Consider the following 72089-nt stretch of genomic DNA (forward strand, 5'->3'; position numbering starts at 1 on the left):
AATTGTTACAGTGTCTTACAGATCCTAGTATTTCTTATGTATTTATCTATAGTAATCTGGCTTAACTACTTATAGCCTTAAGAATACAGATTGCAATTTTATAGATTTCTCCCTGGTATTATATTTTATATTTTGTAATTTTATGCTAGTAATCGTCTGTTTTATCTTACTCTTGTGATATTTTACTGGTCTTACTTCTATTTTGGGAATGGTTGTAAAGTTATTTGTTTTATCTGGCCTACGACCGTAATAAAAGACATCAATTAATTTTAGATATTCAATTATTTCATCTCCAATTATTTCATTCTGAGAACGTTCCTGCTGTATATTCCAGATAGAGGCTTTAGGAACATATATGATTTAGGATTACAGGCCTTAAATACTACAGAATTGTGACAAGAAATCTAATAACCCAAGAATAATTTTTTAACTTTTTATATTCGTCTAACAAATTGCCTTGGAGGTCTGAGAAAGTTAATGGCAATGCCCACAGTTATGCAAATGATAAAGTGCTTCTTTCACCCTCCTGAAATGGCATTTATGAGACTATTTTTCAGCTTTGTTCCAAGAGAGCAATGTGCAATACACTAAATAAATAATGTCAGGAAAAAGTGTCAGGAATAATGCCAAAACAATAGTGATTTTGTAGCAGTTGTAGAAAGCTCTTTGAAGGATAACAAAAACTATAGGCTGAACAAAGGCAGACTGTTTGGTTTGCTCCACGTAGAATATTTAAGCACTGGGCTGTTTGAACAGCCTGTGGGAACTAAAGCAATTTCCCTGAGATGGCCACATGGAAAAATCCCTGCCTGGTTTACAAAATGGCTGCATTTGTATACATGGATTCTTCAAGTATTCATCAGAACATCTGCAACGTACAAGGAGTCCAAGGCAAATACTTAGGATTTTCTGTGCAGAAAATAGAAACCTATTATACTAATACTGTGCAAACTCACCCTTTGAATTTGTAAGCCATGGATAATGACTTAGTATCTATGTTAACCCAGCCATTATAGCATATCCAACAAACCCTGACAAAAACAAATCATATCTTAGCACAGTGTAACAGACTAGAAGACAAAACTATAGGAGTTCACTTGTTATCACCCATAGTCCCCAGCAAAGGCCATATCACTGATCTGACAATGCATCCTGAACAATGGCAGTTCCTCTGCAGAGTCCTTAGATGATAGGTCCACACTCACTTGCAGAGATGCACCCAACCTAAAACAACTACTAACAGGCAACAACTAGCCATACCACAGTGATGCATTCAAACATGTGAATGCATGTCTTTTCTTGCCTTCTGAAGTGCCATATCCTTGATAGACAGTACTATTGTTCATCATGCTAGTAAAAATAATGCTTGTATCATCCATTAATGATAAGTCTCCTAGAAGCAAAAAACAAAGCAGAAAATTAACATCAAACCCTTGAGTTTGCCTGGAATCTTAGCAAGGGCTATTGTATTCCTTTGGCTAAAGAAAAATATACCCCTGCCTCTGTTCATACAATCATAGAGTTAGAAGGGACTATAAAGTTCAACCTACTTGTCCAGAGCAGGAATCCTCATATCATCCCAGAAAAATGCTTGTCTAGCTTTTTCTTGAAAACCTACAATGATGGCTCACCCACAGTTCCAGTGATGCTCATTCTTCTAAATGACTGAGATATATGTAGCAGTGAAAGGGAGAGAACCATTTAGCCCAGTGTTCTCACATCTTAAAGTTGCCAAGGTTGAGAAACACTGATCTAGCCATTCAGTGGACTCAACCCTGCTGATCAATGAGCTGTCTAAATAGCATTAAGATGTGTGGTATTGCCATGGGTATGCTTGGGCAAATAAAAAAAGTCTTCACCTGGCATCAAAGTGATCACAGCTACAACACTTCCCTCACCTATTTATCAGGGGCACCTGGAAAACAGATTTTGTACATAAGTACACAGTATATCCACCTTTAAGGTCATGTGTTTGCATTCTAAAGGGCAATATCAGCACTTTGAACTGTGTCCTATGGTTCCCCTTCCCCATTTTAACGTTTTAAATTATGTTGGGACTGATCTTTGCCTCTCACCGCATTCTGTACATGAAGTGAGGATCCTAATTAGTGCAAACCAAGACTGCAAGCTTCAAAACACTTAAACATATAGTTTGCATATTACACAAAATTTACATATACTATCCATGTGGCATTGGTTCAAATTGCTCTCCAAACTGCTAACAATTTTAATCACAATATGCTAAGAAGCCTTATGCTGAAGGTTAATGCACTGTATCATAGCTTTCCTTTTCAAAAACAAATGCAGGAGTGTCATGAAAAATCCTGAGACCAATAATTATAGCATTAGCCTCAACATGTTCCCCCACCCACTTTCCACTACTATATTTCTATACCCAGAATTTTGAAATCAATAAACTTTTCCCCCTATCTTAAGTTTTGGTGTGCAATGTCACCTACTCTTTCCCACACCTTATTTCTGTACTGAACATGCCAAATCCTATCAAGCAGTTTTTCACTAACTGCTTGTCCCAGTTTTCTTCTAATCTGAGCCATTAAGTCACCTGATCTATGTCTGACTGCCTCTCAGGTGTGTTTGTTCACCTGGCTAATCCACATAGACAAGGTCATCTGTTATACCTGGAGCTAGGTGTAAATATAGCTTGACATATAGTCATATATTTTATTCTGACAGGTAACAGAGGCATATAAATAAGGTTTAGCAGAAATAGTGACAGTGATTACAATAATAATAATAATAATAGCAACAACAATTACAGTTACAATAATAATGTGTTACAATAAATTTATACCTGGTTTTGCCTATAAGAAAGTGCACCAAAAGCATCACTAGCTTGTCTTTAAAGAGTTTTCAGGCTCACTTTGTCAATTCATATAAATAGGTTGCAACATTAATCACAACATCCTTGTTACACTGAGGCTGTAAAGATAAGCATCCCCTATGCAAAACCAGAAGTGTAAGGTCATCTTTTCCATTGGAAGTCATGAAAAATGCACATGACTTGCAAATGATAGTTTTAATGAGAAACAGTAAACTTAACCGCTGGTGTTGTTTGTCTCCTAATTGCAGTGCAAAGCCTGAAAGCTTAATGCAATATTTATAGGTGGGATAAAGTCTCCCATTTCTCCCATGCACTTCCTGAAACTCACAGCTCTTGATGTGAAAATATGCAACAGTTCGTAGGCTTCTGCATTCAGGAGTAAAAATGGGATGGGGGAGGGTGTGCATATGTTCCTCTCCCCATTACACCTATGTCCCCATATTCTTTATTTTTGACCTTCAAATGTTAAGCTAGAAGGTCTGAATATTTATTGGTGATGGAGCAGTCCAATTGATTATTTTAAGTGTTCCATTGATGAATTACACCAATACTTCCAAATTCCTGTTGGCAATATCCTGGAAGATGGAAGTGATGTCAGAGAGACTTTTTCATAAAAGCTATTTAATTAGGTTCAACTCTCAAGACAAATACATTTTTTTAACTTTGATGTCATGGATTTAAATCATAGGAAGGCAGATTCCAATTGAATGGTAGAAAAAGCTTTCTATCAGTAAGATCAGCTCTGTAGGGAAAGCACCCAGTTACCCAGAAAGGTGGTAGGCTTCCCTTCACTGGACGTGTTCAAGTAGAAGCTAGACAGCCACCTATCTGGAATGACTTAGTTGCATCCAAGCCTTAAATGGCACCTTCCACTCTGTAATTCAACCTGTTAGGAGTCCAGAATTTTATTCTCCCAAAGAATGATTTAACAATACCAGGAAGAAAACAGCACAAGGAGAAATATGTAAACATCTGCCTTCTAGTTCTGATGTTTGATCAAAAGCAGAACTCCATGCAACTGCTTTAAAGCTTAATTTGAACAAATAACCCACAACACATTTTTTTTAGCTCTGATATCACTGCTATTGTAGAAATGGTAATTACAAAGAATGCATTCTTTAATACTTTTTGAATGTAAAACCATGAAAAATATGCTGCCTGATTGTTAGGCAGAGTATGTCTTTCTTTTTGAACCAAATAAGAATTGTTTTGCCTACATGTTTTATATATCTCTGTAGCAAGACTATGCAATTATAGATTTGGGTGCAGTCAATCTTTAATTCTGAGGCTGTCAACGTGGAAAAAGATAAGCTGAGTTCTTTAGGTTTCCTGAATTAAAGGGGCTGAAATATGGTACCTTGAAGAAAAGTCTTGCAATCTATCCATGGAGTATCCCTGCTGTTTGTTCTCCATAGTGTCATGATTAGGTAAAGGTAAAGGTTTCCCTTGACGTAAAGTCCAGTCGTGTCCGACTCTAGGGGGCGGTGCTCATCTCCGTTTCAAAGCCTTGGAGCCGGCGTTGTCCATAGGACACTTCCGGGTCATGTGGCCAGTATGACTCACGGAACGCCGTTACCTTCCCGCCGAAGCGGTACCAATTAATCTACTCACATTTGCATGTTTTCGAACTGCTTGGTGTGCAGAAGCTGGGACGAGCAACGGGAGCTCACCCCGCCGCGCGGTTTCGAACCGCCGACCTTCCGATCGACAGCTCAGCGGTTTAACCCGCAGCGCCACCTATCTAAATTGCCTATTTAAAATTATCTTATACTAAGGACAAACCAAATTCCTACAAAGTTGAGTCAGCATGAAAGCATAAAGTAGGCAACTAAAATCCATACTCTTCCAGCATGAAAGTGGGAACCTTTGAACTTGCTCAAGGTCAAGACCAGTTAAATGCAAAGGTGTTGTTGTATTTATTTTGCAGATCTGTCTCAAACTCCCTTTTAAGTTGTCTTTCAAAATGAGCTTCTACTGGCAGTTGAGTCTACGGTCTATCTCCCAGGAGCTTTGGTACTCCAGCTGCACTTGTCTAAATTGGTAACAGAAGTTCCACCCATTTTGGGTATGCATTATGATGTCACACACATATACAAAAGGGACAAGGCTTGCGCAGTGCTGCTCTCATCCTTTTGACAAAAGCAACAGATCTTGCAGATGACTCTGATTACCACAATGGTGAATCGGGTTCTTGGAAGGCAGCTAAGGGTTATAGATGTTAATTAGTAAACAAATCTGAAATCTTTCAATTCATGAAGAACTTTGGAAATAGTAAGCTTAGATTGTTGTGGAAAAGGTGATTAGGTACAAGAATGTATGTGTCCTGGACTCTAAAACTTGACTGAATGAAATTTGTTAGCTCTGTGCCAAAGGAGAAGCAAGACCTTACAACATGATTCTGTATGACCTAGGTTTAACTCACTGTTTAAAAATTGGAACATAAAACTGAAATTTAAGAAAGCTATATAATTTTAATGACGTAACATGTAGTGTGCTTTTTTCTTCTTTAAATGTTTTTTTCTATTTATATTTAAAAATAGATCTAATTTAGGTGTGGGTTTTTTCTCTTTTCTTTGGAGTTTTTAGTTTTGCTAAGTTGTTTTTTTTTAAGGTTTTGTTTTTATTTTCTAGGGCTTTTTTGCTTTTTTCTTTGTTTTTTCTTTTTCTTTTTTAGTATATAGATAAATATAGTTTTATTTCTCACTATATAACTCTTTTTATATAAATGGTTAGAGATCCTTTTTAAAGTATGCAAGTTTTATACAACAATTCCATCCTTATATCTTTATACTGCTATTTGGTTTCCATACTAATAATTAAGAATGAGCTAAAATGTTTTTGAAGTTTAATAAAATGTGGTTTTTTTAAATCACCCTGGCTATAAATCATTGTAAGGCATTGTAAGAAGCAAAAAGGCATCTGTTCTGCCTTTCCCAAATGTGCTGGTCACTATGGGCAGGGAAGGACAAACCATGGCTAGTAGGAAGGAAATTGGAATCAGTTTGGGAAAACAATTCATCAATTGAAATAGTTTTTTTTGGGGGGGGGGTCCTCTCTTTCTCAGTATCCCAGGCATTACAATAATTCTAGGTAGCCAAAGTTCATTGTTATTTTATTAAATGTTAAGATTCCAAAACAGAGAATATCTTGGACAAAACAGCTCTTAGAATGGTCACAAATCCCTCTATCTCAGTGTTTCTCAACCTTGGCAACTTTAAGATGTATGGCCTTCAACTCCAAGAATTCCCTAGCCAGCATGCTGAGAGTTGAAATCCACACATTTTAAAGTTGCCAAGGTTGAGAAATGCTGCTAGGCCATCTAGTAGCACTTGATTAAAGTCCACAGTTGTGACATAACCTCAGCGAAAACCAGCTTCACAGTAGATTCACAAGTTTCCAGCTTCCCAGACTACACAAAGTCCATCCAAAGAATAATAGCATGTAAAACTCCAGCTTTCTGAAAGGAAAAAGCCAAAGAGAGAGAACCAATCTTCTGTAGCTGAGAAAGAATTCAAGATACTAGGAACTGCTTTCCCAGAAATTAATTTCAGCCCACTCAGAAAATGTGTTTGCTTTTATATATTCTTTTCTCCTATGATTTTTGAAATGTTTACCATATGGGATAGCAACCCTTTTTACAAGATAATTCATGTAGATTTTGGGCTCTAGACTTTTAAAAATTGTTGCATAATTCCATGTGAGCAGGGGATGTTTAACTTGGCTCAAATTCAGCATAGAATGATCATATTTATATTCTGTAACTGATAACTATCATCTCTCTCTCTCTCTCCCCTCTCTTAATGCCTCTTGTTTCTTTGTCCTAAGAGATGTACAGTACTATTCAGTAAAAAGCATTGAGTTTTCCCAAGACATAACCCTCTAAGCCAGAGGCAACTATGTAAAGTCCCATGTAATTCTCCAAAGAACAGGCAATATTCTTCTTCATCTGGGTGATACTTCAAAATGTTCTTATCCGTTAAAATGGAATCTAAGAAGCTGTGTGTGATCCAGAGATTGTTTGTTTGCTGATCTGTTCCATGCATAAAAATAGGGCTGCTAAATTCATTGAGAAATCATGCAAAAAAAAAAAGTCATAAAAGAAATGTGACAGAGAATGAAAACAACAGAATCCCATTTAATAACAGACTTCCATATGCAATAAACCTGCATGCAGATGAAATAAAATAAAGGCATTTGAGAAGGATAATATTGAAAACAATAAGAGTAATTAAGAAGAAGAGAAGAAGGCAAGGAATTATCATAGTGAGTGGCCCAGTAGGTGACTGAATTATTTCCTAGAAACTGACTTCCAATCAGGATCCTCAGGTGCTTGCATGATTTGTGAATGGGAGCAAACTTTTTAGAAACACTCAAGAGCATGGGGTGAATACAGGAAGGATGTGTGGTTCATGCCTGTTGCATCTTTTCCTTTCACATCTTTCCTGTAGACTAATTGATTTTATCGTAATGGTCAAGTATTAGGAACATTGCAAGGAAATGTGCTACACTGCCATCCATTCCATTTGCAAATCATTCCCAATGCATTTAATCACAGCCCATGATTCTCCTACTTTGCCCTATCATCCATGTATCCTCAACTCATTTAGCATAGTGTTGAACTCAGCAGGAACCCCTTTAGCCAATCATTGGTCAGTCACAGCTGGCCAATAGCAAAACTCTGAAAACAGCCAATTACTCACTCTGTTCCTAGATAACAAGTCAGTGAATTTCCTTAAAATCCCAAAGTGCTTCCTGAGCTCTGTGAAATTTAAAGGAAACAAACAAACATGGCAATATCCTAATAAGGGATAATCCTGTGTAGTATCTTGTCGCAACAAATCCTAACGCTGTAGCAGACCTTGAAGCTGGGAAGAAGGGAGCATGGCTGGAAGTACTCTGTCCAATGAGACAGCATAGGATGACTTCATTGGAATGAGAGTTTCATCCATAGCTGATATGAGGAAGAAAACAAAACTGGTTTTGAAGGGTGATGAAGAAGCAGAGTTTCAGGACTTTGAAGCATATTACCACTGTTTTGCTGTGAACATCAGGCATTAGGTGAGGGTTATGTTCAGCAGCAGCAGGATGGTAAAATTGTGTGAAAGGGCTCATTGTGCCTAACTTGGGCTGATTGAACTTGGTCGGTAGTTGGATGGGAGAACATCAGGAAATCTCAGGACTGTATTTCTCAGGAGAAGGAAAGGGAAGGGAGGAAGGAAGGAAGGAATACTAGAAAAAGGCAGGCAAACTACTTCTGTACTATTGCCAAGAAAACTACATAGACATGTCCATGAAGCTACCAGGAACCAAGCTTGGTTTGAAGGAGATTTACCTTTAGGGTTCATTGTAAAATGTGAATTGATCCCAAAGTCCAAGATTTAATGTAAGGCAACAATGTTTGCTAGAGTGCATGGATAAAGAGCTCAGCCTTGGCAGGAAGGCCCCTCATAAATAAAATCCTGGTGATAAAATGGACAACTGGGAGAACATGTAGGTGCATTGTTACATGCCCAATTCCTGACTGAACATCTGTTGGATTTCCACACAGCTATTGGCAAATGGAAAAGGCCACTGCAATCCATCTAAGCTGATGGAAGAGCAGCCATTTCCACTTCTGGTCCAAGTTGCAATTGGCATCCTGTTCCATGTGTGTGGAGAAGGAAGAAAATGGCAGAGAGGACTAAGGCTGTCTAAAAGGTCAAGAGCTATAGAGCATAGCAGAATGCCAGCACTTCACATGCTTTTTGTTCCTTTTATGAGTGATAGCTGTCAGCTTCAGAAATTGCTTCCTTTCTTTTAGACAAACAGCAATACTTAGGTTTTGATATTTGGAAATTAAAAAGCCAGTGAGAATCAGAATATATTGAGAAACAGACCACAGATTTGAATCTAGCACTTTGCAGTCCTCCTCTTAAAATGCTACATTTCGTTGGTACTCCAACAGTGCTTAGAAGCAGCAAAGTGGCATATTGTTCCTTTTGCTGAGAAAACCCCAAGACATGGAGAAAAGAAGATATGCTATGAGTTCTCATGATGTCAAGGAAATAAAATGAAATCTAGATAAATATCATCAGCAGTTATTTCTGATTTTGCACAAGGGTCAATTTTTTTGTAAGGGTCAAGCATGGACTTTTATTAGTGAATTTTTGAAAACATGTAACTTTGCCAGCCACTATATCTGAGCAAGCCACAATCCAGAGATAAGTAATGCATTGTCTCGTCTGGACACTAATGTTTAAAATACTGAATTTAAAGAAGATGACCAGAACAACAAAAACAACAAAATGTTAAAGCAACCCACATCTCCTAGTTCCAGGTCCCTTTGACTTTTTTCAGTTACCTTATTTCCTCCATGTCCTACACACACAGAGAGAGAGAGAGAGAGAGAGAGAAGTGAAGATGAAGAAGATGAAGAAACTACTGTTTATCTCATAACTTAGTACTTTATAGCTTGGTCATTTGCCTATTGGGCTGAGTCCTGGCAATTCTCATCATTTAGGAAAATAAATACCAAAACTGATAGTGGAATACCATTCTCAGAGATTATCTCCAGTCCTCTGGTGTCCAGGTTCTGTTCCTAAGTTTTGATCTCAAGTTGGCTCCATAGAAGAAACTGAGAGGAGAAAAAGCTTCTGATCCTTCTGCTGTTATAACCACTTTGGTGAAGGATAAGTGAACAGAAGTTGGAGTGAGGTATCCTCCTGGCCCATGCTTTGTAATGGAGTCTGCAACACTGTGTCTAAGAGCCATAAAGGCTGAGGGTGGGAAGTCTATGCACCTCCAGATGTTTGTTGGATGCTCCCAGCATCCTTCATCATTGGCCATATTGGCTGCTAAGAGTTATAGTACAGATACATCCCAACATCTATATTCCCTTCTTTGCCCAAACTTTGCCCAAACTGCTCCAGAACTATATTTCTGAATGACTTTCCCTTGCTTATAATTTGGTAATGTTACTTGCATGCTAACAGTTTTTTTAAGTGAAAGCATTTATTACAAATGTCATTTTAACAGTCATCTAAAAAGGGTATATTCCATACTATCATAATTGTAAAATAGTACATGAAAAAAACTGAATTATGCTGTTTGGAATGTCAGGGGAAGTGGAAAAGATAGATTTCTGCAAGGATATTTTGTTTAGTTTTAATTACTCTTTTTAGGAGAAAATTTTGAGTGATTATTCAAGAAGATAGTCTGTAACTCATTGCTGGTGAGAAGAGTCTGTTAGATTGAAATACAATAATGTTGATTCATTAGCATGGTGATTCTTGGTTCTGTACTCACAATTTTTAACAACTATTTGTACTATAAAGCAGTCCACATAATCAAATGGTAAATCTTGTCCTGGACTGTACTGATTTCAACTGCCACTAAGGCTCACATGTTTTCATACGCCCTCATGTAAAAATAACTTCCTGAAGTTTAGAAAAGTTGTACGGTTCAATTGACCATTTCCCTGTGATGCTACCTTTTCATGTGCCTCAATTTTTCTTCTTGTAGTACAATATCACTGTTCCTGGTGTTACGATTTTTTAAAAATTGATTTTGCTAAATGTATACACAACCAGCTTTGAATCTATCCTTTACCCACAGTGCTGTGATTTATTATTTAAAGTGCTAGTTATGTTTAATAAAAATGTTAAGTCTGCTAAAGAACAATATTTTCCATGATCTTGAAGATGGTTTCTACAAGTTCGTTGAAGGCGAAAATGGGACCAAACCAGTCAAGTTTCCGTAAGGCCAATTTAAGACGAATTGCTTTACAAATTGTAATGCAGAATTGAACAATGTAAAACATTGCTGAGGAAATGTTGAATATTTCTGTTTGGAAATTTATAGAGCTGACTCTAGTAAAAAAAACAAAGAAATTGATCCTTGTTTCTCTTTTATGTGGATTATCTTTGCTTCATTTTCTTATTCAGTGATCCTGTGCTAAATGTTGTATTCTGTGATGCAAACCCTCTTACCATTGTAGAAATATACATTTTTAGTACTAAAATATAGCACAGTTTCTAGTTTCAATATTATTTGTAGCTGGAAAATTCTACACTATGCACAACAACCTTGAACTATGGAATATAGGAAAACAACCAAGCTATCTTCTAAGTCGTCTGAGTTCAACTGTTTTGCAGATGTTAAAAAGTACAGAAAAAGAAATACAAAGATTAATCTTGCTCAGCTACACGCCAGCAGGAAATGATTACCAAACCAGAGGTGCTGTGAAAGAGAACAGAAAGTGGTAGTAGAAGGAGCTGTCCGTGGTTCCACCTGTATATGAATTGGTAGAGCTGTTTCGTGGGCTAAAGCTGCAAGCTAAGACTTTGTTAGCATGAGAAGGACATGGGGAAGGAGGGAGCAAAAAAAACAAACAAACCCCAAGTACTCTAAATATTAACACCTCCATTCCAAAATGATATGCAGGAGGTCCTTGCTTAGCAACCACTCATTCAGTGACCATTCAAACTTATGACAGCACTGAAGAGCAGCACTTACGACAGATCCTAGAAGTTCTGGCTATCACAGCATCCCTGCAGTCATGCAGTCTGGGTGATTGTGATTATGACATTGCAGCATCCCGCAGTCACATGATTGCCATTTGCGACCTTCTTTGCTGGCTTCTTACAAGCAAAGTCAATGGGGAAGCTGGTAGGAGGTTGCAAATGGTGACCACATAATGTCCTCGCTTAATGACCCATGGTGATTCACTTAATGATGGCAACCAGAAGTGCTGGAATTTCCATCACTAAGCAGTGCAGTCATACGACATTGTGCTTTATGGCCACATCACTAAGCAATGGAAATTCCAATCCCAATTGCCGTCATTAACCGAGGACTACCTGTACATCTGAATAATTCTGTGTCTTTGTGGCAAATCTTTTTCAGGGTTCTTCCAGTTTTGTTTTCCAGGCTCCTTCAGAAGATGGTGCCAAATGTGGCATGGCTGTCAGCTCTGTTGCCAGTTTGAATGATATGTGCATCACCTGAGAAAAAGTCCACTATCCAATAGCATGAATTTGAAATGGGTGTTCAGATCTATTCTAACATTTTTTCCTGCTATCATATAGTACAACAGTCAAAGCAATATTGGAGAGTTGGCAACTGGATTGTCAAAATACCATTAAAAAAAGCTGATTGCATGGCATTCACAGTCACAATATCTTTGCAATAGTAAAAAAACCTGATTCTGTTTCCAAGTTAGGAGAAAGCAGTAAAAATGACAAACATGGCTACTTGGATAGCTGTAATTAGAAAAAAAATTAAAATATGTGTAGGGTGTTTATAATTGTTCTGAATGTGCACTATTCTGAATGTTGAAAAAAGTTACAGAAGGGTTTTACTAAACACATCAAATAGAATTAAAGCGTGATATAGTTGTTAAAATGGCAAGTTTATATTCTGAGGGTTAAACATAACAAAAGCAGAGGGATAAGTCCAGCATGATATAAATGACCTTCCATTTGTCCAAAAAGCTCTGGCAATTAATCCAGTTGATTTGTTGAGGAAGCAGTTACTTAAAACTAGCTCTTAATGAGTTTATTAATGTTGATTTAGAAGAATGTTTCCTATAGATTCTAAACACTTTTTCCTATCCTTACTTTAAAAAACTGATTTGAGTATACATTTTGGCATTATTTTAGATGTTTCAATGTGTAAAACAAACTCTGATGTAAATTTCCAGAGTTTCCGGATCAATTCTTGGGAGTGAATATACCATGAAGTTAACAATTTTCCTAACAATTCCAGGGCAGAATGGACAATTGCTTTGACACAAGGCTTCCTGAATCTCAGGTCTGGACTCATTTGTGAATTTCATCTTTGTTACTGTTTAGAATCAGAAGAAATAACCTTATACTAAACCTGCCTATCTGTCCATAGAGCCTAATTTACCTATTTGGGCCATCAGTATCTCATAAAAGACAGTGGCCTTTTTAAAATGATCTACTATATAACTGGAGATGCCAAGGGTTAAATGTGCAATTTTCTATATACAAAAAAGCATGTGTTCCACCTTAGAATGCATGGCTGCTCCTTAAATGCTCTAAGCAAGGAATCCAAAATTTGTTGTTTGGGATATGAACGGTATTTCAGTAGTCATTAAGGGCCAAATTAGATGCATATCAAGTTTTACCTTAATTAATTACAGGCTGGAGGGGAGCAAATCTTATTTGGAAAATAGCGTGCAGTGCAATCAGGAATATCCAGTGGGGTTTTTAATGTGTTCTAGTTGCATATAGATATGTTTGGATGAAGCTAGGGTGGAAAGAATTAAACCTTCCCACTATGTACTATATACCTAGTAAGATTCCTTCCTTTTAATGTTTTTAATTATTGAAGGAAAACTTTATATATAGCTGGTGTATCAATGGAAAATCAAGTTTGGATCTTTATGGTGGCAGGACTATGTGTTAAAAAGAAGACAGCAGATCTTGCTTGTAATCTGCAATTACAGGTAGTCCTCACTTACTGACCACAATCCCATCACTAAGCACTGTGGCTGCTAAGCAAAAAATCATGTGACTGTGCTGGACTTACGATGCCACTTCCACTTCCATCATTAAGCGAATCACTGTGGTCGTGAAGTGACATATCACATAACCACAACTTGCGATTTCACTTCCACATTCTCCATTAATTCTGCCTGTTGGAAGCCAGTTGTGAATATCACAAATATAAGAACATAAGCAGTGCCTGCTAGATTGGACCCTTGGCCCATCCAGTCCAGCAGTCTGTTCTCATAGTGGCCAACCAACTGCACAAAGCAGCCCACTAGTCTCCCAGCAAATGGCCTTCAAAGGCAGTCACACTGCCATCAAGGCTAATAGCCACTGATCCCCATGACTTCAGTGAAATGAGTGGGTAGCCAGCACAACATCTCATGCTAGCAAATTCCAAAATTTAATTATGTGTTGTGTAAAAAAATATTTCCTTTCGTCTGTCCTGATTTTTCCAGGGTTCAATTCCAGGAATCCATTTGCAAGACTGATGCAGTTGGTGAAAAGAATCTTTTCACTAGCTTTCATTTCCCAAAACAGACTTACCATATCAAGCAGAAGTTTTAAAAATACTTCTAATATCCCAGCTTCAACAACTTTTTTTTCCTCTGAGGGGCTCATTGATTTCCCAGTAAAAAGCTGAGAGTTCATGTGCACCCATTCATATCACATTCACATTCATACCCAGATCACATTCATCCACTTCTGTCTTTCATTCCCTTTCTTGCACAGGATCTCTTGGATGGACAGGAAGGCGATCAACATTCTCCTTTTGGTGACCTACTTGTAGACTTCTGGCTTCCTGTTTATGAGAAAGGACTGCTCTTGAACATGATTGCAGGTTGAGGAGGGCATGAAAACCTTTTTCCAAAGTTCCTGAGCTAGATTAATGGAAGGAAGAGAGAAACCAGTGTTTTTTAAGCAGGATCACAGCAAGGGATTGAGAAAGCATGCTTACCACCACTACGGACAACCATGAGGCTTCCTCCTTTCCTCAGTATGCTACATTAGCAGTAGGAAATCAGTGATTTGTTCAGCCAGCTATCCAATCAACCAATCAGCTAGTAAATTTCCTTACAAATGACTGGCCAGCAAGAAATTACATAGGTTTCCATGGGCCAACTTTCTGTGGCTAAGAGTCATACATGACCCCAACCCATGGTTTGCTTCCTTTCATGTATTATCATGAACAAATTAATCCAGTGTGTCCTGAAATGGTGTTTTAAATGACTGGATATTTTATGCAAATTATCTTAGGAACATTAAACTCTACAAATTATTTTTGTATTATCATTTCACATCTTCCAGATGTCGTTACCAATTATTCTTTTTTCTCCATAATCTACTCTTAGAAATTTAAATTGCCTTTCATGTAGACCTTGAATTATCACTTGATATTTTGCTTCCATATCTTGAGTCTTCTATTATGTGTCTAGTCTTTTCTCTTCAAAGCCTGTTACAGTATTTCAAAGCCTTCCTAGACTTTTCTTCATTCTCATTTCAAGTTTACTCAGTTCATCCTGTAAAGTCTTACCAAATGCTTATTTTATTTTTAAAGAAGTTTTCCAACTCCTAACTTCTTTCTTCTTTTTAATTATAATCAAATTAATACTTGTAAATTTCCAATACAGGGAAAAAAAACATAACTTCATGTTCTTCCCCTAGATGGAAAATACTTCATGTATCAAAATGCTACTATTTGCTTCTATTCAGGCAATGCACAATTTCTGCCCTTTGGCATTTATTCTCATGAAGTGGATTCACCGAAATGCTCTGGATTTCTCCCTCTTCTATAGAACAGTTATCCAACATGCCCCTCCCCCAAAGCATCTTATAGAAATCAATGATAGCAATGCTCTGTGTGTGTGTGCACGCATGTGTGCGCACATTCAAGTCACCGTTGACTCATGATTACTGCCTAGACTAGTCCCTGCAGGTTTCTTGGCAAGATTTCAGAGGTGGTTTGCCATTGCCTCCTTCATAGGGCTGAGAGAGAGTGACTGGTCCAAGGTCACCCAGTTGGCTTCATCCCTAAGGCAAGACTAGAACTCACAGTCCAAACTGGCTCTCAAAAAGAATACTGGTTCCCAGAAAACCAGTTGATTGTCTATCGTGATAGAAATATGATAAATTGTGCTACTTGTTATGCTATTACATTTCATTTAATATCCCTATTTTAGATGGGAGAATAGGTTTCCCATGGAAGGGACTACTTATTATTCTACATTCTCCCTAAGTTTTGCAAGGTGCTTGATAATGATGCTATAGGATCCAGCAGTGAAAGTTTGTGTAGAAAACAGTGCTTAGTGGTAATGTAGCTTTGTGAAAAAGGAAAGATTACATGAATGGAAGTTCTGCCCATCTGGCCATTTACTATGTAGGTGGTACAGCAAGCAAAAAAAGGAGTGGGACCTGCTCTACTCTTCTGCTGTATCATTGCTTCCTGGAGAAGGGATGAACTGAAGCCATATTGATAGAAATGGCATTGCACAGGATGTTTCCTTTTGGTAATGAGAGTGTCATCTCTGTGCATCTATATGCTACTAGCCCTGCTGGTTATAGATAACTACTGATATCAGAGGCAGTGTGCTGCTCAACGGCAGTTGCTTGGAAACGTGAGCAGGAAGCTGCTGCTGCACTCATGACCCGGCTGTTAGCTTCCTGCGAGTATCTGGTTGGCCACCATGGGAACAGAATGCTGGGCTAGGTAAGAGTTTAGCTGGACCAGCCGAGCTGGTCTTACATTTTATGAAACTGAAAAGGGCTTATGCTGTAGCTTGTTGGAATACAAATAACTCTGTACCAAAGCAAAAGAGCTTTTCTGCGTTTATTTAGCACCAAGCAACTTTTGTTCAAATGTTTACCTCACTATGAAAAAGCACAGGTTCCAGAAAATTGCCAGTGTGGATATAGCCATAATTGAAGATAAACCGTATGAGCCCTATTTATACAGAACAGAAAAAGAAGCATAAAGATCCTAAAATATTTGCCAATGACAAGCCCTCATGTGGTCCATAAGATATGAATCTTATAGGGCTTGTAAAAGGAAAAACAATATACTGTACGGAGTGTTTTCCTTTGAGCAACCATTGTGTTCAGCTTTTCTGTACAAATGTTATTAAGAAGACTCATGGGGAAATCTAGCAGCCTCCTGGTGCTGGGGAAAAAGCAAGGATAGCGTTTGCAGGCAGATCATAGAAAAACTTACACAAAAGCAACAGGATACCACCTACCCTGCTTCAAGTTTTGAAAGTGCATGATGTGTCCAATTGGGGAAAAAAAACATTTCTTTCCACAGTTAGGGAGAGTATAGATGTTGCTGTCTTCTTATACACAGCCCCAATAGTTGTGTTCTGATATATCTTTACCTAGTGGTAGTAGTGGTGTATTATTATTATTATTATTATTCAAACCTCAGGGTGAGGACTTAAGCATACCATAGAAAGAGAAAATCCTGTTCTTATTGGTACATTTTTTCTTGAATCAGAATGTATACACCTACACATACAAACCCTTTGAAAGCATACCTTAACAGAGAACTTCCCAAGTTAAATACACCTGAAGCCACATGCTACCATTTCCAATCTGGGCATTCTCCAGACATGTGGTCTTCAACTCCCAGAAGTCTTTATTCAGCCTGACCATTCCTGAGGATTCTGGGAGTTGAAGACACACCTCTGAAGGGCATGCTGGTTGTGGAAGGCTTCCATAGGCTTTTATTTGGTCTATAAGATCTTGCTTCCATCATTTGATGAAAGCAGCATCATGGTGACACACTGCAAGTTTTGCCCCTTTTTGGAATGAGTGTGATATTGCAATACACATAGAAAAGGGGTGGGGCTTGCATCACAACACTGTTTCATTCAGTCTGACTTTTGTTGCCTTCCCCTGGAGATGCTGCTGTTTGAAAGCCATTTTTCCAGTGAGTCTCTACTGGTTATGCTTATTCATCAAAGAGAGAAAGACATTCCACCTGCCCTCTGTTTATCGTATTGCCGTATGATTGGGTCTGGAATGAAGAAATGCCACCTGCTTCCTCTTCAGTCTACCATATTTTGTACAGCAGTTTTCCCCAACCCAGGTTCTCCATATGTGCCAAATCAGCAATGGCCAGGGTCCCCAGCTATCATGACTAATGTTGGCTGGGACTCTGAGAGGCTTTGCTGACAGGGACAACAGGAAGGACATGGAGGAATGGAAAAACAGGGGAACCAAAGAGAAGACAGAGTTTGAATTATCTGAACCTTTTGTAATATATACATACATTTTAACTGAATGTGTAAAACATAGAAATGAGTGAGTTGGTAGTGACAAGTTTATATATAAAACTATAAAGTTAATATAAGAGAAATGAGATGCATACCTAAAGAAAAAGGAAACAAGAAAACAAAACATGGAGTAAAAATAATTGGTTATCCTCCAAAAGAGATTCTTCCCCCAAAGAAGAAAAAAAATCCAATAATTAAAAAAACAAAATTTGTAGTTTACACTTTGTCACAAGCTACTAATGAAACTCCTAGTGCTTGTGGCTCATAAAAAGATAATAGAGGCACAAAGAGTAAAGAGAAAGTCTTATTCATATCCAAATAACTATGGCTGCTGTGTATAAATTACCTGAGCATTGTACATGCAAGGCTCTTTTGTTGAACAAACATATCTTCAGCATCTGCACCTTCCCACTCTCCAGCCTTCAATTAAAGGTCAAGGTGTGACATCATGAATAATGCCCCTCTTGGGCATCTCTCAGATGAGAAGCAGCCTAGAAGGTCACAGAGTGATGGAGAGAAGAGTATCGTAGAAAGCATCCGCTGTACACTCTCACAATGGGAAGGTAAACTAAAAACACCACCAACCAAATTCTACTGAAATTTACCCTGAGGTAAAAAACTGTGTTGTGAATGTTTTTAAAATTATATTTGTTTAGGGTTGGTTTTTGTTAAGTGACTGTTAGCCACCCAGAGTCATGTGTCAAGAAGGTGATCATATAAATTTAAATAATAAACCCAGAACCTGTTTGCACAGGAAAAGAAATTTTTCAGGAAACTGGAAGTGTACTAGCCAGATCCAAGTGGGGAAGCAGAGAATGATGGTGGTTTAGAGGGAGCTTCTTGTTACAGCAAACACACAACTACTGCTAGACCTTATTTTCTGAGGCTTTAGTAACCACTGAATACCCTCCCTCCCTCCCTTCCTTCCCATTATTTTTGATACCATCAACAGCAGCAGCAAAAACAAGATTCTGAAGCAAACTAAATTGCATTGCAGGAAATATATTTCCAGTCCAAGGAACTGAATTAAAGGATTCCATCAAGAGAGTAATCAATAATGCAAAATGGTTTGTTCCTTTCTACCTCAACAGAAGAATAAATTATAATTAACAACTGGCAACCCTCACCTTAAGATGTTAAAACTGCTGAAGCTTTAGCATGTTCCAAACTGTGCCTGCTTGTTAATCTCACACACAAGCTTTCTTTTTTTCTTTTCTTCTCTTCCAGACAAATTTGCTCCGTTTCCATAATAGTTGGCATTATTTATCTTAGTTGTAATTATTTTTGTAGGGTTGTGTGTTTTTAAGGGACTGTACATAAAAACACAAGAAATAATTAGGTGAGCCAAGATTTTATAGTTTAAGAATATAAAGTGTAACGTATTGCAACAGCATAGAGAGAAGGAGAAAAAATTAAAGAGCACGAATCTATAACAACTAGTTTTGAAAGAGCTCAATGTGAAACCAACCAGAAAATGATTATTCTTCTACAATAAATACACAGTACTAAAATCAAGTCTATAGCACTATGAAAAAACTATAAATAAAAGAGACACCCCAAAAGCATTGTGGGGAAGGTATTTATGTGGCTATAAAATAGCAAATTTGTTTTCTTTATATTAAGTGCAACTTTGATTGAATCTGTAGAATTAAACTCTAATGTTATTATAAGTTAGAACTGGAATTTCTGCCTGGCACCAAATCAAGCAAGAAACGAGTGTGAGTCACCAAGTCTGAAGATGTGATTTGCCTTTATATGGCTTAGTTAGGGTTACTTTAGATGCACTGGAAAATAAAAGTAATCCTTACATAAAGAAACAAAAATGCTTTCTCTTTAAATAAACACAAAGAATGAGACTCATGTGCCAATGAAGGCTGTGGCATATAAATCTTTTTACAAGCACAAACAGATTATTATGTTTAGCACATATTCTATTGAGATTAACATGCCAGATTAGGACATCCACCCCCTGACTGTGAGGTCACACTATCTTCCTTTGATTAATTGCAGCCCTTGGTTACTCAGTGCAAGGAAATGGCCTTCTCTTTCTTTTTCTGTTTAGCCTGTGGTCAGTTGTTCATGACCCAAGGGGGATTGTGAATAGACAAATCCTATGTAGGTATATTCAAAAATGGGGGGCCAAAGCAGATATTCCATGACTAGATAGTGTATGTGTACATGTCCAGTTTTCTTTTATTAACTACAGACATGTGGAATGGAGGAAGAATTACTCTCAGAAACTGTGCATTGGAGAGTGGATTATGTTATTATTCCTCCACACCACTGGAATTCTTACATGGTTAGAAAGTTAAGAGGGCAGAAATCCCATTGATTCTAATCAGACTTCCTTTCCCTAGCTATGTATGGAGGAGGACATGATTTAGACACTGATCACATTGGGGAATAAACACATGATTTCCCCTTTTTCACATGCAGTGATAATTTTTGATAATAACACCCTTTGATGAACTCAAAATAACCTAGTTGGGTACCAAAAATGTACAGAATGTATTTGAGACCAAGTGTTCAATGACCTGTCCTGTGCAGGTGAGGAAGCTGCAGCAGATCTTTCCCCCAAACATTGTGTACATTGAGACCACTGAAGAAACAACAAGGACAGTGGTATCTCCATTTCATCAGGAAAATTGAGGTTTATCCTTTTTCCTGGGCATTTCTGGTTAGAGATGATTATCTAGAAAACAAAGGGCTGATACAGGAATCCATCAGTAGTTTACAAGTGCAAGTGTGACTAATTCATTCTTTCTCAACAATATAATTAGCCATCAGAAATTAATTTAATTTAATTTAATTTAATTTCTATCCTGCCTTTATTATTTTTACAAATAACTCAAGGCGGTGAACATACCTAATACTCCTTGCTCCTCCTATTTTTCCCACAACAACAACCCTGTGAGGTGAGTTGGGCTGAGAGAGAGTGACTGGCTCAAGGTCACCCAGCCGGCTTTCATGCCTATAGAACCCTTGTGATATTAAGTATAATTAAACACAAAGATGATATAGATGAGCTAGCCATTTGAAACTATGACACCAACTTAGCAGTCATGTCAAATCTATTTCATGTATAGCCTGATGTTTTTCATCAGTACATGAAAGCCCATATAATTGAGAAGCAGCATAGCCAATACTATTACAAGTGGTGAAATGGCCGTCATGTATGTGCCAATCATTTTCCCAGCTGCCCTCCTCTCTGAGGCAATGAGTATGAGATCTCTGGTTGCTACTATAACATTCCAGAAGTATAGAAAATAAAAGTGGAACACAAAGAAAGACTAGGAACATTTTGACTTGGTGGTTTGAGGAAGGTAAACAGCAGTTTGTATCTTTATACATTTGCCTTCTATAAAGGCATATTTGTGCTACTACAAAAGTGTTCCTTTGTGGTTTAATGCTACATACAGTATAGCAACAGGAACAATGAGGTCCTTGAAGATTTAGTTTCATGAGTAAACATTGCTTCAAATTCCAGCTGCACTAACTTGCATGGTGGTGGTTGAATTTATTGAAAAAGCAAGGTCTTCTAGAAGTGGGGGGGGGGACAGAAGTATTTTAACAAACTAACTCATGATTTAACAGAACATTTAACCCAGAATCCAAGTAAAAATCTAATCTGAATATATCAGCTAGCAAAACACACAAACCTGATTCTTTGCACCTCTCCTGCCTATCTTCTTGACATCTAGAGCAGACAGTGAACAACTAAAGAAATAAATCCTATATTCCTTTCCTTCAGAATGATCTGGATACTCAGTTGTTGTAGGGCTCATGATGCATGGAAGCCAGCTTACATAGCTGTCTGCCCTTCATGTGTCTGTGACCTATGAATGGGAATGTGGTCAAACAAACAAACAAACAACTTCGATCTTGGATGTGGGAGTACCAGCATAGTCTGGATTCCTGTTTGTTAGAAACATGTGTGTAAGGGATTAAACTTGCAAAAGGATATCTACAAAGCAAGATGCTTTGGGCATATACATTTCACATGGTTAAGAAGTAAAAAATAAAGAAAAAAGGTACTTTAAGCCAAGATCTGCCAGTCCCTTATTCTAGATGTCTTAGGATACCTTATTGTAGCTATCTTTTAAGCTCATCAAGTGATAATTTAACCATTGACAATATTATGTTTATAAAGAAGACTAATGAAACTAAGGCAGTGCTAGATTGGGCAATTAAATCAGTCTGTGTTCCTTCTTGGGTTTCTTTTTTTCTCCTTTCCTCAATATTTAATGTTGGTTTGGTCAGTTTGTATTTAAGATGGTTTTCTAGCCTAAGTATCTGAAACCTCCTTAGTATGTATATGGCAATCCTGTAATGAATAAAGAGGTCAAAAGACATCTAAGATGTCCATATTGCCTATGCTTTCAGCTTAAGATATTTAAAGGCACTCATTAAATGCATATAAAGATATAACAGATGTCTAAGTACACCTTGAGATGCCCTATGCCCTCTCTGCCTCCTTGAAATATTAATCACCCTTCTGAATAGGAAAAATCTCACCTTGCGGATAAGAAAAAAGAGGCTGAACTTAATATTAATTTTCACAGCTAGAATAGCAACAATGCATTTACTTTCTGCCAAGTACGCCTGCTCAGGACATAGAGTCATTTTTGCACTCTCCTAGATAGGAATGTTGCCCTCAACACACTTATCTGACACTTAGACATAGTCTCTTGGCTGCCTACTTACTGCCCATCTGGTTGGATGGCATTATGCCAGCTTACAAGGTAGCTTGCCAGCTTTACTTGAACAAATAAGCCAAGATACAGATTTATTCCTAGACAAACTGATGTGGATATCTTTTCCCATGAGAAAATTTCTGCCAGGAGAGATGACTAGTACTATAAGTAGTTATCACTTCTATTTCCAGGGCAGGGCTCCTCAAATACATCCTCTGGAACTCAGCAGCACACACATATGCACACACATATACACATATCCACAAATTAACTGAGATCATTAATGCAATGATTTAATTTAATGGATTGATTCATTGGTTAAATTTATATCCCATCTTTCCTCCAGGAACTCAGGTGGCATACACAGCATTCCCTCATCCAATTTTTCCCCACAACAGCAGCCCTGGGCTGAGGAAGAGTAACTGGTCCAAAGTCACCCAGTGAGCATCCATGGCTAAAGATAGACTGTTCCTCTCACTTAGATGTGCCCCTTTGTTTGCAAGCAACCAGGCATATATTCACATGAAATACTATCACCCTGTATCATATGACTTGCATTCATATATTTCCATATGACATTTTCCACAGGTAACAATCCTATCAACTATGGAACTGATGACATTACCTGGTTGGGTAATGAAACGTCTGCAAGCAAACTACCCAGCTCAGAGAGCACCAAGAACTCCACAGTTCAACCCTGAGCTACAGATATTCTTTTCTATTGGAACCTATTGATTGTCCATGGAAGTAGAGCTGCCATCTACCTTTAACTTTTGTGTAAATGGAGGTTGACAGGCTGACAAAAATCTGAAGTGCATTATGAATTCTCCCTAGTCCTGATAAAGCTGTATGCCCACATTAAGCAAATGGAAGGATTTGAAAGTGGGACGGCCCATTTTTTATAATGTAAGAGACTTGAATTATGAAAAGAGAAAAGCAATCAAGAAAAGCAAAGGTGTATTAAGATTTACAAAAACATAATAATTTTAAAAGATTTTTTAAAAAAAAGAATAACGAGAAGAGAAGGGAAGAGGTCTATGGACTGGATGTGACCAATAGGCTGCCATAAATTAAATGTACCTGATATTGAGAAAAAGAGAAGAGATTCTGCCCAATCAGACAAGCTACATGGAGACAGGGGAAATCCTGGGCGGAACCATAGCTGAGCTCAAAACAGTCATTGCTTGTGCAAAACCAGATCTAGCATCCTAAATGCTCTGACCACCATTCTCCTAAAAGGCACACTCAGGGCCCCCATCCTGGGATCAGAGATCAATTAATTCAGAATTTTGACTTCCTGAGGAAATGTTATCAAAATGAACATGGCCTCTTTCTGCAGTACCCACAATATAGCTGTTTTAGTTTGAGTTACTGTCACCATGCCAGGATTCAATTTGGAAACATCTAGGTATTTTGACCCTTCAAGAAGAACATGAATGGAACCAGCCATTTTGTTCGTAAAGGTGCCAAGGGACACGTCTCTGACTGCTGGCACATGCTTGTTTCTGCAACTATAGGAATGGATACTTTCTCAGTGCCTGAATCTCTCTAAAGGAATGTTTGTGTGTGTGTATGTACACAGCTGTATAGGTTGGGGCTTTTTATGAATGATACTCTATAAAGTATCAGAGAGAGAGAAAAGCCTGACGTACATTGCATAGCAATTGAGGGCTAATGAAGATCCAGGTATTAAATCAATTAAGAAGTATCAAAAGCTACCTAATCATCAAGGAACAAAATTGGCACCACAATATGTAGTGAGTATGGGAAAGCCTAATTTACTAAACATACCCTGCAGTCACATAATTGCATGTAATTTTACCAGCATAATTAACTAATTTAATTACCACTTCTCAAGTGCATCAATTATTGACATTACAGAGTTTTCAGACAGCAGAATTACTGTGTGATACATTCAGAGAATGCAAAATGTTCCCTGTGCTACTTCTCTAGTCAGAGGCAACAATTGAGGGGGAAGGCAGGACGCCTTTCATCTCTCTCTGCTCTCCCCAGTATCCCACTGAAAAAGAGCAGGGCTGCCTGGCTGGATCAGAATCAATGGAAGCCACAATCGATTTTGTGTCAGGCCCTGGGATGGAGGGTGGGGCTCACCATTTGTTGAGACTGGTGGGTGGGATGGTCAGAGTTACAAGTGTATGCGTTGCATTGCATTGCATTGCACTGGCAGTTTGGTGTAATGGTTAAAGGTGTCCTGCCTTAGGCACAGAAGTCAATCCTTGGAAGAAGGCGATGGCAAACCACTTCCAAAAAAGGTGCCAAATCACCAGGAATCAAGAGTGACTTGAAAACACCTCCCCTCCCCCCAAAAAACAATATTAACTAAGATATTTGGAAATTTGGTTAAAGTCTGTTGTTTTCTAGATATTCAAAACATCCTGAAATCTATACAATGAGAAGCTGCCATGAGGCAGGAAAAATGAGCATGTTGATATTTACAAAGATAAAATGGCAAAGCTCATTGATTCTTCAAGAAAATAAAGTTTAAGGAAAGTTAGGCTGAAGAAAGTCTTATGCAGTCAATGCTACAGAATAATTCCTTTGCAGAGCTGATCACTGCTTTGCACCTAGGAACAAATCACTTCATAGAAAGAATTGGTGCCAGTCTTCTCCAGCCTAGTGTTCTTTAGATGTAATGGAGCTACAGCTCTCAGAATTCCCAACCAATGTGGCCGCCTGCATCTGAAGAGCAACAAAGCTGGGAAAGTTTGCTGTAGCAGAATCCAATCAAGTATAACATGTTTAACGGTCAGCCATTATTTCATTACTTCCCGTTCCATTTCTTTGGGAGAACTTAGTACCTTATGACAAATAGGAAAACTGCAAAAACAGTAAAAAGTAAAATTGAAAGTGACATAATCTAATTCCACAACAAACTCAACAGCCATTGTAGGATTATGCATTGAAGAAGCAATAGATTTTCACATAGAAAATGTTAAATAAAATCAATGTTAATAAAATATCTGATCTACTCTACACTACTATGTATAGTGCAGAAGTCTGAGTCTAAACTAGAACTACAAGTAGTGCTCATTTAGCGACTGCCTCATTTAGCGACTGTTCACAGTTACAACAGTGATGAAAAAGTAACTTTACAACTTTTCCTCGCATTTATGACCTTTGCAGGCCTGTAAAGCAAAGAAAAGCTGAAATATGATTGTAAGCACAGTCGTGGTTTCACTAAGCAACTGCTTCTCTTAATGACCTAGTTGCTAGTCCCAATTGTGGTTGCTGAGGGAGGACTACCTGTATATCTGAAATTTTATGCATGTAAGAAGACCTCTGATCTGAATCAAAATATACAAAAGACTTGTACAGGGAACAGGGAAGATAATAACTGTTAAGAGTTCCATCCTGCCCAGCATCTCTCTTGAACTGACTGCTTTGTTTTGCACAAAATTTAGGAAGAGAAGTACAGCTCAGGGATGATAGATAATAGATTGAGCAGTGATACCATTAAGGGACATATAGGCAGCACTTTGCCAGTTCTCACTATCATTTTCAGTGACAGGTGGCTGAATTTATTTTCATGCAGGCCTATTCAAAGTCTCTAATTTCATATATTAAACACCAGTGTTTAATGGTGTGCTGGGAAAAGAACATCTGATTATATGTAGGCAATCAAGTTTTAACCAATTGATCATACCCATTTTTATTTAGCCAGAACTAAAAGGTAGGCTTCAGAAAGGGATTAGGCAAAATACATCTCTCAAGGAAGCTTATTTCCTAATGTCCTTTTTAATGCATTTATTACAGTGAAGGAATAGGTTACCATGAGCTCAGCCCAGGATTGTTTTCCCCGTCCATTCACACATACATTTTTACAGCTTTCTCCATTTCAGCAACCTAATATAAAGAGAGAGGAGAGGTCACCTGTTTGGTGATTGTTAGCATTCAGCTTTTCCCAACCTAATGAACTTAGATATGTTGGCAACAAAATACCCAGGACACTTTAGCCAACATGGTCATGACACTTCGGAAATTTGAGGAACTACAGTAGTCTCACTCTACCTAATAACAGAAATTCTGATCCTTTGCAAATTTAGTGCAAGTCATCTACCACTCTACTATTATATCCTGATCTAACTAATCTTCTACTAAAGACTTTTCCAGCATTGGATCACTTGGGATGAAAGGTGCATTGTTCTTCATATTTCACTATCTACTCCAACATCTCACTTTCCGTCAAGATGGTGCAGAAATGCTGCTTAGTGGCACAAATATGGAAGGTTCAACCATCTGCTAAAACATGTACCAGCAATATATAAAACTTCACCTAAAGTGCTTTCAGCAACAAGCTTTTACAAGTCAAGACAGGGACCAGAACCTTAAGAATCAAGGTCACTAAAATACAGGCAGCATCAGTGAAAATTATTCCCCTTATCAGTCAATTTGTTAAGAGGGTCTGGTTAGAATCCCTGGGATTTTCTTTTCATGTTCCCCTCTTATATTTGACCTTTGTGCCCTGGCATGGCTGTTCTAAAGTATCTGAAGATGGGTGAACTATGAGATGACGATTAGTAGAAAGAGTGATTATTTATTTATTTATTTGCTTGTTTGCTTCAACCCAATTTAGACCAAGGAATGGAAAAAGACCATTTCCTTTATCACTCAAAGATCAACTCTGCTGCTTAATCCAGATTAAAACAGGAGCAATTATATTGCCAATTAAAATACAATTATCAGATTATTTTACATTATAGATCTGCAAATGTAATCCACTATATCAACATAAAAGTGAATAATTGCTCCAATATCTTTTTCTTTTAATTACACCTGTGTTCTAGGAACCATGCAGTCAAGAGGTTCATATGTACATGCACAAATGTACACACACACACATACAAACACACACACACACACATTTCCTACCCTTTTCAGGACCAAAGGGTCAAAAGGATAGCCTCATTACTGCATATACTGTATCTCCATCTGATTAGTTCATTTCAGACTAATCAGAAGTTGCTTTTAAATGATCTTGGTGTTCTTCATATTGTACTCTGTCATGTACTGACAGCTATCATAAGGAAAGTAAGTAAGTGGGCCAAAGTAAAAGATAACTTTGGGGAACCTTTATGGAAAAAAATGTAACTGTTGAAGGTACATCCAACCAAAACTTTGTTCAGAACTATGTATGTATGTATGTATGTATGTATGTATGTATGTTTTTGTGATTGAATCTTCTGCAACAAACCTATCATTATTTTAAAAGCAATTAAAGTAAATACTCCTTTGGAGAGGAAAGCAACCACCGAGGAGAATACGTTAAGTGCTTATATATTTTATTTGGATGATTACTACTTCATTAACATGATTCTAAAAGGTCAGAAAAGATAAAAGCAATAAATCGGTGTACCAGTTTCATTTAGTAACCGACCACTGTTTTGAAACTGCTGCTGCTGCTGCTGCTGCTACGTTTCAGCATTGTTGTGACTACCACTATCAGCCTAGATATTTCTTTTTTATTTTTATGAAGAATAGGATACAAATGGAAAATTATCAAAAAATCATTCTGTAATTCTAAAAAATGCCTTGTAGCTAATCTTTCCCCACTTTTTTTTCGTTTTTACAAGAACTTTATTAAAGTTTCAAAACACAGTTAAAATAGAAAACTTTATTTTTAAATGTTTGTGAAGTCTGAACAGCAGCTAGTTATCAGTGACTCAATGATTCACTCTTCACTCAGTACCATGAGTGTTTATTTTCAACATAACACCACACACATTCAAGATCTTGCTTTTCCTCTTCAACAGGTATATGGAACAGCGTGGTTGTCTGTCCAAGGCATTCACTGTATGTCAGCCTTTCTGAACCTTTTGACCCTGGAGGAACCCTTGAAATATTTTTCAGGCCTCGGGGAACCCCTGCACCCTGTTCAGGCTTAAATATAGGCCAGAAGTTACCAAATTATTATACTTGTTTCATACGTAGGCTGTATATATGCATTAACAGTGTTCTTAAACTAAAGAATGAAACTTACCTTTTTAATGTGAAGTTGCCCAAATTTGAAATAATTTTTTAAATAAATCGTGATCTCCCAGGGAACCCCTAGTGACCTCTCACAGAACCCTAGGGTTCCATGGAACCCTGGTTGAGAAACCCTGTTTTATGTTGTGCAAAATGCAACACTAACTATAGACACAGAGTTACAGCTGTAGCCAAAATTGAAGCCAATCAGGAATTGACTGAGAGGATTAAGACCTGCAGCCATGACTTAATATCCATTTGGGAAAGCTCTGAAGGTCTCGGACTTAGATAATGGTTTGTAGTAAAACACTGTTTGATTGTTGTTGGATATCCCAGGAGGTTAATATGGACTTCTTAAGAAGCATTTGTTAGTGTGTTGTTCAAAATATGCAGGTCTGAACATTTTTTAAAAGAATTATTTGTAGTATTTATATTATCCTGATAACAACTTGAGTTCAGAAGACTCAATTCATAAACAGTCTGCTCTTTCTGCCCCTGGCTATGCTTTCTATGTTGGATTATTTACCCAATGTTCCGAATTCATAACCCACCTTGCTTATTTCAGTTCTGAGCAGACGCAAATAGGATTAGATTTATGTACATCTATTATCTGTCACTCCTCAGACTGAGTGGTGTAGAACTAGCTAATGATGAACTGAGAAGATCAAGAGCAACAATAACTCTGAATAATACTGGCCCAATTGGCAACTGGTTCCTGATCCAGTTTTGATATGTAGAGGGTTAATAAAGGTAAAGGATTCCCTTGACATTAAGTCCAGTCGTGTCCAACTCTAGGGGGCAGTGCTCATCTCTGTTTCAAAGCCGAAGAGCTTTGTCCATAGGCACTTCCGTGGTCATGTGGCCGGCATGACTAAACGGAACGCTGTTACCTGCCCGCCGAAGTGGTGCCTATTAATCTACTCACATCTGCATGTTTTCGGACTGCTAGGTTGGCAGGAGCTGGGACTAGCAATGGGAGCTCACCCCGTCACGTGGATTCGAACCGCCGACCTTCCGATCGGCAAGCTCAGCAGCTCAGCGGTTTAACTCGCAGCACCACCGCGCCCCTTTTTACTTAATACATTCAGTCAGGAAGAATTGTCCTCACTTGATATTGAACAGCTTAAAGGGGCAGTGTCACAGTATTTCTCCAAGGGAAAGTACAGGGACCAGTGATTCCTTTCAGCTCAAGCCATGAAAATAAATTTTAACAGGCAAGACGTTTTCAGAGAAAGAAGTATCAAGTCTTAGAGTTATAATCAAACAATGGTAGATAAGAGAAATAGAGATATTAGGGGTAGTATTTCTTGCAGAATCTACTGATATGCCTACTAGCATATGACAGATTGGTTGGTAATATTAGATTTAAACCTGATAGGGCAAGGAAGAAGAAGAAGAAGGAGCATCAGAAGCATTTCAGGATCGGAATATCATTACGAAGGTGATTCAAGATTCACACCAACTTCATACTAGTCAGTGACTTTTTTTTAATGGTAGCTCAGATTTAGAACTCTTGGTTCTGCTGCTACATTAATTCCTACAAAGGACAGGCAAGAAATTACTGTTGTTGGGCAGAACAGTGTAGGTCTGAATGCTCATCCAGGGACAGTGATATAATTAGGGATAATAATAGAAACAAGAATCAAAATCAAAATAATGTATATTACACAAGCCTACAAGGTCTAATGACATATGTATAGGAGAAGAATCCAGTTTACACCCTTAGATAATAAAAATATTTTTTTCTTTTGTAATTGGGCTTTACCAAATTAAAATTGGACTTGAAGGTAGCCCAGAATTTACTCATTGTGGCAATCTATGAGCAGGATGAAATGTGCCTCTTCATTCTTCTCAGAGGCCAGGGAAAATAGAGGGACAATTATCTTGATCTTTCCTGAGCCCTGCAGCCCAGACTTGAAAACAAAGTGGTATTATTTAAATAGGAATAGATCTAGAACTCACATCTCAAAGTTCCTGAATACCTTGTGTGTGTGCACGCGTGCGTGCTTTCCATCAGTTGTTGATTCCTGGCGACTGCCTAGACAAGTCCCTGCAGTTTTCTTGGCAAGGTTTTTCGGAAGTGGTTTGCCCTTGCCTTCTTCCTAGGTCTGAGAGAGAGTGACTGGCCCAAGATCAGGCAGCTGTCTTTGTGCCTAAGGCGGGACTAGAACTCACAGTCTCCGAGTTTCTAGCCTGGTGCCTTAAACACTACATGAAACTAGCTCTACTCTGAACACCTAACCCAGAAAAATCTCCAAATAGCATATAACAGATGGAAGTTCTGGAAAGATAATCTGAGATGAGAAATGGGTAAGGCTCCATATCATTCAAGAAAGAAATTTCCAGCTGGAAAAGAAAAGGTGTGTTAAGTCTCTGTCCTATATTAAATTCCACAATCAGTGGAAATAAGAATCCAGCTAGATCCTTGGGTATTGCTGAGAAATAAACAGCAAAGATCCTATCTAAGAACCCCTGGATATCATAAAATAGGATAGTCATCTTGGGATCTAGTAAACAGAGGTAGTTATCCATGAAGGCACTGAGACTGAATTGGGGTGGGGGAGGAGGAACACAGCCTTGCTTAACCCACAGCAGAATTGACTGTCAACTTTGTGGTGGAGAATTCTCAATATTCTGACACACTTTTAATTTGATTTTCCTACAGAAGATTTGGCATTTGAATAAGGCCAACTTGAATTTACATTTTTTTTCCTTTTTGAGAAAACAGCAATTAAAGATAATGAAATAGAGAGAGGTACAGGGAAATAACTGTATGGATCAGTTTTGTTTTGTTTTTCTCTCTATACCACCCAGAGTCATGGTAAGATGGGCAGCCATAGAATTTTAAATTATAAATAAATACACTTTTGTAGTGTGTGTTGGATAAAGTGGTAAAAAATTTGTAACAGCTGACAATTATATCGAGCCATACTCAGAATAAGGAGGGCACAAAACTGATTTGTGTTACCCTCAATGCATCTCCAATACAGCTACTTTGCTTTGTAACCTCAGTTATTTACTGGATGTAATATTAACTCACTATCCTGATGCAGAACTACTAACATGTGGTGATTTTGAAACCTGTACTGTACAGGCACAGGTTCGGCTTTTGTAAAATCCCAAATCAAGGCAGCCTATTAAATGTTATGGCAGATCTGGAAATCTATGACAATCTTTCCCACAGCCAGCTGGGATGAAATCTGCACATGAAGCAAGGCCTGATTTGGCTGCTTTAATGCATGGGAAGTCTTTTACAGGACTTGTTGGTTTCACTGTCCAATACAAGGGTATCTACATTTGATACATAATGTTCTGAATGAGATTATTTTCCCCTGAATAAGTCTGAAACCGCATTCATCACAAGCATAGATCAATGTGGCCTCTGGGCTGGATGAAAACATTTCTTTTGATTTTCTGTTGAGCACTTCAGAAGAGAACATACATTAATAATGCTTTCAGACAGGGCCTGGGGCTTGGAAGTACAGATAGGTCAATATAAATCCTGGATTTTGAGGGGCAGTTTAGAAGGCCATATGCTTTGTACCCATGCCAGCATAGCCATGCCAGCTCAAGTGTTCATACTAGGTGCTGATACTAGCCACAAACTTGAAGTGCCCTCAGAAAGAAATGGATAACTAAAATATGATTTATCTGGCAAAATCCTGTATAATATAATGGCAAAAATGTTGGACTGGGACTGAGAAGACCCAGGTTCTGGTCTACCCTCAGTCATGGAAGCTCACTGGATAACTTTGGGCCAATTGCTCCCTCTCAGCCCAACCTGCCCCACCAAGTTATTGTTGTGGGAAATGAGCGCCCGGAGGAAGGATGGAATATAAACCCAACATATAAATAATCATATAACAATCCAATTATTGTAGTCTTGAATCACTGAAGTTTCCATATATACTCCACAGGCAACTTCATAATGTCAGAGCCACTAGTGTTGAAATATAACTTGGGAATGCCTGCTCATAAAGGATTTTTGTTTTTGTTAAATTATTAGTTAAATATATATATATATAACTGAGGTTGTCTATGTTCAAGTTTTCTTTTTTAGAAGTGGGTACAAAAAATCGACCAGTTAGTTAGGTCCAAAGAGGATCTGTTCCATCTTAAGCAAATTACACTCAAGTATTTAAGAAATAAAATTATCATTAATAAGACCAATAATTAAAACTTCTAATAATATAGAAGTCTGCTTAGTGCTTGTTATGTATTCCAACTGTTTCACATCTATTACCTCTCAGAAATCATTAGAAGCATAAGCAAGTTTTATTACTTTCCTGAAGAGAGTTTCCAGTTAATAACATTCGAACTGGATAATCACCCAGCCCCGAACATGGCATTTTATAGACCAATTCAAAATATTTTATTTTGCGTTTGTTACTTTCCCATGTTTTCCCATGCCTCTTCCTTCAACTCAAAAAAAACCAGGGGTGTTCACAGAATATGGTGAAAAACATCAAAATGATGGCCACAATGGTGTGATCAAAGTTCCACCTGTTTTTGATTGATCTTGGCATTTTTGACCACACTCTGCAGATATCCCTGCAAAAAAGAATCTGTTAAGGAGGGACAGATGCCTCTTGACTGGTAGAGATGGGCAGAAATACCCAGAGAGCAAGACTACAGCTGAGATTAACTAGCCTGAAGTTAAGTTTAAAACTGAGGTAAAATATGAATGGCTGCCTTCCCATTCACATTTTTTCTATTCTGGTTTGGTGTAGGAAAGAAAGAGGGTAGGGGAAAGGGAAAGAAGATTTCCCATTTTACATTTATTTATTCATGTTTTTCAAAGTGTACGTTTTAAGGAGATGCGGGGAGCTGTTAACAAAAAACAAGGCCTTTTTCTTACACATCTTAGGACTTCAACAAGACACAAAGCGGAGGGAGGATTTGTCCTAATTACTAGAAGTAAGGGGTCTTTATGTTAAGAGGTTGGACTGCTCAGTGTTTCCCAGACTAGTAAGGCCTGAAGTGGCTGTCCCAATAGTTTTGAAGCTACCTTTCCCCTTGGTATTTGGAAGTGTGGGCTCCAAAAGTAGATTAAAGGAACTTTTACAATACAGAATTAATTATGAAGAGGTCTGATAATTATGCTAAAAAAAATTGAGATATTAGTGGCATATCTTGCTAGCAAGATTAGCAAAATCAAAATGATTATGCTTACCAGTCCAGAGTCAGTGAGAGAAATAAAGAGTTCTTCCAATCTAGACGGTTCCTTTCAGTACCAATAAACTGCATCCAACACAAAATCTGCATCATTAAAATAAAGAAAGCTATAGCAACACATTCAGAGTATACCATGTAATGTTTCTTTGACTGTCTCATACTATAATTAAATGGTGTGTGTGTGTGTGTGTGTGTGTGTGTGTGAAGAGACAGTAAATAATCATGTACAGAATACATTTTACCTTGGGCTATACTGTTTACTATTAACCAAAAGTAGAAACTTCTGGTTCTCCATTGTGTGCAATTGTAATGGTTGCCTACCCTAAACACTCAGACTCACAAGAGGTTACTTAAATGAAATCTGATTTATTAGGGAAATTATGGCAAATACAGAGAAAGCTGAGAATGAGCAAAAGCACGCGAAAATACAAACTAAATCCCCTTGCTTGAGGAGAACCCCTCCCTCGCCCAGCCATATCAACCGCCCCTTCCCAGGTGCTGGAAACCGTTAGCCTCAGCCTGGGAAAGCAACCTTGAATCCCTGACCTAACCCAAACACATTCCAATACAGCAGCCAAGAGATAACACCTCAGTAGAGTGGAATTATCCACCCGCTCCTGAGAGTAAGCCCCCTCCAAGGAAATGGCATGCGAGGCGTTACGATGTACCAGGCACATTGAAACGGTGAACATGACAGACTGCCCCCCAAAAAATAGCTAAGGACCTGGTTTGGAGGGATAAGCATCATGGAATCTACGAACAAGAATAGGGGAAGCAACATCGTGAGCGGCCACCCATTCCGGGTGGGGAAAATGTTTCCAGCGAACTAGGTACTGCAGTGTGTTTCGAAGCCGGCGAGAGTCAAGAATTTCTTTTACTTCAAAATGCTGTTGCCCGTCAATCATGATGGGAGGCGGAGGCGGAGGTTGATCATGCCAGCGGTCTGAGCGAGTAAGGGGTTTGAGCAAACTGCAATGAAAGACAGGGTGTAAGCATTTTAGATTATGCGGCAAGTCAAGTTTAAAAGTCACTGGGTTAATTTGTGCCACAATAGGAAATGGACCCACAAATTTAGGAGCCAATTTTTTAGATGGTTGAGAGGACTTGATGAACTTGGTAGACAGGTACACCATGTCACCCGCTTGAAACGAAGGGTGAGGGGCATGCTTTCTATCAGCATGCTGTTTGTAAGCGGACTGTGCGTCCGCTAGTGCCTGCTGGATGACCGGCCAAGAGTCCGCCAGCTGCGTTGCCCAGTCGGATGGTGAAGCAGGCGAGACAGGCGGCTGCGGCAAATCAGGGATCGGGACAAAATCCCTGCCGGAAACGGTGCGAAAAGGGGTTTGACCGGTGCTTTAATGAACAGCGTTGTTGTAGGCAACCTCAGCAAAGGGAAGGAGGTCAACCCAGTTATCTTGTTGATAATTCACAAAAGCCCGCAAATATTGCTCCAGTGTTGAATTTAGCGCCTCTGTGGCCCCGTCAGTCTCAGGATGCCACACCGTGGACAATGCCTGTTTAGTGCCCAAAAGTTTCAAAAATGCCCGCCAAAACTGAGAGGTGAACTGTGTGCCCCTGTCAGAAATTAAGCGGGAGGGACATCCGTGTAATCTGTACAAGTGTACAAGGAATAGGCGGGCTAACTGTCGCGCCGAAGGAATGGAGGCGCATGGGATGAAATGAGCTTGCTTGGAGAAATAGTCTTTTACTACCCAAATAACAGTTTTTTGTTGACTGGGAGGTAACTCCACTATGAAATCCATGGAAACCTCCTCCCACGGGCAAGCGGGACTGGCCACTGGTTGCAACAAGCCTTGAGGCTTCCCCACCTTGCGTTTAGACATAGCGCAAACAGAACAGGACGCAACATAGTCCTTTACATCTTTGCGCAACGCCGGCCACCAAAACTGTCTGCGAACCAGGTGCAAAGTCTTTACAAAGCCAAAATGCCCAGCAACCTTATCATCGTATAAACGGAGTAACACCTCCTTTCGCAAGCCGTCAGGAACATAGAGACGATTGGAGTTCCAAGCGAATCCCTGGTCAAAAGTAACACTGTCTCTATTTGCCAGCAACCAAGTGTCAGTTTTTAGCTCCTTCAGAAACCTTTGTTGCAATTGAGATGAAATGGACAAGGTGCCCTGCGGGGCGGAATCATTGCCGGCAGGCTGCTGCGCACGGGCTTGACTACGGGTCACAGCCGGCATTCCCAGTTGTGGCTGTGTCCACAAAATACTGACCACCTCTGGCGCTGAGCTGGAGTCCTGGGGCTGCCTGGACAGCGCGTCTGCTAAAAAGTTCTTTTTCCCCGGAATAAACTTCAGTTTGAAGTTGAAACGACTAAAGAACTGAGCCCAGCGAACTTGTTTAGGACTCAGCTTGCGGGGGGTACTAAGGGCTTCCAAGTTCTTATGGTCAGTCCACACCTCAAATGAATGATTAGCCCCTTCCAGCAAGTGGCACCAAGTGTCTAAAGCTGCTTTGACTGCAAAAGCCTCCTTTTCCCACACATGCCAACGTCTCTCTGTCTCAGAGAATTTGCGCGACAGGTAGGCACATGGCTTTAAACAACCCGCCCCATCTGCTTGCAACAACAGGGCTCCAATAGAATAATCAGAGGCATCCACTTGAACAACAAAAGGCTTGAAGGGATCAGGATGTTGTAAAATAGGCTCCTGTGTAAAAGTCTCCTTCAGCTTATCGAAAGCCGCCTGACAAGCAGAAGTCCATCTAAGCAGCGCGCCTGGGTTTTTTACCCAGCGGGTTTCTCCCACACCCTTCGTCCGAAGCAAATCTGTCAGGGGCAAAGTTATTTCCGCGAACCCCTTGATGAACAAGCGGTAGTAATTGCTGAACCTCAGAAAACTTTGAAGTTGCCTGCGGGTGTGGGGATCTTAGCAGGATCCATCTCTATGCCCTTATCTGAGATCCTGTACCCCAGATAATCAATTTGTGTTTGATGGAATGCACATTTGGACAGTTTGGCATACAACTCAGCTTTCCTTAGCTTGCGAAGCACCTGCTTAACCAACTGCACATGTTCCTCCAGAGTTTCAGTATAAATCAATGCATCATCCAAATAGACCAATACCCCCTTAAACAGATGTTCATGTAATACTTTATTGATCAATTGCATAAACACCCCAGGCGCCCCAGCCAAACCAAATGGCAAAACCTTATATTGAAAAGCTCCCAACAGGCAATTGAATGCCGTTTTCCATTCATCCCCCTCCTGGATCCTCACACGGTAATAAACTTCCCTTAAATCCAGTTTCAAGAAGATCTTCCCCTTAGCCAGATGTGATAACATATCTTTTATCAAGGGCAGAGAATATTTATTTGATATCGAGACCGCATTGAGCCCATGGAAATCGGTACAGAGTCTTAATGTCCCATCTTTCTTCGGGTGGAAGAGAACCGGTGCCCCCACTGGCGAACTAGCTGGTTCAATGAACCCTCTTGCCAAGTTTTTGTCCACAAACTCCCGTAACAAAGTTAGTTCCTTCTGAGTCATTGAATAAATCTTTGGCTTAGGCAATTGGGTGTTAGGCACCAGCTCAATGGCACAGTCAGTTTTCCGATGGGGGGGAAGTTGATCCGCTTCTTTCTCCCCAAACACATCAGCAAATGCCTGGTATTCCTCAGGTAGACCCTCAAGAGGAGGGGTTGGGTACTGCGGAGTTGCAGCTGCCACTATCCCCACCACCTCCTCTGGGGCTTCATTCCCCTCCGGCGCTTGATAAAATCCGTCCCTAAAGGTTACAGTCCGATAGACCCAATTTATCTGAGGATTTTGCTGGACCAACCATGGGACACCCAAAACCACCAAAGGACCCCCCACCGGAGCTACTACAAATGACAACCCTTCCCGATGGCTACCCATTTGCAAGGCCACCAAACCGGTGAAATGCGTGACCAGTTTGCCCCCTGCCATAGATCTGTCCAATTGGGTGAAAACCATGGGTCGTTGCAACGGAAAGGTGGGCAACTCCAAGGCAGCCACCACATCGGGATGCATTAAGCACCGTGAGCACCCAGAATCAATCATCACCCACACTTCTATCGTCTTCGTGCGTGATCCCAACTTTACTTTCGCAGTGAGAATGCGATAGTTGCCACTCACCGACACAGGCTCGCGCCCCTCCTCTACCACCTGCCTTGCGGCGCCCTTTAGAGCAGGTGGCTGGTGTTTCCCGCCGACTGCAGCAATTCAGGCTCACCCTCGTCCCCATAAAACGGCACGCTTTCCATCTCGCTGTCAGCCACTGCTGCTTTCATTTTTCTCGGCAGAGAGGGGGACTTCGCAGTCGACTTTCCCTGCCGGTCCTCGCCCTTCACCTTCGGGCACGCTGCCGCGCGGTGCCCCTCTTTGCCGCAGCGCAGGCACTGCCCCTTCGCATAGCGGCGCTCCTTCTCCTCTTCCCATGAATGTTGTCCGGATCTTCCTACGGTGCCCGAAGGGCAGTTGGGTTTTCCATCCCGCCCCGACTTCGTTGCCCGTCTCTGCGCGAACACCTCGTGAGCATGCTCAGCCTTTCCAGCAAGCTGGATCCACCTGTACAAGCTGTCAGGATCATCTCGTCCCAGCGACCAGTGCAGCACTTCGGTGTTTAAACCATCTTTGAACAACTCTATTACAGTTGCCTGCGACCAGTCTTCCACCTTCCCCACTAGCACTTTAAACTCAAGCGCATAATCAGCCACGGTTCTCGATCCCTGCTTGAGTTCTTTCAAGGCACGCTTTGCCCGCTCCTTAGCTAGTGGATCTTCAAAATGGTGCTGTAGGGCCCAGAGGAATTCGTCAAATTTCTCCAGTTCAGGGGCTTCCGACTGGCACATCTGTACATACCAGTCTGCTGCCCTCCCCTTAAGCTTGGTGGCAATGGTGATGATTTTTGCTTTCTCCGAGCGAAAAAGCGACCCCCACTCTTCCATGTAAGCCTTAGCATTCGTCAGAAAGAACAAGAGTTTTGTCGGGTCTCCATCGAACTTGACAGAGAAGTCCCTCAGTCCTCTGCCCGACGGGCCGCGCCCCCCCACTGGCAATTCAGCTGCTTTGACAGCTCCCTGCTGCCTCTGCTCAGGGACAAGCGGCTGCGCTAGTTCCACCCTGGGAGCCCGGTCCCCCTCTCTTGGGTGAGCTCCCCTTCTCCGTTCCGGAGACTGTGTCTGGGAGGAAGGGGTCAAATGCCGCTGGCTTGACCCCTCCCGCACTTCTTTCAGCGAACTCAAGTCCATGCTCATTTTCTGCAGAATGAGCTCCAGGGAGTCCATCTTCAACTCTAATACCCGAATCTGGTCTGGAGTGGGGGAGTCCCCCCTCGGCAGCACCTGTATCACCGTTGGGGACAGCGGGTATCTCTGCTTCCAGGACGAGCCCCTCGCCTCCGAGAAGTCCCCACGACTGTCATCCCAGGTGACCAGTTCACCCGGGGTCGTGACCGTGGTCTCTGGCGCGGTTTTCATGCCCACAGCTTCGCCTTCAGACCCCGAACTCGCCTCCTCCCGGATTGCTGAGAGCTCTCCCAGAGGGGCTCTGTCGGGTCGCATCATGGTAGAGTCGGGCTCTCCCTCGCTCGACTCATCACTCTCCACAAGTAGCACATTTGGATCGGTCATCGCCAGCACTCTCCCTCGCAGGATTAAAAGAACCTTTCTTTTCCTGGATAGGGGCCAGCGGGATTTGAAGTTTTGAATTCTCAGCTTTATGTAATGGTTGCCTACCCCAAACACTCAGACTCACAAGAGGTTACTTAAATGAAATCTGATTTATTAGGGAAATTATGGCAAATACAGAGAAAGCTGAGAATGAGCAAAAGCGCACGAAAATACAAACTAAATCCCCTTGCTTGAGGAGAACCCCTCCCTCGCCCAGCCATATCAATCGCCCCTTCCCAGGTGCTGGAAACCGTTAGCCTCAGCCTGGGAAAGCAACCTTGAATCCCTGACCTAACCCAAACACATTCCAATACAGCAGCCAAGAGATAACACCTCAGCAGAGTGGAATTATCCACCCGCTCCTGAGAGTAAGCCCCCTCCAAGGAAATGGCATGCGAGGCGTTACGATGTACCAGGCACATTGAAACGGTGAACATGACAGCAATGCTCATTTGGAGAAACTGATGTTGCTTGTGCAATTCTGCCAGAATAACTATAAACTACATGTCTTGTGATTATAAAGGCAAAAACTGTTGCCACAGTTTGGATATAGAAGGATGGTATAAGTGATATGGTGCCCAGACCAGGGGCTTTCCCACTGCTGAGTTGAACTGGTCTTGATCCATCCTTAAGTCAGCACAAAACAATACTGGCATGACATTGATAGGCCCATCACCAGTCCCAATCCTGCGATTGCCTGTCTGATCCTGCTCACTGCCCCAATTACCTGCCTTCCCTCCAGCTTAATGGCTGATGAGGCCTAACAGATATTGTCCACTTTGAGGGCACCCATGGATGGTATTAGAAAAAGAAGGGGAACACTGCTTTCACATCATTATAGCTAAGAATGACTGAAGGTTGCCTCAGTCATGGACTATGGAAATGCATCTTGGGGATGTGGCAAGTAAAAGAGGTTGCCAGGGCATGTATGGCATGGTTAGGTGCAGGTGGGGGTGGGGGGAAGGGGAGCCTTATGGGTAATGTTGAGCAAAGTACTTTAGCGACTACCTGTTTCAATTACTGTAATGTTGCTGTTCTTAATAATCTAGAAAGTTCACCAAATCCTAGACTACAGCTCTATAGCTTCACCAGCTGAAATGAAGAGCTACTAGGGAAGGGACTTGTTAGTGGCAGCCATGGTTCCCCCTGATTGTAGAAGGCTCTGCACCCAGAGGCTCCATTACCACCTTCTTTAGGGCCATCACCATTGTTTCAGGCAACTTAAAACTGGTTTCAACATCATGAATTTTTGTGTGATGACATATACTTAGAACAAAAAGAAATGTAGATGTTAAAAGGAGGAGGAAAGTATTGACTCCTGTGGCACACCACAGTAGAGGGCTCTGGGGCTTGAACTCTTACCCCTTCTTACCCCCAGTTGGAACCATCACTTAGGAAAGAGAAGACTTACTGTAGAACAGTGCCCCCCCCCTCACAACCTTCATAGATGGTCCCAAACAAAATTGTGATCCATAGGATTAAAAACTGGTAAGAGATCAAGCAAAACCAGGAGGGTTACACTTCTTCTATTCTGATCCCACCACAGGACATCCACAAGAGCAATCCATACTTGATCTGAAGCCTGACTGAAGAGGGTTCAGATAATCTGTTCCTTCCAGAGCAACCTGAAATTGCAACTCCATCACCTTCTCCAAAAAGGGAAGATGGGAGACTAGCTGGTAGTTTTCTAGAATTACTGAATCAAGCAATGAGCCCCTGGCATGAGAATGCCCCACCAGCATCTTCAAGACATATGGCACCCCCCCGTTTCCCCAAAAGTAATTCACCAACACATGAAACCAATCTCCATGGAGGCTTCAGTAGCCAGGAAGGGTGGGGATCCTAGCTGCAGGTGGCAGAGCTGATATTACAGAGTTTATAACTCTCTCCACATCCTCAGCACCAACCAGCCCAAACTCTTCCCAGGTATCCTCACAAGATATGGCTTAAGTTTCCTTGCTAGGATCTGCCCAACTAGTGTCCAGCTCAGAGCCAACCTAAGTAACTTTATCTTCTAGATGTCCTGCTAACTCTTCCCAGCAACCCAAGGGCTCTCCCAGTCTATTCTTCACATAAAGAATAGTGTTTTCATACTACATCTAAAAATTCCATAATAGACACTAACATAATTGACAATACTAAAAATAAAAATAGCAGCTTATTATATAGGTATTATAGTGGCATTCTTGAATTACAAATGTAAATTACAATATGACTTACAATCATGACAATAAGTTCAGTAAAACTTCATTTAGTTCAATGAAAAATAGTAACACAGCTGAATTTGTACTTTTTAAAACTTATGTTGAAAGAAAGCCATGTGCTGTGGATTCCTTATTTTATATTATTATATTTTACTTATTTGAAATTCCATGCTCTTGTTGTACATTGTTCTGAAATGAAACCAGTGAGAAGCTATTAAAACTTCAGCGCTTCTCATTAGCACCCGTCACCTTGGGATTTTCAGTGTGTGTTCTAGATTAGAGTTCTGACTTTTCAAACCACAGTGGAGTCAAGCGAGATTCCCCACAGACAGATGCGCAGACTCATCTTGGAATCCAAATCACATTGGAAAGTCTGATTTCTTCCCTGTCTTTCCATTTTCTTTGCTTTGTCTAATTTCATCTCAACTTCCCTTTGAGCTTTTTCCAGGTTCTGCAGATACAGTATACATGCATGATTGTCATTTGGTTTTAAAAGTGCCAGTGTTAAACACCAGGATATACAAGCTTTTTGCATCTTGATTATTCACCAGACCTGTGGAATGAGAAGCCACTTTATGCAACTGGGTGTTTCTGTATTTGTTAGACCATAATTTCCATTATCTCCAGCTGTGGAGGCATATTTCTTGGGGATGACTGGAGCTGCAATCCAACACACTTGGAGGGTGCCAGACCAGGAATACTATGCAAACAATGGAAGACATGTCCCAATTCTATCAGGAGTCTGTGGAACAAAACATAAGACTCAAGGAAGCTTAGAGAGAACCATTGGACCGACTAACATATTTGCAAATGTCCTATTATACTACTCGTATCTAATTTAGTTCATTGGTCTCCTGCTTTTTTATTATCATAGAAGGCAGCCTTCTGTCCAGATACTGATAAAATGCAAACTAACTTAGTTTCAACAATTGTTAGTTGCAGTGCATCCTTACTATGACCAACACTTTTTTTTTTTACTAGATGTTGTTAAAGCCTGTTGTCACAGCTAGGAATAATTTCTGTACCATCTCTTAGTGTTTTATGTAAAACAAAGATCCACGATTCACACAACCATTTTAGTCAGTACAGTCTGAAAGTTTCATTTTCTGATATACAGTACATTTAGCTCTTGTAGAGTCCCTAATGAGCTGTGTCATATGGGGATTACATTCTGTAACTGCTGCTGGACACAAACATATGTTAAAAGCTGCAAAGGTCTTAATCAAAAGCAGGGCCCTGACATATTCAAGTGGCACTGGAATGGGGAACTTTTTGCTAATGCAACTTGAAATAAAAATCTTAAATTCATATGTGTCTGGGTGTGTGAGAGAGAGAGAGCAGAGAGAATATGACTGGATGAATAGGAGGAATATCTTCGAAGGTATGCTCAAATATGCAGAAACAAATTCAGTCTATACCAGTGTTTTTCAAACGTGGCAACTTTAAGATGTGTGGACTTCAACTCCCAGCACTGGCTGGGGAATTCTGGGAGTTGAAGTCCACACATCTTAAAGTTGCCAAGTTTGAAAAACACTGGTCTACACCATTCTTACCTTAATCTCTCCCACTGCTGATATGTAGCCCTTCTCTTTCCCAATCTTCCTCAAAATATTCCTTGAGAGAAGTCTTTAAAAACACTTTTTATTCCCAGTTGAGCCTCTCAGGAATGGAGAGATCCCCCTGGGTTTCCTTGCAACTGTACAGGTCAAAAAGGGGATCACTTAACCTGGACAAGCGGCCTATCAGGGAAGCTGGCTAAGAACAAAACTATATTCCAAACTGAAAAATATCAGACAATGGATTTGACACGGTTCCAAAGAAGGGCGTTTACTAGAGCAAGATTCAAGCTGTTGGATTCCCTGATAAAATCAGGGTGATTCTACCAAGTGCCACCCCATGAGAGGACATGTTTATGCGGAGCTCCAGTCTTAAAGGACTTTGTGTGTATCTTACTCAACAGCCAAATATATGTTCTAGTAAGGACTGGGTACTTAAAACCATTACTTGACAAAACAGCCCATCAGGACCTTAATAGCAAACTGTCCTACTCTCTCCAGGGCACTAATGTATACATAGTTAACAGAATTGCCAAGTTTATCATCAAGTTTGCTCAGTTAAGAACTCATTGTACCAAACTGATCAAGGTTACTTGTAAAGGTGATACACTTACCTGAATATACACATATATACCCCTTTTATTTTAATTTGTCAACTGGTGCTGTGTTTTTCATATGGTTGACTGACAAATCAATAAATTTAAACCAACCAACTAACTAACTATCAGGGAAACTGGTCATTAACATCTTCTTAAAACCCCACCAAAGCCTGAGGTTATCCTGATAGGATGTTCTCTGAGCTCTCCAAACTACTGCTTGAGGGTCCTTCCAAATATTTGCCAGAGAGTAAAAGCAGTGACAGTCTATGTATTCAGCTTTACTTTCTTTACTTCCTTTTTCAGACTGGACAATGGTACTTCCCCTAGAGAGTAAGAAGTGTCAGGTGGGACAATGAAAAAGATCTCCATCCAAATTTCTGAGCCCACCTTCAATGCAGGAACTTTATACTACATCCATTCCATGGCCAGGAGGGATTCTGGAAAAAAGGGCAATAGGCTGCTGCCCTCCGGGCTGGTTGGGAGCCACAGCCAGCAAAAGGTTGCCCATTAGGACAGCATTTTTGGATGGAGCAGAGGAGAAAAGTAGTGGTAAGATCATAACACTTGCCCAGTCATGATAGATGCCCCTACTGAGCCTGTACTTTTAAAGTATAACCATCATTTCACAAGGAGGCTCTTAACATTGTACAGGGTGGTGATGCTGGGAAATGACAGCAAGATAAGAGAACAGAGAGCAGTGAGCCACATCACCACTTCTCCTGTTCCCTTTAAACTAACCTGTTGTCTTCAGGTGACAATGAAGGATGCTGTCTTCTCACCAGTACTGAAGAAAAATTCTATGGCTAATCCATCTAACTTTTATAGATGGGTTAGGAAAGGGCACAATCTTGTTAATCATCTCAGGAAGCAGAATGTTGAGGCTGAATTATATGCTTTTTCCAACTCCTCTGAAGCTACTATTTGTGCAGGGAGGAAATCCTGATTTTAAATTTAAATCTTAGTAGTTAGATTTATATCTCACTTTTCCTCCAGGAGCTCATGACAGATTGCATGCAACCCCATGAGATACCAAAGGTTGGGCTGAGAAAGTGACTGGCCCAAATTCACGCAGTAAGCTTCCATTGCTAGGAGAGGACTGAACCTGGGCCTTCCCAGTCCTACTCAAACACCTTACCGCTATACCACAGTGGCTCTCCATTTGGCTTGGACTTTGGTTCCAATATGACCTACATTTTAATAGTTTCCAAAATTGGGAGATCAATGAGCCTGAGTTTTCAAGAGTTGTCTGTAACATAATTCAGCAGCCACAGCATCACAAATACCACCATCTGACTATTATTTGGATTAAATATGCTACCTAGACTTCCTCATTTGTGTTTTCATAGGTTGCCTGATTTCTCCTTTACATGAAAATATGGGATCTTCCCACAGCTTCTTCTTCCCCAAAGCAAAATGTCTTGGCTAACAGTAATGACTATGCCTTTTGTTGAGTGCAAGTCCAAGCTGGCAACATTTTGCCCATATCCATTTTTCTCATCTCCATCATCCTGTCTGCAGGAGACCTTTCTTTTTGCTTCAGATCTGAAGCGCTGCCTTGATGCCAAAAATGCTGCTGCAGTTATCAGAAGAAAAGTAAATGATCCAGCACAAGGAAGAAAGAAAATGAAATGAAAGTGCAAAGATCATATTACTCAGATGAAGGAAAACACTTTTCCAACTACAATAGTGGCTGAACTCATAAATTAGATGACTGAAGTAATAAGACATGTGAAATAGCTTTTAACTCCACTACCAGCTCTGTGTAATAAATTTCCAATGACACCCAAGCTTTTAGCGGAGGATATGATTTATTGCCGTCTACAGGAAGAGAGCTTTCATGGATTATCTCTAAAGTGGCAAAACTCTATTCTGAATTTTTCAAAATTAGTGAAGCTGTATGAATGTTACAGGTAGGTAGGTTCCACAATACTGCAGATGTATTTTAGAAGTGGTACAAACTATGGTTGCACTGGCTAAGCTTCTGAAGATCAAATAAGATCCAACCTTTCTTATCCATGTTATAAGTTATTATCAAGATAAGGTACGGGAGAATGGGAGAAGTGGGATGCTGTTGATAACTTTGGGGCAACTGCCTAATCATGGTACTTAAGTGATTTATATTCTTTAGGAAGAGTTGGGTTGAACCAAAAGTTGCCCAGAGTTCTGAAGGTACAACCAAATGTTATAAAAAGAGACAAATAACTTACCTGAGAAGATGTTATTCTAAATTATCCCTGCATGGTGGATATTGACTCATAATCAGAGACCAAGATCTGCATTTTGAATGAGAAAAGCAATTTTCTCCATTTTTAGACTGGTTAGTCTCAGCAGGTGGCGACAACTGGTAATTTAGTTAGTACAGTATCTAAGGAGGGTTGGACCATTTAGATAGAGGCCTCCAGGGTATATCAGGGCTGTAGACTAGGGGGAAAAAATCCCAGGAGACAGCAATGCAAACCATTTCCATATTGCTGTCAAGAAGAGTACATGGCTTTGTCTATAACATATGACACCAGGAGTCAAACTCAACTTGAGGAAGACCTTACCTTTTACAAATCCTTCAGAAATGGAGTTTGCCTTCCCCTGTAAGGTGCAGCAGCCTCAAATTTTTTTTCAGGAGGCCACCCAGCACCGCTGGATATGCATATTCTGTATGTGCATCCCTCTTTTAGCACATGCTGCCATCTAGCTAGTCTGAACAGCAGGAAAGAAGCTGGTTTGGGGACTTAAGGAACAGCTTTATAGGAACTGAAGAGGTGACACGTGTGTCTCTCAGAGCTATTAAACTCTGAGAAAGGGTCAAATCAATCACTCTACCTTCAACTGCCCCAAGTGATCTCAGCAAAGAATTCAATGTTTTCTCAATGTCAACAGGATTCTCTCTTCTGGGTTTTCCTGATGTATCTTTGCCAGAAGGCAAAAGCTCATTTTGGAGCAGCCACAAAAGAAGAGGATGCTTCTTTGCTAAGAGAAATTCCAAAATGGCCCCAAGCCAATCACCTGCAGCTGTTTGTTTTCATTAAGCACCTACAGAAATACACTTAGCAAGAGATAATTCAAGCATTTTTTTTACAAGAATGAGGAGATAGATTTGCAGCCACCTGATGCCAATATAATGGTATTTTACTAAATACATATGAGAGGAACAGGCTGTTTAAGTAACATCATAATCCAACTGAAGAATATTATTTGAGATGGCAGACTGGAGTACCTTTTCTTTGCCATAAAATTCTCAACTGAAGTGATTAACCTATGCCTGGACTATACTAGGAATGAGGGACAAATTCACTCACCTGCATCAGAATGCAAATTCGTCTATTTTTGCATTTTCTACCCAACATATGAACCGAAACTCAGTTAACCTTCAAGAATGTGTACTTCAGTCTACATAAAAACACATGGAATCATGATAATATTGCTGGGGTATGTCACATGTAGTGCTTAACTGAATCTGCATTCCACTGAAGATCTCCCTTGGGAGGATTCGAGCCACAGTTTTATGTTCTTTTGATGGCTTGCTGTTGAGATAGGTTGCAGGCAAAAGTTACTGGAGATAAATCTTGTAAAGTTGCTGAGAAGGTAAGCTATATTATTAGCAGACTCTACTCTAGTGAATGGAGGCTACATTCTACTGGGACATTCCTTGAGTAGTAGCTTGATGAACTGTTACTGTACAACCACTTTAACCTTTTTCATCAAATCATGCTTTATGGATACATGAGGCACAAAACTGATCCAGCAGCATTGCAGTCTTTCCTTAAGGCGAAGAGTGAAAACAACTATCAAGTCCAATGAAAATGTGGGTGGGGATGTACTATCAGCATAATTTAATCAGCCAGATGGGAATCTGATGAGGACACTAAGCCAAATGCTTCTGTTTTCCTTGGTGCCAAGAGAAGAAGAGTGGTGCTGAATATATGGACTTTATCTGACTTCTCTAACAAAGATAAGGAAGGCTCTTGGCCCTGATGGTTTCCCACTTGATGAAGACAAAACGCATATTGAGTTCTTACACTTTATCTGAGATTTAAGTCAAAACTCTGACAAGTAGATTCCTAACTCTGTTTCAATGAAACAAATATGCTGCTTCCTAAGCAAGGTTTATATTATCATTTTGTTGATAAATGTGGATGCTAAGATTTCCGATTTAACTCTGAATTACATGTGATAACGGTGCATAGAACGTCTTACTTGCATTGCTAGTAATTTTGAAAATATTAAAGTGATTGTACCAGAAGAGTCAGAGCATAAGATTCTAATATATGGGAACAATATGTTAAATTTCATGAACCATCCACTCTTAATCTCTATAAATTGGGTACTCTATAAATTGCAGCAAATTGAACTTAATGCCATTTAGTCCAAATAGTAATTCATATGTGTTGTGTTCTGAGTCCCTTGTTTATCTCCATAAAATAATTCCTCAGAATTAGGAAGGGGAAAATTTGAAATTATCCCCATTTTTGACACAAAGATATAGACAGTATTCCTTTGATTATAAGGGCTAAGAGAAATATGATCAAGCCAAATTTAATGCTGAGATGTATTAATTCTTCCCCTTCTCCTTCTGCTACAATTAAGAAACTCTCACTAGGGACGCTCTCAACAAATCGTCCACAGTACAAGTAAATTACGTATCCATAAACAATAAACAGCGCTACAAAAATTAAACTACGGTTCAAAAAAAATCTAAAAGTAATAAAGATAGATGGGACAAAGGCCCTCTGAAACAGTTCTTTTTTTAATAATTTCCTAAAGCCTAACAAGATACAAGTTGATTGGATTTCAGAAGGCAAGGAGGACCACTGCTGAAAAACAAGATTTGCAGGCCTCTCAATAAAATGGTGAAAGGTCCCCTGTGCAGGCACGGAGTCACGTCTGACCCTTTGGGGGGATGACGTTTTTGTGACGTTTTCTTGGCAGACTATAGCGGGGCGGTTTGCCATTGCCTTCCCCAGTCGTCCCCTTCCCCAGCAAGCAAGCTGGGTCCTCATTTTACCGACCTCGGAAGGATGGAAGGCCGAGTCGACCTGAGCCGGCTACCCAAGAATCCAGCTTCCGCTGGGATCAACTCGGGTCATGGGGAGAGTTTCGGTTGCAATGCTGCCGCCTACCACTCTGCACCACACAAGGCTCAATAAAATTGGGGACTATTAATAGAATCTCTTGGGAGCTCTGTATCAGACAGGTCAAAATTGAGTGGAGGAGATGTTCCTGGAGATGTCTTGGTACTAAGCCATGTAGAGTTTTAAAAGTCAAGAACAGCTCTTTGAATTGCACATGGAACCTAATAGGAAGCCACTGCAGGGCCAAGTACCTATCAACAACTGGGCTGTTGCATTCTGGACTAGGTGAAGCTTCTGTGTGGTCTTCAAAGGCCGCCCCATATAGAGTAGGAGAGAGAGGACTGAGCCTTGCAGTAACTCCAAGGGAGGGGCCATTTAACAACACTTATCCCCCACAACCATCACCTGGACTCACCCACTGAGGAAGAAGTAGGATGCAATGCCTCCAACTCTTAACTATGGGAGGTGGTCCAGAAGGATACTATGGTCAGTGGAATCAAAGACTGCTGTAGCAGGACTAGGAGAGATGTACTGTACTTGCCCCATCCAGGTCACAACAAAGATCATCAATCAGGGCAACCAACACTGTCTTAGTCCCATATTTGAAGGGGTCTTTTTATTATTTTATTATTACACATTATTTTATATATAATAAATGAATATATAATAGTTTTCTCTGTAATTTACTTTGTAAATTGCAATTACCTATTGGAAAAATTGGGATTTAATTTTAACTTTGCTTACTGGTTACAGTTAGGAACTTCAGTTCCTCTTTGTTCCTTCTTTGTTTAGGAACTACCTTCAGTTCTTGTACTTAATATTGCAAGATAAATATGGAAAATATTAGGTCACAGTACCCATGAAAAACTTATACTATGAAATAATGGGAATTTTAAAATAGCTGGTAAATCAATCTTGAAGTTTAGCTGGACCTTTAAAAATATCATTACCTTGGACTAATTTAGTTTTTCTATAGCTGTTCTTCAAACATTTGTAGAAAAAGTAGAATTAATGTCACCAAGAGTACTTCTTGGCACTTTATTCAACTTAAACACTTCGTTAGGCTGTTCAGCCTTGCTTCTATTATTATCTCTGAGGTTACACAGTTATTCGATACTTCAGAGGATTTAGTTCAAGTACCTAAGCTGGTGTTTTGTTAAGAAATTGAAGGAACTTTATGAAATGGACATTATCCTATTTACATAAATTTTGGAATCATGAGCTTAATGTTCAATGATTGTGAAGCTGTGAAAAGTCATCTTAAAGAATGTAAAAATTATTTGTGTTGATATTAAAGTGAGGTTAGTTCAACTGAAAATTCCATTTAATGTATGTTGGACACTTAGGGAATGTTTAATAAATGTTGGATGCAATCATTTTACTCTTCCAGATGCAGTATAGAAATTAGAACATTAACTAACATGTTCTGGACTTGTCCTATGATTGCCACATTTTGGATTGAAATCCATGGATTGTTAACATGACTTTAGATCAATCATTGCTGGTTAAGGGAACATATGTTCTTTCTGGCTTTATTCCCAGCATTTGGAATCTATCAAAACACGAAGAACTGTGGTTTTGCATGTAAATGGATAACCAAAAGAATTATTATACAACATCAGAAGGACAAATCTACACCTGACTTGCAGCAATGGATTCTTTAAATGTGTAATCTATCAATACTTTAATTAGTGTTTCCTTTAAAAAAAACAAAACAAAAGGGTAAGGAACAGGATTTTTGACCAGGCTAATCAGAAGTTACTTTGTTCTTTTGTTCATTAGATAAATTTCTTTGTCCCTTCTCCCCTCCCCATTTTCTTTTCTACTTTGGGGGGTGGTAAGTTTTTATATTATATTATGTTAACTCTATGCATATAATCTTTATCTTTTTTATTAGTTCAACACAATAAGCTATTTTTAAAAAACATCTAATAAAATTGATTTAGATGGTCAGGGAGCCATGTAAGTGTAACCTTTTTCTGTGGCCAAGGATCATACTTAAAAATTTTGGGGAGAGGGCAGTGGGTGGGATAATGTTGCACATGTGATTTTAATAGGATTTTCAATTTGGGCCAAGATTAGAGTTATTCTTTGTTTTGCTTTTAATCATGTCAAGCCTCTTTTATAATATTGATTGGTGTTTTCTTGCATTTCCTATTTCAAAATGACAGAAAACTATACTGCTAATTTTGGCCAGAATGGTCTCTGGGGCCCATAAAAATGGGTTGGGAGGCTGAAGGTTATCCACCCCTGATCTGGAGACTATAAATATGGGAAAATGCTCTCCTCATCACCACTTTTAAAATAATAGGGGCCTTGTCAGAGTCTGTTCTGAGATATCATAAATTAGCAGTAAAGCATAGAATGAAGTGGGAGAAGACGTGAAGTTTTTAGTCTTGTATGCTGAGACACCAATTTGCTTAACGAAGGACTACTTAACCACATTAAAGGCTAGATTTTTTGCAATGTGCTAGAGAGGAGAGAGAGAGAGAATGAGAGAGAGAGAGCGAGAGAGAATGTGTGTGTTTAGGGCAAAATTGAACATGATGACAGTTAACTTTCAAGTACACCATGGGACCTTCCATTCCTGTCCTGTCTCTGTTGCATTCTATGCCACCAAACCATTAGCTGGAGGTTCCCCATTCCTCTGGGGCATGTTTTGAGGATACTGAAAAGATTGGAGAAGGATTGAACCCCTAATCACACAGCAGGTAGAAACCATAGAAATTAACTGGATATCATCCATAGGTCATGGCAAGCATTGCCTCATGGGAAGAGCAAAAAAGATGGTGAAGTGGTTCTAACTATGGTGTTTGCCAAGGATGACATGCTAAGCAATTTCAGATATGAGCTTTAAAATGGATGCAACTTCAATTCTTTATTTATTCATTTCTGTTTTAAAACCAGTAAATAATGCTTCATTTGCTTTTCCCCAAGAGGTATCTTAGGCTGCAATTCCTATTATTCCCAGCAAACAAGGCCTGGAGCCCACGCATGCTGACTATTGAGGTAAAAGTAGAAAGTTTTTTTTAAAAAGGGAATGGATTGTCTGGAGCTCTGAACTGAACCATCCTACAGTGCATGTCTTGTGGCACATCACACTTGTTCTGATTTAAGGGTGATCATATAAATTCTGTTTATTAGTCCTTCTTCCTCTGACCCTCCAAAGAGTTCTACCTTTGCTTTCAAAGTACAGCACAATGGAACAGAATTGTCTCGAGGGGATTCTAGCATTTTATTTGAATTTTTATGGGTGTGTCTGTGTCAAAAGACAGCAGCCTTGTAATAAAGTGGCCCAGTCATCATAACAGCAAAGATGGTAAATAGATAAAAAGAATACTGGGGTCGATAGAATAATAGGCTATGCAATGCAAACCACAAAACTTGCTATAATGTACTGTAAAGAAATGGGAAGAAAGAAATGATGTACAGATGGTAAGAACAGCAGATTGCCTGCCACCACACAATAAATGTAGCTTCCTAGCAACCCAAGATTAGTACCCTTTTCTGAACAAAGGAAGAGCAAGAGAAGGCAAGTGCAACACACACACACACTCACACTGTGTGTGTGTGTGTATGGGAGTTCTTTAACTTATTAAAGAATTAAAGATTAATTCTAAAATTAAGGAACTCCCAGCAATTCAAGGAGCAACCTAACCTCTGAAAATAAAAATGCAAATAATTAATACTTTAAAGAAATGGAAAAAGAAAAGTCTCCAGTAAAAAACTTAAGACAAAAATAGGATTGCCTTAAACAGAAAGTTGCAGTTGAAGGAGAAATACATGATTTCTTTGAAATTCTTATTTTCCCTATGTTATATATACTGTGTGTCTATGCATGTGTGTGTGTGTGTATGTGTGTATGTGTGTGTATGTATGTATGTGTACATACATACATACATATATATATATATATATAGTCATACTATTAGAATCAGGTTCTCCTTTAGCTCATCACAAACTTCCCAAGCTAGTTTTGTACACAAATTTTTGTTGTATCCAACATTTTAAAAACTTTGTGTTAATCCTTTAATTTTCCAGTCTTGTATGAAGATGTTTTTTACCTCTTTCAAGCCAAATTCATTTTTTTTAATTGCTTAGTACTGTCTTCCTTACAAATTCGCCCTACAAGTTATAGGATGTTGAATTCCCAACCTTACCTGGACTTCAGTTCAGGACTCAATAGTAAAATATTCTTCAAATGATGAAACAGTATCCAATAAAAAGATCTTTTGAGGTGCACAGTAGCTGGATTAGCACAACACACCAACCCTTGGTGCTACTGTTGAAATTCTGCCACACTTTCTGATGTCTGGTACCCAATCCAGGCACCATCCTGGTTTCCAAGGCTACACCAAGTACTGCTCACATCTTCTCACAACTTCTCTTCCAGCTATAAGGATTATTTATTTTTTAAAACATACATCAGGTTTAGCCTTCTATGAGGCTGTGGCAAATCTGTATCCACAGTGTATAACTTAGGAGCCTTTTAGCCAATGTTGAAAATTAGTCATTTAGAAATACATAACCATTTTCCTTGGGATTTTGCAAGAACTAGCCAAAGAAAGAAAGACTTTAGCAGAGACTGATATTTTCTGAATGAGAAATCAAAGCAAAATACTTCATTTAGCAGATCATGACCTCTCTCAGAGATTATTGAAGAGGAAATAGGGGAAAGCAACACATCCCTTTCTCTTCTATTGGTTTAATGGATCTTGCTGATTTGGTGATAATTTGAAACTGCCAATGGCACTTGCCAGTGATCATATTTAGCTTTTGCATTCAACTCATTTCCTTTATTTTTGCAAGCAACTTTGATTTAATGTTATGCAAGCTTCTCACTTTTAAAGGGAAAGGCCTTGTTACCTTCAAGCCCCTTATCTCAACAGCACTACTAGGAACTATTATTAGTGCCATCATTTCCATAATACTTTTAATGTCTACCAAATGGCATCTTGTTCTTCTTCACAAGAAATCTATGAAATAGCTTCCTAAATATTATATGCTGCATTAATATTCAGCAAGTTAAATTTGACTTTATTTTCCCAAAAAAATTATTTTGCTGGTCAAGGACCAAAATAAAATGACTGACTTCCTAAATAGTTTCCACTATTTCAAATATTAGCGTTGTCGTTTTTGTACTTATATCTTTATACAGCATTGTACACTGATGGCACCATATGTAAATAAAATAACAGCAAAAAGTACAGTTGTGAACTAGAACGGGAAACAATGCCGATGGTCTATTTATTATATTTGCCAAAGAGATACAAATGTTTTGAGAAGAGGGGTATTCACCTGATCTCTTTCCATATTCCTTTCTTTTGGCCTGCAGAAATAATTTTACCAAAACAAAGCAAAAAAAGGAACAAAACCAATCAGTCAGTTCTTCTGAAGAAGGCAATAATTTCAATGTAATTAAAAGAGCAGGACGCAGTGGCACTGCGGGTTAAACCGCTGAGCTGCCGATCGGAAGGTCGGCGGTTCAAAACCGCGCGGCGGGGTGAGCTCCCGTTGCTCATCCCAGCTCCTGCTCACCTAGCAGTTCGAAAACATGCAAATGTGAGTAGATCAATAGGTACCGCTTCGGCGGGAAGGTAACGGCGTTCCGAGTCGTCATGCTGGCCACATGACCCGGAAGTGTCTATGACAACGCTGGCTCCAAGGCTTAGAAACGGAGATGAGCACCGCCCCCTAGAGTCGGACACGACTGGACTTTACGTCAAGGGAAACCTTTACCTTTACCTAATTAAAAGAGCACAATTAGTAGAATAAGTCAAAATAAATAACTTTGCCAAGAACTGTTTCAATTTCCATGAAATATGAGGTAGTAAGACTGAAAATGTGCATGAGTAACACACAACCAGTATCATGGCCGTATTAGTTATTCCATCCAGAGTTTTAGTTGCTTCCTTTCTATTCAAAGGAGAGTGACACCATAACCATTTCACATAAATAGATGCATTCGTAGCTTGCATTTCAAAATGGATACCTGAAGCCATGAATGCAGTAATCATTCATATTCAAGATCATCAGCACTCTGGAGTGTGATTCATGGCCTAGAATATTTGCTTTATGACACCCAAATAAATGACTGACACAATTTACAACAAACCCTTCACTCTTTCAAAGGAAAGAACAACATTCAAAAATGTTCAGAGACTATGCTCAAACCCAGCTGGATGGCATAAATTCTTTATATATTTCTTGCTCTGCTTCAAAACTTTCCTTTCAGCTTGTTAGATATCATACCACATTTTCCATCCAAAGACACTGCAGTTCTTGGTCCAAGTTCTTAAGTCCCCAACAACTGCTAGCTTTCCCCAGTGTGAAAAGAATCCCCTGGGAGTGTTACATTCTACAACTCTCCTTTTGACCTTTTAAATGTTGACTGTGGACCATAAGCAGCCCAGCCTCACTTTCTGTGGTCCTAGAGCACTCATAGTGCCACTGGAGCAGACAGGACCAAACTTTTTGGCCCAAATTTGAGATGGTTTTAAGGGGGAACATTGGGGTCTTAAAATATAAAACCTCAAGGCACCTACTTTCATCCTAACTCTCCTCCCCAGAAAAAGACCACACACTTGAGGCCCATCCACTCTGGTGACATCATGATGTTACTGGTCATGCAAACTCTTGCAGACCTTGGAGGTCAAAACCTCACTGCACATCATTTTTTAAAGTGCAGTGCCCAGCCAGAAAAAGGTTGCTTATCTCTGTTTTGAGTCTTGATCCATAAAAGGCTGCTTCTATCATCAACATAGACATCTTGCTTAACATGGAGAATCCTACTTTGAAGTACCATTATCTGAAACTTCTTCTCTCTTTATTTACAGCCAATCCACACAGTCTTGTATATCACTGAAAAATGTCTTTGTCAAAGCATTGTTTGAAAGCATATAGCAGAACAAATGCAGCGGCTATACTTAAAGGTAGTGATTTTGAGTGACTGTTGGACCTGTTTGGAACAGCTCCCTCATTCTTACAAGTCATCCCTTAAATGTCTTCATACCACAGAAGTCCATAATGTTGGGAAAACTGTAAAAAAGAAAAGAAGATGACCAGCAACAAGGTGGATGAACTCGATTATATCAGTGATGGGTTCATCACTGGAAGACCTGAAGGGCCAGATTGGGGACAGATCATTCTGGAGAAGGTCTATGTGGCTGCTAAGTTGACTCTGACTTGATGACACATAATCAATCATTCAAAAGAGCATAATCCTGTATTTATTCCATGGGGATTCTTCAGGATATGCTTTGGATTTCACTCCATGGTAAGTCAGAGACCCACAATCTGTGCCCCCTCCAGTTTTGAACATGGCCTGGCAGCCAGTTAATGTGATTTTGGGCCAATCACTCTCTCTTAGCTCATCCCACCTCAGAGGGGTGTAGTTGTGTGTAGTTATAGTTGTAGGAGGCAGGAGCATTTCATACACTGTCTGGAGCTGTACAAAATAAAGGTGGGATATCATCATCACCATCACCATCACCACCCTTATCCTTTTATAATTTTTAATGTAACAAAAGAAAAAATACAATTAATACTTACAAATCATACTATCTTTTATTAAATACAATCAATTCAATAATATTAAATCAAAGTTTCCTTTTATCCTAATTCCACTGATTTTTTTCCCTCCATTTTGAACTATAGCCTCTTGCAAGATACTCAGAGGATAAGTACAGTCCCTGGGAAACTCCATGTGTTTTTGCAGATATCCACACAACCAACATGAGGATGTCAAATCCAGGCTGGTGAAGATACAAAATATTTTGATAAGGCCAAATTCCCAATCAAATAAAGATCTCCACAGTTCTTTGTATTTGTGGAGCCCCATTTACATGATAAATCAGGGGTATCCATGATGTATTTGTGTGTGTGTCAAAAAAAGTCAAGATGGCAGCCACAACCATGTGATCAAAAGCCCCACCCTTATTTATTTATTAAACAAATGTATATAGTCGCCCCTCTACAGAAGGCAATCTGGATAGTGAACAAGAATGAGTGTGATGGCCACCATCTTGACTGCTTTGACCCCCATGACCACCCCTGTGATGAGTGTTAAAATCTGTATAGGATGATAGCCTAAAAAGGTATATCTTGGTAAAAAGGCAAACAGATCATGATGTAATGATCAGAAAAATAATACGTTGCTGGGAATAAATTCAGTAGTTAAAACTTTACAAGGTGAGATGTTTAAAAAATGTGAGGAAAAAAAACCATGTACATTCACCACTTACTCTTCTCCTTAGCGTTTTTCCCGTGCTATGGCAAGGTCTGCTTGTCGGCATATCTCTCTCCATTTGGCTTGATTCAAGGCATCTTCAGGGGTGACATCCACACATGCCATGTCCTCCTTAATGTGGTCCATCCACTGTTTCTTGGGTCTACCATGGGGCCGCCGGCCGCCAGGGTCCAGGTGCATGGCTGTTCTTGCCACCGAGTCTTCTTTGCCACGTGTGACGTGTCCATACCATACATTCACCTCTCTCCTCTCAAATTATTACCCAATCCAATTGCATTTACTCAGTTGTCTCATAAGAAGGGGAAATTTAACACATTCTGACTCTGTACCAATCACATCTTCAGCAAAGGATCGTTACCTTGTCGTGGTGCTGGAGCTTGAGCACCTCAATGATGCCATGAGCTAAACCGTGAAGGGCCACCCAAGACAGGAAGGTCATGACAGAGAGGTCAGACTAAATGCGATCCCTGGGGAAGGTAATGGCAACCCACCCCAGTATTCTTGCCGTGAAAACTCAATGGATCAGTACAACCAGAGATATGTTGGTATACCATCGGAAGATGAGACCCACAGGTCAGAAGATGGTCAAAATGCTACTGGGGAGGAACAGAGGATGAGTTCAACTAGCCCCAGACGTGATGACGCAGCTAGCTCAAAGCCGAAAGGACGGCTAACGACCGACGGTGCTGGTGGTGAACGGCGAATCCGATGTTCTAAGGATCAACACACCATTGGAACCTGGAATGTAAGATCTATGAGCCAGGGCAAATTGGATATGGTTATTGGTGAGATGCCAAGGTTAAAGATAGACATTTTGGGCGTTAGTGAACTGAAATGGACTGGAATGGGCCACCTCACATCAAATGACCACCAGATCTACTACTGTGGACAAGAGGACCACAGCAGAAATGGAGTAGCCTTCATAATTAATAGTCAAGTGGCTAAAGCAGTGCTTGGATACAATCCAAAAAATGATAGAATGATCTCAATTCGAATTCAGGGCAAGCCATCTAACATCACAGTGATCCAAATATACGCCCCAACCACAGATGCGGAAGAAGCTGAAGTAGAGCAGTTCTATGAGGATCTGCAGCACCTACTGGACGACATGCCTAAAAGAGATGTTATTTTCATCATGGGAGACTGGAATGCTAAGGTGGGCAGTCAAATGACACCTCGAATTACAGGTAAGTATGGCCCGGGAGAACAAAACGAAGCACGACATAGGCTGATAGAATTTTGCCAAGACAATTCACTCTGCATAACAAACACTCTCTTCCAACAACCTAAGAGACAGCTTTATACATGGACTTCACCAGATCGACAACACCGAAATCAGATTGACTACATCCTTTGCAGCCAAAAGTGGCGGACATCCGTACAGTCGGTAAAAACAAGACCTGGAGCTGACTGTAGTTCAGATCACGAACTTCTTCTTGCACAATTTAGGATAGGACTAAAGAGATTAGGGAAAACCCACAGATCAGCTAGATATGAGCTCACTAATATTCCTAAGGAATATGCAGTGGAGGTGAAGAACAGATTTAAGGGACTGGACTTAGTAGATAGGGTCCCGGAAGAACTATGGACAGAAGTCCGCAACATTGTTCAGGAGGTGGCAACAAAATACATCCCAAAGAAAGAGAAAACCAAGAAGGCAAAATGGCTGTCTGCTGAGACACTAGAAGTAGCCCAAGAAAGAAGGAAAGCAAAAGGCAACAGTGATAGGGGGAGATATGCCCAATTAAATGCAAAATTCCAGAGGTTAGCCAGAAGAGATAAGGAATTATTTTAAAACAAGCAATGCGCGGAAGTGGAAGAAGACAATAGAATAGGAAGGACAAGAATAGGAAGGACAAGAGACCTCTTCCAGAAAATTAGAAACATCAGAGGTAAATTCCAGGCCAAAATGGGTATGATCAAAAACAAAGATGGCAAGGACCTAACAGAAGAAGAAGAGATAAAGAAAAGGTGGCAAGAATATACAGAAGACCTGTATAGGAAGGATAACAATATTGGGGATAGCTTTGATGGTGTGGTCAGTGAGCTAGAGCCAGACATCCTGAAGAGTGAGGTTGAATGGACCTTAAGAAGCATTGCTAATAACAAGGCAGCAGGAGACGACGGCATCCCAGCGGAATTGTTCAAAATCTTGCAAGATGATGCTGTCAAGGTAATACATGCTATATGCCAGCAAATTTGGAAAACACAAGAATGGCCATCAGACTGGAAAAAATCAATTTATATCCCCATACCAAAAAAGGGAAACACTAAAGAATGTTCAAACTATCGAACAGTGGCACTCATTTCACATGCCAGTAAAGTAATGCTCAAGTTCCTGCAAGGTAGACTTCAGCAATTCATGGAGCGAGAATTGCCAGATGTACAAGCTGGGTTTAGAAAAGGCAGAGGAACTCAGGACCAAATTGCCAATATCCGATGGATAATGGAAAAAGCCAGGGAGTTTCAGAAAAACATCTATTTCTGTTTTATTGACTATTCTAAAGCCTTTGACTGTGTGGACCATAACAAGTTCTTAGTGGTATGGGGATACCAAGTCATCTTGTATGCCTCCTGAAGAATCTGTATAACGACCAAGTAGCAACAGTAAGAACAGACCACGGAACAACGGACTGGTTTAAGATTGGGAAAGGAGTACGGCAGGGCTGTATACTCTCACCCTACCTATTCAACTTGTACACAGAACACATCATGCAACATGCTGGGCTTGAGGAATCCAAGGCTGGAGTTAAAATCGCTGGAAGAAACATTAACAATCTCAGATATGCAGATGATACCACTTTGATGGCTGAAAGCGAAGAGGAACTGAGGAGCCTTATGATGAAGGTGAAAGAATAAAGTGCAAAAGCTGGCTTGCAGCTAAACCTCAAAAAAACCAAGGTTATGGCAACCAGCTTGATTGATAACTGGCAAATAGAGGGAGAAAATGTAGAAGCAGTGAAAGACTTCGTATTTCTAGGTGCGAAGATGACTGCAGATGCTGACTGCAGTCAGGAAATCAGAAGACGCTTAATCCTTGGGAGAAGAGCAATGAGAAATCTCGATAAAATAGTTAAGAGCGGAGACATCACACTGACAACAAAGGTCCGCATAGTTAAAGCAATGGTATTCCCCGTAGTAACATATGGCTGTGAGAGCTGGACCATAAGGAAGGCTGAGAGAAGGAAGATCGATGCTTTGGAACTGTGGTGTTGGAGGAAAATTCTGAGAGTGCCTTGGACTGCAAGAAGATCCAACCAGTCCATCCTCCAGGAAATAAAGCCAGACTGCTCACTTGAGGGAATGATATTAAAGGCAAAACTGAAATACTTTGGCCACATACTGAGAAGACAGGACACCCTGGAGAAGATGCCGATGCTAGGGAGATTGGAGGGCAAAAGGAAGAGGGGCCGACCAAGGGCAAGGTGGATGGATGATATTCTAGAGGTGACGGACTCGTCCCTGGGGGAGCTGGGGGTGTTGACGACCGACAGGAAGCTCTGGCATGGGATGGTCCATGAAGTCACGAAGAGTCAGAAGCGACTAAACGAATAAACAACAAAAACCAATCTCATACTGTATTGCTCCTTTGTTGGGGAGCCTCTGATTTTTCAATTCCACTGTGAAATAAAAAAGAGGAAGCATTTGCCAAGAGGTTTTGCTATGCCTGCCCATTGCTGGAAGTGCTACAAAATAGTATCAATACTAGTATGTGAGTTTGTTATTGTTAATTGATTTGGTTTGTGGTGCTTGTTTTGATACCTTTTAGAATACATATTTTTACCAAGTTGTTGCTTATATATTGTGGATATATTATTGTGGATTATTTGTTATTGAAAACTGCTGTGAGTCCGTACTTGACGAGGTTATAGATAAATGGAATAAGTAAGAAAAACCACATGAGACCTGTAGTTTTCTCTGCCTCCTAAGTGAATTATACAGTCCTCTGTAAGAAATGATACTCTGAGCATGTACAGAAGGATCATTTTTACGTAAGGATAGGGAGTGACGTTTACCCAATTTCTCTTTAACTCTTTTCTACTGACAAATCTTCACTCTACTTATTAATAAACAATTAATTGGGTGACCTTCCCTCAGCACTTTAGGGTAACTAATTAACTATCCACAAGGTGAAACTTCTAGGCCTTTTCCTCAACAAAATGTATTGTTTGTCGCACCCAGGCCTGCATAGAATTGCCTCAGGCAGGCTGCTGTTGCTTCTCCGTAATATTTTATAATCCTCCTTTGCACACAAGGACTCAATTCAGTCATTCTTGATGCATTAGGATCCCCTTCAAACCCATTAGCTGTATCAGAGGCTTCGCAGCATCACTCTCTCTTCAAAACATTTTATGATGAGGTGACTCTATTACAAAACCATGAACTATGAATATTTAAGCATGCTGCACATATTAAACTGCTGAAATCAATCCTGGTCTTTTGCTATGCCAGCAAGATTTGGAAAGCTGTTCAATGCTCTGTCATTTTTTTATTTCCCAGCAAAGAGCAGGGATCTCTTATTTGTAATCATAATAAAAATGTGACATGTAGTCATCCCAGAAGCACTTCTCTATATGTGTGTGCTCTTCAAGTGGTTCTAGTTGGCTCCCCAGGACAAAATAGTCATAGCATGGCCCAGATTGACCAGTTGTTCCAACCTCAGGTCTTCAGTCACTGCAGGAAGCTCTCCTTTCACATAAGAGTTTTCCTAATTTATTAATAAAATCGTGATTCATTGATCTTCTTCATCTACTGCCACCATATTTCCAGCATATGATGCAATCCTGCATCAGGTTCCAGCTATTTTAACACCCCCATATAATTAGTCACTCTGGACAAGACCAAAAATTTGTCTCCCTTGTGGATTCTTGAGAGCAGAACATTCAATACTGAAGAAAATCAGAGTGCACCATTTGCAAATGCATTAAAGTTGAATTTCATCCCACAGAGCAGCCAGGTCTAGAAAACTGAACAGTATTAACTTCTGCAATATAGAAACATCAGTCACTTCAAAGTTAGCCCTGATAAGCCTACAAAACTTCTTCCCTTCAAATTTCCTCTTTGAAAATAGTTGTTCTACTGTTAAAGATTTAACTTGTTCTTATCTCACATAGTTAAAGTTGCACCTCTTTGCACCTTTATACCTCTTATCTTGACTTATTGGCTTAGACCATGGTAAAAAAAAAGGGGAGGAGAAAATTCAGCAGAATCTGCTTAAGCCACCCTTCTGTGTCATGTACTTATGAAGGTAGTTAGCATGTGCTTGGGGTATTTGAATGAATTAATCTCAAATTCATACACCAGTTTGGGGCAGTGGTTAAGGCACCAGGCTAGAAAACCAGGAGGCCGTGAGCTCTAATCCTGCCTTAGGCACAAAGCCCACTGGGTGACCTTGGGCCAGTCACTCTCTCTCAGCCCTGGGAAGAAGGTGGCAATGGCAAACCACTTCTGAAAAACCTTGCCAAGAAAACTGCAGGGACTAGTCCAGGCAGTCGCTAGGAGTCAAGAACTGACTCGAAGGCACTCCTGCCCCCCAAAAAGGTCAGGCTATTTGCTCACCAATTCATGTTGTACATTTTCGGGGGAACGTGGCATTCTTTTTAATCTGTGGCTGTTTAGCACCTGAGCTATCCTGCTTAGTGGTAGGGATATAGAGGTCAGAAGGATATGCCAGTTCCTTTCAGGGTTGAAATGCCATATGCATAACTTTTTGGGGCCCAAAGCTCATGCTGGGCCTTTGAGTAGGATGCCAAGCTGCTCTCCCAAAATGAGTGGCACCAAGACAAAAACTAAATTTGATTTAGTTTAATTTAACCAATTAAAATAACTAGAGTTACTATGATTACTTCATTCATATTTAATATTTTCCCCTTTATTTCACATTAAAAATTACCATTATTTTAGAAGGTCTGTAAGGGATTGCCAATTTGAGACAGGGGCACCTGTGCTCATGAAGGCCCCCCCCCCGCCTTTATGCTATGATTTATATAATGTAATAATTTCAAAATCTATTGCATTAGAATTTGGGTCATACACACCAAACCTCAAGTGAATTGAAATGTTGGAAAATTCGGCATGTAAAACTTTACCGCATAGCAAATATTGAATATGAAAAGAAAGCTTTAATTCAAGAAGTTACCTCAGCCAAAGGTTAACTACAATCATCAGGGATGAGTTGACTTCCTCAGTTTCCTTTGCTTTAGATGGTGTAGCTGTTGAATGTAGAAGATAATAAATAAACTGTGGAGGGGGCATACCTCTAGAATAATAGGCAGGTTCACTGCAAATCTCAGGTCTCTGCTATTTTTCTGAGTAGGGCATTTCTGATTTTTCACCTGTATTGTCCCATATCCTGGGTATAGATCCATCAGGATAATGTGCCAACATGAAACACTGGTGAGAAATTCTTGGCATCTCTTTAGCAGATGCTGTAGAATTCCACGCAGAGCTGGTCAAACTTCATAAAATTCACTAGACTCTCTCTCCCAATGTATTGGAAGCAAGTGGGAGAGCAGCTGTATGGACATGCCTTTAAATACAAAGAATGCAGGCCACAAGCTAACTTGTGCTTTAAATATGTCCACTAAAAATGATCTAACCACCCTGTCCAAAAGAGAAACAGATTCATCCAGGACAGGACAGTATTTCTTTTGCTGTCCACCCAGAATAAAAGATCCTGAAGACAAATATTTCCTTTATCATGCTCGATAAGATAAAAACACATTTCTAATGATTATAGCGAGAAGCTTTCCAAGAACAACTGCTAAAATAGATCAAATCATTAGTCTGGCACTTTCTTTATTCTGTTTCTAGCAGCAGCTTGATTTAGTGGAAGTTATAAACACTGAAGAGCAGCTCTATCCCCTGCTGTTCTCACCTAGATTTTTGCCAGCTAGAAATTAGAAGATATCCAGTGTATACAGACATAAAAGGAGATGACTGGCTTTCAGCTGTTGTTGATGGTATTTATACCGCATTTCTTAGCAAATATAACAACAAACGGAACAAGTTCGATGACTGGGCTCATACACTCTATCCAGCTGTACTTTCTTTAGTTGGGGTTTGTAAAATAAGCTATAATTAGCTGGGTTTATACGTTGTGCTAAGCCATAAGCCATAGTTAAGGAAGGAAGGAAATCTGCTGCCTGATTTTGCTGTTAAAATCACTACAAATAAGAGCAAGGTGTACCAAATCTAGAAATTAAAAAAAACAAAAACAAAGATATGCTTTATTTATTTAGTAAAAGTGTTTTTGTGCTACTTCAGTCACACACCCGCCAATCCAAACAGCTTATGAAAGCAGTATACAATAAATGCGACAATCCATATAATATGAATTGAATAACATCATCATAACATCACAGTAATGACAACCTCATTAGCAGCACCCATACAAACATCCTCAGTACATACCTCCTCCATACCTCAGTCCCCGAATGCCTGCTTAAATAGCCAAATTTTCACTAAGCTTCTAAATACTAACAACAAGGATGGCAATTTTATTTTACGGGGTGGGGGGAGCTGACTGCACAGGAGGAGAGCTTCAGCACAGAATGCTTGCTTCCAAGTCTTTTCTCATCACACCTCAATGAAAAGTCCTTTATAAACACTAAATAAAGCCCACTGTCTGTTGGATACCTTATCCCTGTCCATCACATGGCTTCTTTAATGGTGCAGAATACAGGAAGGATCACTTGGTGTCCCACTTTCCATCTCTCTTCTGCTACTGCTTTGTACAGAATGGGGTTACAGCTGGAGTAAGCAAAGGCCACTCTTTTGGGGAACACCCATGCTATTAATGACCCACAGCACCATTTCCAGTGGCTCTGCAAAGTCCTGTGCTTTTTGATATAGCTATGTAAATAATGTAAACTCCTGCTTGTTGTTCCTGTCTTGCCCTCTCTCTCCTTTCCTCTCTCCTTTCGCTGGCCTCTTATCCCATTTCGCCTGTCAACTGTTTTGTTGTTTGCTGATGTTTAATAAACAAACATCCAGCCACTGTATATTTTTGCTAGCTGAACTGAGTGCGGTGCGTATTTGCTCTAATCCGGATAGAAGGATTGACCAGGAGTGTGCTGGGTGCAAACCAACCTGGAAATTACCCACAGTAATTTTCCAGTCCTCTCAAATTTAGTGCTACCTATCAAAAGCCAAGCCAAACTGGAAAAAAAAAGGGCATACTTAACAAAGATGCCCATTTTCAGGCTCTGACATAGCACCAGAAGCAGAACATCGGAAAGACAGAGGTAGCAATCTAAAATGCCTGTCACTGTTTTACTACTCTGAGAACCAAACATTTTAATGCAGGACCCAATTTGTTTTTGACAGCGTGATGGGATTTTTAACATAAAAACGTACTCTGGTTTGCAGATTTTCTCATAAAGTATATGAAAAGCCCTGAGATTTCAGTAATCTGAATGCGGAGAAAGTAAAATGGGTAAGATTTGTCCATCTAGGCAGAGGGCTGTGAGAGTTTAGCTCTTGAGCATCTAGGGCAGAATCTATTCTGGAGTCCTGCACACGTGTAAGGCTCTGCAGTGGGGATAGTTTTACAAAACACAACTGCTGCACTTTACGGATAAAATTGCTCATATTCACTCTCAGCTGGATGCTAGATGGGCAGGATCTCGTGAGATGGGAGAAGTAATGACTTGCAATCTCCTCTGGGATGCTTTCAAGCCTGTGACACCTGAGGAAGCTGGCAGGGTCCTCTGCTGAATTAATGCAGCCACTTGTAAATTAGATCCTTCTCTCTTTTGGATAATACCGATGGCCAGAGGATCTAAGCTTTTATACTTTTATGCCTTCTTTGACCATCGGTATTATCCATCGGTATTATCCAAGAGGGAGAGAGGTGGTAAATGCATCCTTGGGGAGGGGGTGATGCCACCTGCATGAAGGAGGGGGTAGTACCCCCTCATTCCTCAAAAAGCCATCTCTTGACTCAGCTGTCGTAGATAGCTATTGGCCCACTGTTCCTTGTATGGTTGTTTAGAAGGTTGTTAAACTCCAACTGCAGAGGATCTTGGATGAGATGAATTGTCTGGATCCCTTTCTTTCAGGGTTCAGGCTAGAGTTGGGACTGAAGCGCCAGTCACTCTTGTGGATAACCTGTGGCTAGACTTGGAGTGAAGTAGTGTGCTCCTCCCCTCATCCTTTTAAATCTCTCAGCATCATTCAATACCCTCGACAGTAGCATCTTTTTGGACCATCTGTGGGAGTTGGGGATTGGAGGCACTGTTCTGCAGTGTCTTTCCTTCCTGAGTGAGCCATTCCAATCAGTGTTCTGAAGAGAAGAGAATGAATGCTTGTGCATTCCAGTGTGGGGTCCCCCATCTTATTTCACATCTACACAAAACCCCTGAAGGAGGTCATCTATTAGTTCAGGGTCCAGTATAATCAATACGTTGATGATACCCATCTTTACATCTCAACCCCAAGGTCATGGAAGCTTTGATACTATGTTGTAAGGGACTACATGGGGCAAAACAGACTGAGATTGAATTCCAACAAAATGGAGTTATTGCTGGTTCAGAATCCATGGTTCCATGAAGTTTCCATCCAAACCTGTTGACAGGGTTGCACTTCCCCTGAAAGAGTGGAAGCAATGAACAAGAGGGCCTTTGGCCAACTTCAGCAAGTCTGCGAGTAGTGCCCATTCCTGGACTGAGAGGTACTGAAGAAAATGATGTCATATGTGTCATATGTCAGACGATTGCAATTTCCTCTACATGGGGCTTGAAGATGTACAGTATGCAACTGCTCACCTACTAATTGGTGCTTGTTAGTTCAGCAGAATAACACCTATTTTGTGTGAACTTCATTGGTTGTCAATAGGCTTCAGGCCCAATCCGAGTGCTGGTTGGTACCTATAAAGCTTATTACCTGCTCAGCCTCCATGAACTGGCTGGGTGGAAATGCTGAAGGTCCCACCACTAAAAGATCAGAGGGGGTGGGGACACAGCAAATGCCATTCTCTGTAGCAAATCTCTCATTCTGGCTCTGGAAGAGTTTACCCTGTGAGGTCAAGCTAACCCCTATCCTTTTATCCTTTAGGAAGGATGTTGACAGCATCCCCCTTGATTTTATGGATATTTAAATGTATGCAGTTTATAAGTGGCCTAGAGTAGGCACCATACAAATAATTATAATATATGATAATAAATAAAAAATAAAAATGCAAGTTCCTGTGTTGTCAAATGAAGATTTTATATTTCCTCTGCTGGGAATTTATTTTTGAGAGATGCAAGAAAAAATTGACCTTAAATGCCTTTTCTTACCTATGGAGAACTTAAATGATCTTCAGTATCAGTAAACAATTAATCTCTTACCTGTTTTTCCCTTAGCAAAAGTTCTGTGCATCTTATCAAGGGTGAAACAATACTGACTTGCTGGAATTCGTGTTTTCAACTGTGGGTAACTCCTGAAACTACTGCTCTTTCTGCTTCCTAGCATGCTTTGGCAGAATCTCTGGTGCAGCTTGACCAGCATTACCTCTGGCATGTCTTGACATTCTCCTTCACTTTATTTAAGAATACAATCTACCACATGGCTTGAACACATGGCTTGAAAATCAGTGGCATATTTAATTTGAATTAAATTTAAATATCAATTAAATCAAACCAGATTTTTTTTTTGTCCTGGCCCCATGTAATACTTTTTGGAGTATGATCCCTGGCATGCCCCTTAAAGACCAAATACAACTTTTGACCCATAAAACCGTGCATGACCCATCACAAATCTGTTCACCTAAAAAAGAGATCAACTCAGTATGGATCTTAAAAACATTTGTCACTGTGCAGCTCTGTCAAAATGGGTCAAGTATATGGACAATTGCATAAAGTATACAGAAATGCAAAACTTTTCCCTGATCTGATACAGTACAATCTTTGTTGGAGTTTACCATTAGGTGATCAATCATCTGCAGTTCTGATCAGTATGAGCCCTGCAGCAATTGATAAAGATACCATAGTCTCCATTGTAATATGCAGTATATTGACAAGTGTCACCAATACATCTGTCCCCAAGTACACAAAAATGAGATTCAAAAGAGAGATCTCTGGACCGCCCATCAAAATAGCCAATGACTGTTAGCATTTTTAAGTGTTTGTTACATGGGGGAAATCATTTTTGCTTTCTATGGAGAAAAGAATTTTTTTTTAGTATATTACTGATGTGAATCTTTTTGATGAATTTAGTTAAAACTACAGGGTTGGGGGCATCATAAGAATAAAAAATCCAGCATATCTGTATCTGTTACCATAGATGATAAAACAAAAATGCCAATAAAGTAAGCCAATAAAGAACTTACATCAACATAAGAGAAAACATTACTTTGTTCTCTTCCCCTCATTAATTTAGAATTTCAGAATTTACCATTCCTTTTGCCCACACAACATATTGTGATCTACTTAAAGCTTTTGATTTTGACTCCTCATTGGAAAAGCCTTCAACTTGTGCTACAGACTATAGCCTTGAAGCCAAGTACAAATTAGCTTTAAATCAGTGAAGCTGATTAAAGCCTCATTGTATCTGAGTCCTAATAGGAAGCATATAGACAAAAGAGAGAGAGGGAGAAAGGAAGGACCCACTTAAACGCAGCAAGAGTTGCCTCTTGTAACTTGGAATGTGTCAGTGCTTCTCAGCTTCATTTTTCTTGGATAAAACCATGAAAGGTTTCAGGCTATTTACCTGCTGAGAGAATGGAGCCAAATTCCCAGTTTGGTGAAAATAGCCAAGGAACAATCAAAGGCATTACTTTGTTTTTCCCAAATAGCAAATAGCTTCTTTTTAACCACAATTTTAAAAAAAAAGAACCCTAAAATGAGGGAAAGAGGGAATGGAATCAAATAATTCCAAAATTACTCACCTTAATATAAAAATTGTATATTGACTTAAAAGCATGCCAAGGCCAAATCTAAAAGAAAGTATCTGGGAAATAATACAAACTTTTAAGAATTATCAATGTGTAAAGAGCTTGTTATTGGGGTTTTTTACTTTTATTTTTTTAAGAAAAGATGAAGCCTCCTTTGAGCGGAGTTTGACTTGGTGATTACATGAACACAGCAATGCAGTTTTCATAGCAACAGTATCAAAGTGGATCCCCAGTGGCTTTTTCCAAGATTTTTTTAAACCTTCATCGTCTGGACTACCACCTAAGATTTTCCTGGTGATCTTCAACCCAAGGAAGGATGAGGTCTGACTCTGCTTAGCTTTTCTTGAGATCAGCCAAAGTCAGTTAAATGTGCTTGGCTGCCTCTCCTTTTAAATAACTCTTCTAGCAAACCAACACCAAAATCACTTCTATTAAAGCAATCTAAGATTTTCAGCACAAGTCTGTGTGAGAATCAGGGATGGCGGGGAGAAACAATGTGGTAGTTCTACCACTAATCTAAAGTCCTGCTAAGATGGAAGGTAGCCTGGCAGTTTTTCTTGGCTTTCTAGCCTGCCAACGTTTACAGTTTAATTATTTCCTCTATGGAATGTTTTCCATGGGAAACTGAAACTGAACTGTAGACATTCTAGATTAGCATACATAAGGGGTGTATACTGAGATCTATTTGGATTCTTCCTCTTGAGGGAAAGAAGTAGGTTTAGATCTTCCTGTTTCAGAACTTAGGACTCTATGTTTGATACTGCTAAGGGGACCTCAAGTAGTTTATTTATTTATTTATTCATTCATTCATGCAATTTGTCCCCACCCATCTCCTCCCATTGGGGGACTCTTTTTGAGTTTCAGCAGTCAATAGATGGGAGGAACTTATTGTGGAAGATCTTGACCTTCTTAGCAAACCATGGATAGACACCTCTGCCAGATCTTAACCCCCTCCACAAAAGAGTTTGGTTTTCTCTCTTAGAAATTTTAGTTAATTAGTTAACATCAAAGGTTGCAGAGACTACACTCCATTGAGATCTTTGGAATTTATTTCTGAGTCACATATAACTAGCTAGACCTCCCATACCTAGGCTGCAAAAATCTGATCAACCACCAGATGGCAGGAAAGAAGCATCAATTTGCTGCCATCTAGTGGTCATCCAAGTTATTGGAGCTCAGAATGGACTAATATGATCTCAGAATCTATATGCTACAGTTAACTGTGGGATATAGTGGGCATAGCACACTAAGTTATGGTTAGCAATATATCTTCATGGGGTACCCAAACATGATGATGCCCTAATGGTCCAGTTTAAGCTATGTGGAGAAGTAGACACATGATAGGTTACCATGCAATAATTCAAACTGGCAAGGAAAAAATCAATACAGCCTAAAAGTATCCTTCATGTTTTCAGGACATGTACAGTACGTGAGTCAACTTTCAAGAAATAACTCTCACAGTTGCCAAGGATCGCAACAGAAATCCTGTTGCAACCAAGCATATGACTAGAAACCACTGAGCCATTTTAATTTATAGAAGAGGTGAGTTTGTTCTGTGGAGGCTCACTAAACCTACAGGTATGGCTGCAATTACATGACAGAAAAGAAGATAATCTATTCCCACTGAACTTTTCAAAATTAATATTGATTGCTGGGTACCAGTTTTAGCAGCCCTTTTTCATACCACTGCTTCTTTCATGAAAATCCCAAAAGACTGGATTTTGTGATTATTCATACATGTATATATATTTATATATATATATATATATATATATATAGAGAGAGAGAGAGAGAGAGAGAGACTCCTATGCAGACCTCAGCAATTATCATCCCATTAGTCTGCTGACTATAATCAGCAAAATATATACGGGACATCTTTGTTTAAAACAGTTGGCTGGAGTTTGAAACAATCCTCACAGGTAAACAGGCTGGGTTTAGAGCTGGAGGGTCTACAATTGACCACAGCTTGGTAGTTGAACATCAGGAGGAAAAGCACAGTGCCAAGCTGCATGGGGCCATTCATGCTGCCTTTATGGATTTAAATCTGCCTTTAATTCTATCCCATGTGACAGATCTTGGAAGAAGCTGGAGGCCTCAATGATAGCTTGGAGGCTTTATTTTCTGATACCAAAATTGCATGAGAATAATTTTCTTAAGGTCGATTGTAATGCCCAAGGACATTTGACAAAGAGTATCCCACAAAGGGAGTGGGGGAACAAGCTCTTCTCCTGTTCAATTTTTATTTAGACTCTGCAGGTACTTCAAAACCCAAAATACAATTTCTCACTTGTGGCTAACAGAGAAATTCCTGCTTAGTTCATGCTGGTGACACTGTCATTCTTCCTTTCCCAGTGGTAGAATTTAAGGTGAGCATTACCAATGGTGTGCTGGTAAATGTTTAACAACTGCCTCACTGAAAAAAAAAAGAGTGTATGTATGTATGTGTACACACGCATATCATTTTATAAATTTTACTGATATAAAGGATATGTAGCACCCAATTTACAAATAATAATAAAATATACAATACTCTTAATTGTAAACTCCATATAGCCAATTGAATTAATTTCATTTGAATTTAGCAACAATTACATTTAGAACCCTTGGCACACAAACCTGAATGTGCAGTACTTCGTAAATCTCCACATGCTGATTTCAATATTTAGTTCTAGTCAAGCACATATGTGATGGCAGCCTCAAAACTGCAGACAAACTTAAGAAAATATGCCAACTTGGAAAGCTAAAAACCCAACACTCAAGAGTTACTTTAAAATTATTTCCTACACGCAAACGGCAATTCTAAGCTCAGATAAGAGAAAGGTGCTCACCCGAACTCAGCCCAACCCACAGAAGGTATGAACCAATCACAGAGTGTGAGAAGTGTTAATAACCAATCAGAACTATGAAAGCCCCACCCTTCATCAAGAAACCTGTTCCACTCTTTTCACTGTCAACGTAACCAGTGCACGTGGTGTTCTATATTCTTCTTGGCACATGCACGTGCAGCTCTTCTCATTTTCTTCCCTCTTCATTTCTCCATCTCTTACGACATCTGTTGGACACACAAAAGCCAAAGAAACCATAGAACTGCACCAATGGGGTATCAATTGGCAAAACAACCTTAGCAGAACCACCTGTTGTTGTGTAGTCAGAAGTCCAATTAAAAGCTTTGCCCTGCTTTCTTACCTTCTGGAGATCTTTCCTCAAATCATTGGCAGGCCTTTTCTTTGGCCTGCTTATTTGTCTTACTCTCTGCAAATAGGCATAATAGATTTGCTGGTCCACCATATGATAAATATTTACGTCCATGCCTTTCTTGGTCTGCTGAATCAGTGGCACATGCATTATTGTACTCTTCCTTCTATGGGGACTCCCAATATTTATTCATAACACCTCTTCTAAGCAAAAATGCAGATCATCTAGATA

The sequence above is a fragment of the Candoia aspera genome, chromosome 3, assembly GCF_035149785.1.
Source record: "Candoia aspera isolate rCanAsp1 chromosome 3, rCanAsp1.hap2, whole genome shotgun sequence".
NCBI classification, from domain to species: Eukaryota; Metazoa; Chordata; class Lepidosauria; order Squamata; family Boidae; genus Candoia; species Candoia aspera.